At 43.4% G+C, this 62,956-nt stretch overlaps 3 protein-coding genes across 3 annotated transcripts; all 3 read left to right on the top strand.

Annotated features, from left to right (window-relative positions):
- The first annotated feature begins 11,701 nt into the window (after window positions 1-11,701).
- LOC127759047 (uncharacterized) lies at window positions 11,702-12,807 on the top strand. The gene has a single exon (XM_052283955.1). It carries the CDS (start codon window positions 11,702-11,704, stop codon window positions 12,557-12,559), a length of 858 nt encoding a protein of 285 aa, XP_052139915.1. The 3' UTR covers window positions 12,560-12,807.
- Window positions 12,808-47,028: 34,221 nt separating this feature from the next.
- LOC127760170 (cysteine-rich receptor-like protein kinase 15) lies at window positions 47,029-52,894 on the top strand. Its single transcript, XM_052284390.1, has 7 exons — window positions 47,029-47,898; window positions 48,283-48,387; window positions 48,540-48,700; window positions 48,912-49,062; window positions 49,207-49,438; window positions 52,123-52,276; window positions 52,398-52,894. Exons 1-7 carry the CDS (start codon window positions 47,067-47,069, stop codon window positions 52,641-52,643), a joined length of 1,881 nt encoding a protein of 626 aa, XP_052140350.1. The 5' UTR covers window positions 47,029-47,066; the 3' UTR covers window positions 52,644-52,894.
- A 23-nt stretch (window positions 52,895-52,917) lies between these two features.
- LOC127770758 (uncharacterized) lies at window positions 52,918-53,986 on the top strand. Its single transcript, XM_052296588.1, has 3 exons — window positions 52,918-52,937; window positions 53,085-53,394; window positions 53,569-53,986. Exons 1-3 carry the CDS (start codon window positions 52,918-52,920, stop codon window positions 53,620-53,622), a joined length of 384 nt encoding a protein of 127 aa, XP_052152548.1. The 3' UTR covers window positions 53,623-53,986.
- The last annotated feature ends 8,970 nt before the right edge of the window (window positions 53,987-62,956 follow it).

The raw sequence follows: 62,956 nt of genomic DNA on the forward strand, positions 1-62,956 counted from the left end.
GGTCATCAACAAAAAAGTTGAATAACTCATCAAGATTTAAAACTTTTATTTTTGTTATTTCTTCATCCAGCAAAATGTTAGTAACATTATTCACAAATTTTACATCTACGTGTTATAGTTTATAAACAGATAAGAGATATGTCAATTTTGTAAATAATGTTACTATCACTTTGTCGTATGAAAAAAGACCAAAATAAAAGTTTTAGATCATGATGAGTTATTCAACTTTCTTGTTGATGACTTTTTCAGTTGATATCATTTAGTATTTGAAAATGTGCTTTGAAGTTGTCATATTTTCAAATTCAAATTCAAATGGTTAAAAAAATGTTATATAGAAAAATGACTAAAATAAAAGTTATAGATCTTGATGAGTTATATAACTTTGTTGTTGATAACTTTTTTAGTTGAAGTCATTCACTGATCTAAAATTCTATTTGAATTTTTCAAACTTTGAATTTCAAATTTAAAATTTCAAATTGTTTAAATAGAGTCAGATGGAGAAATGACCAAAATAAAAATTTTGCACCTCGATGAGTTCTACAACTTTGGTTTTGGTGACTTTTCCATTTGAAATCATTTTTAATCCCAATTTTTGTTCAAAGTTGTCAAATTTTGAATTGTTCAAATGAATTTATTTGTACAAAGGACCGATACAATAGTTGTAGATCTCAGTGAGTTATACAACGAGGGATGTGAATGAGTGTATATGAATGAGGGATGTTGGGGTGTGACATCCTCGCCTAGGGCTTAATAGGATTAATAGAATACTCATACCAACAAGTTACAACTACTTTTCCGGAGGCCGATCTCCAAAGAATTTTGATGTTAAACGTGCTAGGCCTAGAGCAATTTTGGGATGGGTGGACACGACTGAGGACAAAAAAGACCGGCCTGGGAGAGGCGGGACAGCATGGCATGGCTAGCCAAAAAATAAAATTTATTTATTTTTTGATTATACTCATCTGTGACGGGCATTAAATTAGGCCCGATTGAGATGAGGGTCATCTGTGACAGGTTATAGTTAATACCCGTCAAAGATAAGGGTCATCTGTGACGGGCGCTAGTTGTGACCCGATTGAGATAGGTCATCTGCGACGGGCTATAGTTTGACTGGTAGTCTAGGTCAAAGCTATCTGTGACGGGCTTTAATTAGGGCCCGATTGAGATAGATTCATCCGTGACGGTCGTTTGCCCGATTGAAATAACTCTTTACATCTGTGACTTCTAGCTTATGACGACGCCATGCCCGATTGAGATGGGGCTTACCGCTCGATTGAGATGATGGTATCCGTTCTAGTGCCTGCTTCTACCCATGGGCACGTAGCTAACAAGTCTCATAAGTAAAAAAAGAAAGGAATTAAAAAAGACGTGATGGAACAAATCCCAACTTCCGCTAGTGAAATAATCAAGTTAAATAATGTTTTCAAAATCACATAGATTATAGTACAAAATCATGTAGGTATTACATCATCCAAACTAAAATAAAAACTCCTTGGCACCAATTCCAGTACATAGGATTGGGCAAGAAGATAAATAGATGAAACCTAAATGGGATGAGCGAGTAGGAGCTGTGGATCTTAACATAGACAAATAATAAGAACCACTGAGCAAGATGTTCCAAGTATATGGATGAGATGATCGGCGGAGAGTGGAGCTGGTGAATACCTGAATATTAATTAATTCACAAGAGAAGCAGAATGTTGTTGCCTGCATGCTGTTACTTGATGGAAAAAGATAGTGGAAGGCTAGAAGCCTCTCTGATCGATTTGCTTGATTTGTGTTGAGCGCTGTTAGATGGTGGCTGAATGGATGGTAGAGCGGTGGCAATTTCTCGGCTGGGGCTGCATCCTCGCCCCAACAAGGACATGTCTGAGCCAAATATACACACGCAGGTAATGTAGGGCGAGGCCCAACTGTATGCGTGGGACGGGTCAATATTTTCACCCTTAGGACTCTATGGAGCCCCGAAGTTCTATATCACAGGGAATGGAGCATTCCAAATAAACTCACTCTGATGATGCCCTTGTGGACAAGCTAAACGCACGGGTCCAGTGGCCCGAGAGCCCATCACCACTACTCTATCACACGGATCGACAATCACTTACTTCCTCCATTTCACAATGTAAAACTTTATCGCATTGCCAACATTCATTAAAATGTTAATGAGTCAAGACATATGTTTATTAAAATGTTTAACATTCATTAAAATGTTAAAACGTTGAGATTTATTAATATTTATATGCATGTGGACAATACTAGAAAGTTTTACATTTTAAAACGGAGGGAGTATATATGCATACATACTCCATTCGTTATAAAATGAACAAACCTAGTGCAGGATTTGACACAATTATCTAAATTCGTAGCAGTAGAATATGTCGCATCCCGTACCAAGTCTAATTTGTTTTTTAATTTCTTTTTACGTAAATTGAATTTGATCTAACATGTTTACAGAAGATTTTTCACACAATAATTTATCTATTTTTTAGAATTTTTTAACTTCTTTGATCATGTGAAAATGGGAAGACTTATGATCTCGTCTGAAGGACATGAGATCGATCCATTTCCAACGAAGAGGAGACCAGCGAGGAACTGTTATGTAGAGAAAACATGAAACAAAAATCATTGACATCCTAAGAAGCACTGGTGTGGTGGTCTAGTTTTTTTTTTTTTGACATGATTCCACACACTAGTTCTCAAATCAGTGATGCTGGTGTACATGCGCTCAGTGACGCTAGGAAGTTGACGTTTGTCCCTCTATATATAAATTTTAGTAAGCTATAGAGTCGCTGCTTTTTTTTTATATATAAGTATGTTAGGCGTTGTTTAGATCTTAAAAAAATTTGGCCAAAAACATCACATTAAATATTTGGATATATGCATAGGGTATTAAATGTAGGAAAAAACCAATTGCACCGTTTGCATGTAAATTACAAGATAAATCTTTTGAGTCTAATTATACCATGATTTAACAATGTGATGTTACAATAACATTTAATGATAGATTAATTAGGCTTAATAAATTTATCTCACAGTTTATAAACAGAATCTATAATTTGTCTTATTATTAGTTTATGTTTAATACTTCAAATATTTGTCTATATATGTCTTCAACATATAATGGAAAGAATGAATCAGTGGCAACTGGAGTACTACGAACCATAGAAGGAGTATACTGTCCGCTTTGGGGGGGTGGGGTGGGGGGGGGGGGGGGGCAGTAACTTTAATTGCATTGATTCGGCGCGTGTTGTTAGCTTAACTTATAAGTCAAGTGCCAGCTGAAACTTTCGAAGATTCGTTTCCTTTTGGTTAGTTCTACTGTACATGCACCCATACACAGTTGAACAGGACTCCCCTGCCAGTGATAACACGGTAAATTTTACTAAAATCTTTGCTGTTCTAACTCAGTCACTGAAAAACACTCCCTCCGTCCCAAAATAAGTGCAGTTTTACACTGTTCATATGCAACGTTTGACCATTCATTTTATTTAAAATTATTTTATGATTAGTATTTTTATTATTATTAGATGATAAAACATGAATAATATTTTATGTATGACTAATTCTTTTAATTTTTCATAAATTTTTCAAATAAGACGGAAAGTCAAACGTTACACACGAATTTCCACGGATACATTTTTTTGTCAGAGTTAGTACAAGTATTACGAAGTAGGACACATGTATTAAAGAAAGTATAGTTGAAACTAAATATGAAAGATTATGAATGGTTGAGATGTGGGGTATAAGGAGAAATAGTTGTATTATATGTTACGACAAAACCTGAATGGTAGAAATAATTAATTTGTATTTTGTAACAGACGGAGTATAAGCCTATTAAAACTGTTTACTCCATATCAGTTTGTAAATAATGACTGAACTTACTACAATACAAATATAAAGAGGCTTTTCTAAGCATTTAGGATATATTTTTTCTATAGTAACTGTGTTGTTTTGTGACGAACGATTGAATAGATAAATCATCTGTGATAGTAGTTATTTAGGGCACCAATGAATAATAAATTGAACTGTTACTATAAAGGATTCAAAACATTCTCTGGAAAATTTTCTCTTATAGAAGGTTTTTAAGAAGTCACACCATTTAAAAATTTAAAAAACATACGCATTCATCCAATAAGCGAAAATAAGCTGGTTTGCTTCCGTTAAGATCGAATTTATCTATCGATCTTCCGCTCATAGTTCGCTGAAGTGATTGCTAGATTTGCTACCTCGTTTCATCACTTTTTTTTTGTTAAAAGTGCGCCACACAGGACACACTTTGGCACTAAAAAGAGTAGATTAATACTGATAATAACATTATACTAGTAAATTAATTAAGAACCATATTTCGATACCAAATATAGTCTAGTGATTACAAGAGTCTCAGTAGCACCTGAGGTCCAGCATAGTGGTTACAAGATCCTCAGTAGCACATGAGGTCTTGGGTTCGACTCCCCATAGGAGCGAATTTGAGTGCGCATATATTGTGAGTGTCTGTGTTGTACTGTGTAATTCTAAAAAAATTCTAGTTGAACCACGGTTTGTTGATTAATTTACAATAGATTTAATTTTGGAATCGCTAAAATGTTTTTGATAGCTTTCTAGGTTGATCTCGAATCTCTATCTATTTCACTGTCTGTCCGATTGCTCTGCGGGTACAGGAGCCTTTTAGTTCCGTTTGATTTCTTCCCCTGTTGCGGCAAGCCGCACCTTGCTATCTGCTTTTGCTTGTTTTTTTTTTCGAATATAATATTTGAATTTACAATATGATTTTTGGGTTTATACAATATAAATACATTAAATTTACAATATAATTTTTAAGACTTACCATGTAAATACATTAAACAATATTCATTATGAAAAATATACTGACATAGGACTTTTACGGTGCTTGGGAGGTACTCCATGTACTTCTTAAGCTACAAAGTGTCCACCGTTGATCTCTAAAAGGCAATTTAGGGATAGAAAATAAAGTAACAGTTGGTTTTAAATAATAACAACCTCTAACTTCTTTCCTAATTGTTTGCCGCTAACTAGTTGAGTAAATTCATCACGTCCTGCTCCTCGTCTCATATAGCTATTTTTCATCTTATGGGCATCATTTAATTCTTAATCAGAATTATTCTCTTTTGTAATCAACGTGCATAAATGGAATAGATCTTAATCCTGATTTCTTTCACCATCATTGGCAATATACATCGTGAAATTAAGTTACTCAGCTATATATGAATTTGTGTTTTTTGTGTAGCGTTGATGTGCCACTGCACAACTAATTGTATTATACTTTCACCTAATCCAACCTTAAATTTCATCTAAAGAATTTTTATACGTAATAACGGGTCATGTAGTCTACAGTTTTATGATGAGTTAGTATACAAAATTGGTCAATCATCACGTCTCATTTAAAGATGGCCATCAGATCCAAAGATACTTTGTAATCAAAGTCTGACAGGCAGTAGATCCGTATCAACCGCATCCGGATCATTAAAACTTTGCTTTTCTAAATAATAGATACAAATTACTTAACTAACCTTTTATCTAATCCTGAAACTAATACCTGACTCACGTATTTTATACCTCTCCACAAGTACCTTGTGTTTCAAACCGTTTGATTATAGCTAATCAATGGCTATCAAATTTTCCAAGCACACTAGAATATCTCTTATTCTACACTTAGTCGAGCCATACTCTACGTGCCATATCACAAACATGACAAGACAAGTTGAGTTGTGGTAATCTGAGACAACCAAACATGCCAACAAACCAACACTTGATCACCTGATCGATAGCACCGGTTTCTTTTCTCCTTAAAACTAGAAATATAGAATTTCTGTTGTTAGTTTTTACAGAATGGCTCACTTTTAGTTTTTTGAGATTGAATTCAGGCTACCTCTTGGAGGAAGGGGTTTTTTATTACCTATTTTCAGTTTAGGAAATCCAAAAATTAATTTTTAGAGATAGATTATTAATTTTTAGAGATAGATTATTGGTGGACTGTTGGTGATGCTATGAGCTAGCGCACACACGGGACAGACATTATTTACGACATGTATACGCAGGTGAATCCTCTGGCGTATAGTCAGAATGACGTGGTCGCCGTCGTATGGGTCTACGGAACATGAGGGCAGTAGCAATACGCCGCGGTCAAACCGAGAAGCCAAGCCTCCACGTACGCAAAAGAACGGATGAAGCTCCCCTCTTCCCAGTGCATGGTAGCTTTGGGTGGGTCCATGACCAATTTTTTTTCCCACACCGGGCCCACCACGAAAATCACTTTCCCCATCCATCTCTTTCTCCCGTGCCGCCGCTGCTCCAACCTCCTCACCGCGCCGCTTCAGATCCTCCTCCCGTCCCAGCGGCACAAATCGATCGATCTGGCGCTGCTTCCTCTCCTCCTCCCGACGAAAATCGATTGATCCGGCGCTGCTTCCTCTCCCCCTTCAGACGATTTGCAGGCGGGACGGAGCCAACGAGATCTAGAGGAGGCAGAGATCAGGATGGGTGAGATTCAGGCGGCTGGCGAGCTCTCGGCGACATGGGTCAAGACGGCCGGCGAGCTCCAGCGACACGGATCGAGGCAGGACTTGACCGAAAAGCTCCAGAAGGGGGTGCAGATTGGGATGGGTGAGGTTGAGGTCGTCGTCGCCGTCGTTCACCGGTCTTCCTGGTACGCCTGCCGCTTATCTCCTGCTTGCTTCCATGGCTCTGCCGCCCACCGCTGGGCTCCTGGGCGAGCTCCCTGCGAAGGGGGGCGTGGGGGGACCGGGGGAGGGGCAATGCCACGACCTTCACAACGCGGCCGCGCCGTTCTCCCCCACGCCACTCGCCCTGAAGTTGTCAGAGATTTGCAGAAGAACGAGTGACCAAAGTTGGCTCCGCGGACTTCGTTTGGTCACGCGCGACGCCTAGCTGTCGTCGAATCTCCGACGTGTCGATGGTTCGCCGAATGACACGTCGGAGCACGGTGAATGGCCTGAGTCGGACATGTCATCATCTTCGCTGACATGCTGGCCTACGGAGCGTGAGCCCGACAAGTCAGTGACAGTGTCAGGGTATGCAGCCGCAGATAGGACACAGGGTTCTCTACGAGGGAGGCGCTTATCCAGGGCGCGGAAGAGGAAGAGGGCGGCGACCGGCGCCGCGCACGCCCACGCGACGGGATGCGAGCAGAAGACGGCGGCGGCCACGATCGGGCCGGCGGAACGCAGTATCTGGGCGTAGAGCTCCGGGAGTAACTCGTACGCTGCTCGCGAGATGACCATCCCGGCGGCGTCCGGAGCGCTCATGGTGGTGGCGGTGGTGGTGACGCGGTCGTAGGCGGCTAGCTAGCTTCTCCTTCCTCCCTGTGGAGCGATAACTGACAAGTGCTACTGTGAGTTCGTGAGAATCTGAGAGACCTGAAGAGGGGAGCGGAGACGGGCTCTAGCTCGGGAGTGAGGGTTGGGAACCTCACTCCAAAGCAGCAATTATTTCATAATTAATCAAGTATTTGCTAAAATAAATTTAAAAAATTAATTAATATGATTTTTTAAAATAACCTTAATATAGAAAATTTTTGTAAAAAAACACATCGTTTAATAGTTTGAAAAGCATACGCATGAAAAATGATACAGATAACGCTACTTTTTGGTGCGCGGGTCACGTCGTGTCAGCAAGTGGCGGGGCATTTGCTGGAAAGGTTGGTGGCGAACAGTAATGGCAGTTCCCATTCCGAGAGCACATGCGATGGGGCAAGTTTTATAGTAGAGGTGATTGCCATATCTAATTTTATTCATATAAGATAAGAGGTGGTATATACAATATACATCACATCTATAGTATAACCCAAATAATTTTACTTTATTTGTTTGTCCAATCCACTCTTCCTTTTATCTCTTTTTTCTTGGGGTTTGTGTGAAGGTTGCCCCTTACATGAGGGGTGGCTCACCTTCTCTTTTCTCGCTTATTTCTTCGACCTCACCATCTAATCTTACATGGTATATTTAGAGGCAACACATCTAGCATTATAGTACTTGTCCTCAGGAATCACAGCGAACCAAGGGTGTGTCCGTTAGGAAAGGTTGGGAACTGGAACAGTACACGGAAAACAAAGCGGTCCATTAGGACATAATTAATTAAGTATTAACTAATTTTTTAAAAAAAATAGATCAATTTGATGTGATAAAAAGTTAAAAGTTTGAAGAAAAAATTCGGAAGTAAACTCGGCCTTAATATAAAGTTTGGAGTAGGACGTAACAGTTTTTTTTTTTTACCAAATTCCCTAATACTCTTTGGCTACCGTTTGTGCATGCAAGCATTGATGAGTCATGTACTGGTGCATGCTGGTCATTCGCTTGGAAAGTGCATGAGTCGGGTGGATGCTGCATGGTGATTAATGCTGGCGAAACTACCGAAACAGCACACACTGGAATTGGAAGAAGAGAATTTATGGTGTAACTGCTATTAAAACGATTTTATTTGTCCTTGTGATGTCAACAGATGACGGAGGGAATAGCTGCTTCTTCTAATTCTTTTTATTAAACTAGAAAAATATTTGTGCGTTGCGACAGCAAAACTATTTTAATCTTATTATTGTTATACAGTTTAATTAGCAATATAAAATCACCGTGGGATTTTGGTTGATATTTTTTTTTACAAAATCATAAGATGTAATTAGAAGTTGATTGTCTCAAGTTATCATGATGTTTGTTTTAAGAGATCTCTTATACGACTCCTTCTATATATTTTCAAAAGAGAACGAACTTAAAAACTGACTTAAACATGAATCTATTTTTACAAAAATAAATGAACTCAAAATCTGACTTAAACACGGATGACATATCGAATTACCGGCAAAAACATCTTTAATTTTTATAATAGTAGATATTTCACCTGCTTTGAGATATTAAAATCTTAGTTATATAAACACATGTCATATATGAATATCATGAATATAAAGTTTCATGAAGCGTTTGAGATTTTGGGAAAAACAAAATATCATGTGCGGGCAAGGGCACACCTCTCCACTAGGTGGCTGTGTTTTCAACTTATATTGCAATAATTATATGTTAGTTTTACTGTAATTACACCATTACATCATGATTATATTATCACGTGTAGTTGTATTTCACAGTTCTTAAGAAGATTTCCTCTCGACGTTTACACACAAACAACACCTTGTTAAAAGACTAAGTACCTTATTTACCTGGCAAATTTGATGCATACCTTTCTTCCCTTCGTGGAAAAAATTACTATCTTGCCATCCTCCCTCAACTGCCACTCTACCAAATTTTTGTTCAAACTTACCACTCGGTCCTCACTAACTCTCTCCCGCACATCACTGTTTACACCCAAATTTGACACTTAAGGGTCGAAATAAGAAAAATTGCTAAATATGGCAACTCTGCCGGTTTCCTCCAGAAGGGCCGGTCTGACCGCCGTGTGTGGGCCGGTTAGACCGCCGCCAGAGGGCCGGTCAGACCGGAGTCCAAGCCCGAGTCTGTTTTCATCGGGTCTCCTATTTCCTTGCTCGGGAAGATATGTTTCGGGTTTCCATTGGTTTCTACCCGAGTTGGACGTGTAGGAGGACCTATAGAGGGCAAGACCAACCTCTATTTAAGAGACAAGGCCGGTTCAAACAATGTATCACATAGTCTATACACAAATCAATTGAATCGTTTTCTTATCTTTTACTTTTAATTCAGTCATGTTTTCTACTTTACTTTAGTTTTCGTCCATCTTTATCAATTTGCACCGTAAATCGTCTGCCGTCGCTGCGAGAGCGTGATTACCCCTTTTGTAGGTTTGTCTCGTAAACCTTTCGTTTGCCTATGAGACGGGTAATTATCCTCATATTGATCTCAATCGGCCTAGAGGCTGATTTTGATCTCTAAATTGGCTCCGCTAGCCGGTTTAGCCGTTTTCTATAAAACCTATCTTGATTTAGCCTTTTGGCTAGATCAAGGTAGTTGGCGACTCCATATCACCACAAGACGTTTAGGTGTCTCGATCGTGATTGTCTTATTGCAATTCGAGAAGATTGTTAATAGAAAGTGATGAAGTAGTCGATCCACATAGTTGTTTAGAACGCACTCTAAGCCCAACAGAGAAAATCCTACTTTCTTACCCATCCTACTCAACCCCACTTCTCCACTCACCTAGACACCAAACGGAGCGCCACCTCTTAGCATTGCCTGATGAGCGATCCCGCACTGCCTACTCCGCCTCTACCTGATAACCAAGCCATGTGTCACCTCCTGGTAGTTGCGCCACCGCTTCCTACTCCGCATCTGCCCGAGGACTGAGCTAGCGCTTCATTCTACTGCGATGCCGAAGAACCCGAGCCCGAGTCAGCGCCACTATCCTCCAACCCGGCCTGCACCCGAACGTAATCCAAAGCTTGAGGCTCGCCGCCGCCAGCTGCATCTCCTCCAGAGGCGCTTCCTTCACTCAGCCTCTCCAACGATGATGACGGCACCGGCCAACATTGGAGGATATGCGATTTTTGTGTGCCTAATTTGTTGTGATCTAAAATTTATAAGGGAATTGTGCAATTCTTTTGAATTTTCTAAAACTTTGGTCAGGATAGAGACTGAAATGTTTGGTCTTTATTATTTTTCAAGATCACTCGGTCTTTATGACGTCAAAAATAAAATAAAGATTGATCTAATTGAATGTCAACTCCTACTATATATCTTACTTTAGCGCATGTATGTATAGGACTTGTTCACTTTGTCGCGTTTTGGCATTACCAAATTTTGATAGCGTTGAATGTGTTTGGTTGGATACCTTTCCAAACATTGACGACGTTTTTGTCAGAGGAATTTTTTGGAACTACCAACTTTTGGTAGAATGACATTGATAAGCTTATGCTTAGGCCCTCTTTGGAAGATTAGCCCAGGGCTAATTTTGAGAGCTAATGTTTAGTCATGAATTGGTAAGGCTAAACATTAGCCTAGGGTGGTATATTTGGATCCATGGGCTAATTTAAAACTAAAAGTTGGAGAGAGAGTAGAGAGAGAGTAGAAAGAGAGGAGAGAGAGGGAGAGAGAGAGCTGCTTTTTGATGATCCCCACACAAAATTAGCCCCATTAGCACCCCTTGGAGGGGCTAATGTTTTGAGGGGGGCTAATTCACTTTAGCCCATGGAACCAAACAGGGCCTTAGTTTGACCCTGTTTAGATCCTCCAAAGTGGTAAAAGTTTTGCCATTTTGGAGCACTTTTTACCATTTTGGATCTAAACACTAGTAGTAAAAGTTAGCAATTTGCCATTTGCTAGTCCATAGTAGCAAATTGTGCTAAAAAGTGCTTTGGGACCACTCTCTCTCCACCAAAAAGTGCTAGCTAGAATGGCAAAAGTTTAAGATGCATATAAACACCAACTAGTACTTTTGCAATGCTAAAACTTTTGCCACCAAAACTTTTGTTATTTGCCATTTGCCATTCCAAATAGATCTAAACATGTCCCTTTGTTGCAGTAACACCAAATTTTGATAGCATTGAAAATAGCGATTAAGTGAATGAATAGGCCCGTAGACGAGATCAGAGGCACAATTTGAGGCATACTCTCAACAAAATTGAGCCATGCTTGGGAGTTGGGAACCTCTCGAAACGCACCTAGAATTAACCTCTCACTCTCCAACAGAATGCCACACTGACCACAAAATATAGAGCTAAAAATAACCTATGCAAACTACACCCTCAAGGCCTCAACAGCCTCGACAGATGTTGTCTATAAAACTCCCGTTCTTGGCGATCCTCTTCGCTTTGGAGGAGAACCTTAGCCCTCGAAGGCCTCGAGCCCTCCCCTACCTTGTTCTACCTCCTCCCATGGAGGTAGAACAAGTTCTATCTATCACCTCCAACTCCAAGGTAGACAATATCACCAATGGCGACAATGTGATCATCATCCCTAGTGTGAGCACGGAGGAGAAGGAGCACATCAATGGAGCTGCAGAGACAAATCATGTTGCGATGATCATCGCTGCTTCCATGGACAGAACCGACGGCGACGGCAAGACGACGACGGAGGAGGAGACGGACGGCATCGCCATCGCCAGGAGCGCCTCCTCCAATGGAAGCCGGCAGCAAGACAAGAAGCGGGGCGCGTTCGGCCTCTTCCGGGCGATGTTCATGTCCTTCAACGGCAGCGCCAGCATCAAGAAGAGGGCCGCCGCCGCCGCCGCCGCCACCATGGGCGATCAGAAGAAGGCCGAGGCGGCCGGCGGTGGCGCGGCGGCTGCCGTGGCGAGGTCGTCCAGCGACGTCGCGTCGTGGAAGAACCTCGTCGACGGCATGCGCCCGCTCCGCCTCTACGGCCACCTGGAGTACTACCCGCCGCCGTCGCCGGACAGGAGCGAGGGCATGAGCATGACCAGCAGCTACTCGTCCGCCCAGGACCTGCAGGAGCTTGTCAATGGCCATGGAAAAGAAGACGAGGAAGAAGAAAAGAGTTCTCCGGAGACGGAGGACGGTGGATGCAGCCCGAATCCGATCGACATGCAGGCCGAGGAGTTCATCGCGAAATTCTACGAGCAATTTAGGCTGCAAAAGTCGGACTCATTCAACAACCGAGCTGATTGATCGACCTCAGTGTTTTGATCTTGAAATTAGCATTCTTCTTCTCTTCCGATGAACATGGCGGATGGGGAGCAAGAAAAATCCATTGAAATGAAATCATGAAGAAAAAGTATATACCTCAATGTCGCGTCCATAATCACATTGGCTGTTTCTTCTCCATGTAATGTCCGTCCTTCAAAGAATTAATGGTATTCGCTAGATTTCAGATTCTTGAAAAGTACATAATAGAGTCGAGAAAACAGTGCGGTCAATTACATGTAAATTACTTTTTAGTTCTTACGTATTTGCTACACATCATTGTATGAACATAGGCAATAGGCCACCACATTGTTTGAGTACTGAAATGGTGACGAATAAAGTACTGAAATTGGTACTATAAAAAATATTTCTTTTGTGTTTCAAAATTTGGTAGCAGACCAAGTAGTGACAGATTACATTATAGCACCAAAATAGGATCACCTTAATTTCCTAATCAGCTTAGCTCGATCCTTTTTGTACGTGCTTTCTTCATGATTCCCATAGTCGCTGCTAATTTCGTCCCGTAGTTGCAGGTATTTTCAACGAGGAAAAAGTACACCAAAGGTCCCTCAACTTGTCATCGGGATAAAAACAGCAAAACCAGATATACGAGGTCCCTTAACTATATAAAACCGGTCACCCGAGATCCTTCGATGATTTTAACCCCGGTTTTGATCTACGTAGCGGCTGAGTCATCGTGGGATCCACATGGGCCCCACATGTCAGGGTTATCCACGTCAGCATCTTATCCCTCTTTCTCCTCTTCTCTCCCTTCCTCAGCTCTCTCTCTCTCTCTCACTTCTCTGCAAGCTGGCCGGGGCGAGGCGGGAGAGAAGGAGGGCGTCGCCGCAACGGCGGCCGGCGGAGGCGGCGTGCGAGCGCGGTGGCCAGCGAAGCGGAGTGGAGTGGAGGCGTGGAGCAGCGGTGGCGGTAGGCGGGCGAGCGCGCGGCTGGCGGATGGGGAGCGGCGGCCAGTAGGTGGCGGTGGCGGAGGCGGAGGCTGTGGAGGTGGCATGAGCCCCTTATGAAGGAAGGGCTTCCTCCCCTCAAGTGGATCGGGCAGCCCCCTAGCGGCGGGCATGGTGGTCGTCGGCATCGGCATGCCCCGCTTCTCCCTGTGGTCGTCGGCGTCGGCGTGCCCTGCACCCGCTCCTCCCGACGGGATCCTCTCCTCCTCATCGGCGTCGGCATCCCCCTCGTCCCCGTCGGATCCCGCCATGGCGCGGTTGCTGGCGTCCTCCTCCTCCTCTCCTCCTCCGCCGCTGCATCGACGGCGTGCCCCGCTTCTCTCTCCTGGCCGCCTCCACGGCATCGTCCATGCCGGGTCCATGAGCATCCGGACCCCACTAGCGAGCTCCTGCATCAGCCCCTCCTCCCCCAGCATCTTCGCCATCACCAGCAGCTTGCCGCCCTCGGCGAGCTCGGCGCACGCGTCGACACCGCCGAGGTAGCGGCCCATGACAAAGAGATGCGGCGGCACTGGGCGGGGAGGTCCGCGGCAAGCACAGCGAGGAGATCTGCAGCGAGCACGTCGTCGTGCTGGACCACGAGCCGGTGGAGGCTGCTGCGGGATTGGTTCTCGGTGCTCCCTCCCTGAGCACACGCGCCGCCTGGGGGAAGCTCGCGCTACCTCAGGAGCCGCCGTCGCCGGCCGCACCATCCTCGGGCCGCACGCGTCGCCGTGGGCACCCTAGCGCCGGCATCCCCATGCCCTGCGAGTGCAAGAGCAGAGAGCGAGAGGAAGGAAGGAGAGAAACAGAGAAACAAATAGGGGAAAGAGAGAGGGTGACGTGGATACCTGACATATGGGGCTCACGTGGGTCCCACGCTGATTCAGCCGCCACGTAGATCAAAACCAGGGTTTAAATCACTGAAGGATCTCGGGTGACCGTTTGTATAGTTAAGGGACTTCGCATATCTAGTTTTTTGGTTCGAGGATGTAGATGGAGGAAGTTTCGCCCCTAGACGAGCTGGTAATTTTGGCCCACTATTGCTTGTAATTGGGGCCGTACGCGCTAGTAGTTTGAGCTCATCGGCCGATTGGCGAGATTAAATTCGGCCTGTAGCTTCTTGTACTTTCGGCCCATAGGCTGCAGTAATTTCGGCCCACATGGCGTTGGTAATTTTGGCCCGTACGTATGCGTCAAAATACGTACGGGTCAACCGTCGAAGCCCTGTTCCGTGCCTACGCCGGAAAATGGCGGAAATACCTACCCGACCGGTCGCAACGGCGGGGATGGATGGTTCGACGCGGCGGTGCATTCATGCCGGTGGTACACTCTGTCTACGACGGATACACTACACGGATGCAGGCGGCGGTGGTGGGGCGCGATGACAGGGTTCAATTTCTCGTTTTCGGTTGTATTGGGCGGCTCCAATATGGTAAAATCTTGAAAATTTCGATCCTAAATTTGAAACAAAATTTAGTCAAATGTGAACAAATATTACCAAAATTCACGAAAAATTTAAAAAATTGAAAATTCCGGCTGAAATAATATCGTAACAGAGAGGTCCAAAATTACCGAAATTTCGAAAATTTCAGTCCGAAATGTGGAACCTTGGCGATGACCCTCAAGGGTCCCTGGGATGATGTCGTTACGACGGCGTGCACCGGCGGCAAGCTGATGCTGGCGGAGGCATAGGTCGACATGGTGCGCTTGATGTTGAGGTGGAGTCCTGAAGGTGGTGGTGGCATTCGCTGCCACCAACGCTGGAGCCCGGAGACACTGCTCACCTGTTTTACTCTAAAGATAAGACCGTGAATCTAAGGTAATCTCTTCGTTCTTTTATAATCCCTCTAGTCGCAAAAGATATAATAGGTTGGGTGCGGGAGGTCACGCTTCTCTAGATGGTCGGTCATCTAGCATGGTCGGTGAGCGACCAGCCAAAGAAAGTAATGGTACGAAGGGAGAGCGAAAGATATCCAGATCAGCAAGTACTAGAAAGGGATCCTACCAGAGGAAAGAGCAAGATAGGCTTAGCAAGTGGAGTACGACCTTGAGCTATCCCACTTCCAGAGGCAGGAGACAGGCACTCAGGCTGGCCTTCTGACAGTGTAGTGGCCTGAACCATCAGCCAAATTAAGATACTCTCTCCGTACTTGTAAATGAAGTTGTTTAAGATAATGTTTAAGTCAAACCTTGGAAATATAAATCATGAATAACTTGAACTCTCAAGTTATTGAGTTTGAAAATATAAAAATTATATGAATAGATTGGTCTTGAAAAATACATTTATAAAAGTATACACATATCACTTTTTAATAAATATTTTTATAGAAATAAGAAGTCAAAGTTATGTTTTTGTAGACCGTGTCGCTGTCCTAAACGACTTCCTTTACGAATACGGAGGGAGTATATTGTAGGATCGCATGCATCCCAACAGTGGCGAAGCCACCGGGGGTGCCGGGGTGGGCCTGGCACCCCCCATTCCCATGCGCTGCAAATTAACCCCCGGGTGATTAGCCATCTAATCTATACAATTAACTCATTAGTTAGTTGCAAGTTGAGCCTATACATAACTGACCAATAGATTTTAGTTTTACGTGATTACCTGAGTTAATTAATGTAACTCAGCGGTGTGGTTGCAAGTCTCCAAAACTAAAACTAAAACGGATGAATAGAAATGATGTCTTGTCATTCATGTATTAAGTAAATTTGGTGCTATTTAGTTGCCTAATTTTAAAAAATTATTCTTTTATGTTATATTAATGTGCATTCAGACATACACCCTCCATCCTAAAATAAGTTCAGTTTTTTACATGAATCTAGAAGAATGTGTTGAAATATATCCAAAGTCATATCAACAATCAATTTATTTACATATTAGTGCAAAATAACCGCAAAATTCAAAATATAATTATACGAGAGACGACTACACATATTAGAGTGAACAAGAGGTGAGGTGAGGCCAATCTGCCACTCAGCATGAACTGAGCTATCAAGATCCACACCATTGTCTACCGAGACGCTGGCGAGTTCTTACATCTCGTGACCAGTACCCCTATCACTAAATCCTGGCTTCGCCACTGCATCCCAAAGAACCACATGGGCAGATCCATCTGTTAGTCTGCGACCTTGAGCCTTCAGCGGACGAACCCCGGGATGCGACCATAAAGCTTGGCTGATCAGTGATCAGCGCGCGCGACTACCAAGTGTCAACTACGCGGCCAACTCAACGAGTCGGTACGCAACCGGCCAGATCTCCGTTGGGGCGCATGGCATGGAGAGCGTGTACGGACTGTGTAGTACTGTAGTGCACGCCCGACGAACTGTCTCGGTAACTTCGTCACTAGGCGTCTAGGCCTCGTTTAAACCTGATAATCGGATATACATGGGATACAGATTTTTACTGGATTTTCGTTAATGCGTTTTATGATGCGTTTTCTACCTTTCGATAGGATAAAATTAACAACCGATATCTATAACTACTTAATAGTATTGGTTTTATTAAAAAACCCGATACCAATAGTCTCATTAAGTCATAAGTGCTGAATTTTATAATAAACAGGCGCTAATAGACATCATACTACCTCCGTTTTTTAATAGATGACGCCGTTGATTTTTTCTTACATGTTTGACCATTCCTCTTATTCAAAAATTTTATGCAAATATATAAGATATAAATCACACTTAAAGTACTATGAGTGATAAAACAACCCATAACAAAATAAATTACAATTACGTAAATTTTTTAAATAAGACGAATGGTCAAACATGTGAGAAAAAGTCAACGGCGTCATCTATTAAAAAACGGAGGAATTATATGTACCGGTTCTTATAATAACCGGTATCTTCTAGTACGGCCTAATTGGTGCAGTTTTTATTATGGAATGGCACGTATAGGCATCACAAATGTACCGTTTCTTAATAAAAACGGCATCTATGAGTGGTAAACCGGTACCTATGATGACATCGCTCCTATATATGTGTTTTTACCTAAATTTTCGTATCAAGTCATATGAAGATATATTTTACATCAAATTTATAGAGCTCGATGAAAACTACAACTTTGTAGGTCATAAATTTTTTATTTGAGGTTGTCTGGATTTCTGAAATTTTGTTATAAGTAATCTCAGATCTATTGGGATAAGTGAATTTTTGATATTTCTAAACACTCTCGGACGAAGATGGCATTTATATGAAAATTGTAGATCTTAATGAGATCTACAATTTTATAATTGACAAATTTTTGAAGTTATCTACGATGTTTATTATAAGTTTTGAATGATAGTATTTGCTTAAAAACAACGATTGTTACTAGGTGAGATGGTAAGTAGGCTTTGGATGCAGAGATCTCGGATTTAAACACTTGTAATCCCGAGCGCATAAAAATGGTGTTATAATTTTGTGTGTTGTGAGAATAGAAGTGTAACCATGTATTGCCTAGTAATATACAAAATATTTTTTTCGGTTTTTTTCGCACCCGTAAAAATAAAAAGGGAAAAGTCTAAAGTCCGGATCACATTCCTAAACTATTGAGTGAGTATGAATTACCCTCACATCTTTCACCCTCAACTATCGATACCGAATGACCCCCCCTCCCCTAAGCAGTTTACAAGCTGTTTAGGTCCTACGTGGCAATCCAGTTAACAATTCTTTTATTAAAAAAATCGATAGGGCCCACCTGTTAGATCTCTTTCATCTCTCTCTTTCCCCTCTCACACTTCTCTCTCTTTCGCACGCTCATCGCCCGCAACGCGAAGCAGACGGTGGCCAACATGTCCAAGGTGCTGCACATCCAGATCAAGGAGAGCATGGGCCGTGTTGAGACGGAGGTTGTCTTCGGCGAGCTACTGTAGCGCCGTTGAGACAGTGGTCGTTGACGGCGAGACATAGGGCCTCTACCCGATCCAAGACAAAATGCCCCCACCCCCATCCGTCGCTGTCCTCCGCGCCCGAGCTGCATCTACTCCCCCTCCCCCCCGCCCCGCGCCCGCCGTAGTCCTGCCAGCCTCGCCCACAACCGTCCCGTCGCCCTCACCCACCGCCGTCCCTCCTTTCCCACTCATCGCTGTCCCGCCACCCCAAGCTGCCTCTAGCCTCGCTTGCCGCCGCCCCGAGCTGCCTCCACTCCCAACCCCGCCTACCGTCATCCAGCTCTCCCTCTCGTGCTGAGAAATTGACAGAGGATTTGGGAAAGAGGGATGTAGATGAGGGGAGGGAGAAGAGAGAGAGGTATTTGGGAAAGAGAGAGATAGAGAGCGGAGGGGAAAGAGATAGAGAGGGTGAGAGACTTATAGGTAAGGCCCGCCAATTAAAAAAAAAGAATTTGTGACTGGGCTGCCAGGTAAGACCAAAACGTCTCCGGTTGGAGGACGGGCGAGGGTAATTCATCCGGTATTGATAGTTGAGTGTGAAAGAAATCTAGTTTTCAGGTTTTTTTTTTTTGGGGGGGGTGTTTAATTCGTACTCACTCAATATAGTTTAAGGGTGTAATTCAGACTTTCTCAAATAAAAAGGGATGCACCGGTTTCTAAATCTTGCGGGTTACTCCTTCCGTAAAAAAAAAAACCCCACTACCCAAAAGTGGGTTTTTTTTGAATGGAGGGAGTATAAGAGTAGAGGTGTGACCATATATTGGTAAAATAGGATGAATGAGAGTTATAATCTTTGGTTTTTGACTGGTTATGATCTTTGTAATTCCGTGTGATGCACACGGTCCGAAAACGGTATAAGGTCCATCTCATTCAAGTCACTACGTTTTCCGTCTTCGCTTTAACATAAAAATTCTGGGAATCGGGCAACCTTTCCTATTTAAGTTGCTCCCTATCTTCTAGCTACAGTACGATGGTACTGTAGCGCTGCTGCTGCCGCACTGCTTCTACTACACTTTACTGCTGCTGCTGCTGCTGTCTTGCTTGTATGGACCGGCCAAGGCCGCAAGGCCAGGCCTGCTGGCTGCTGCTGCTGGGCTGCTAGCTTTGCTGTCCGTTTTTTTTCTCTTCTTTATCCTTTTCATGCTTTGTCCTTTTGATACTGTAAATAACTACTTTTCTTCTAATATATACTCTAACTATGCTGGTAGTATTCTTGGAAAAAAATTAATTTTTTTCGCACTCGTAAAAAATGGGTGTATCCCTGTAAATGCTGATTCCAATTTAGAACCGCACCCATGACATTTTTTTAGCACTCGTAAAAAATGGGTGTATCCCTGTAAATGCTGATTCCAATTTAGAACCGCACCCATGACTATTTTGATTGGTTCCCCTATAAGTTGCAGGAGGCCTTCTCTCTGGTTTTACAGTTGGCGTCCTGTAGTTGAGGGATGTAATATAAAAAATTTCATATTATTTTGAAACTTTCTAATGAGATAAATTAACCTTATATGTCCATAAGGGTATTTTAGGTATTATTGAAAAATAAGCCCAATGACGTATTATAGAACAATTGATAAAGTCGCCGGTATATTATAGAAAGAGACAAAGTCAGTGGTAAATTGTTGAACTATGACAAACTCAGTGGTATAAAATAGATTCTCTCTAATATGAATATTTCCCCAATTTTTATAGCCCATCTATATTTTCTATATAGTTGATACCACTAACAATTATTAGAAGCTAAAACTTAACATGTAAGCATATGCCACATCATCACCCACTAGCAATTATTATTTTAACTCATTTAGAATCACATGCAAGCATACCACATCTTCACTCACTAGCAATTACTGTTCTAGCCTATTTTAAATCCCACGTAAGCATGACACATCATCAACAAGCATATATGTCAAATCATCTTCCTCACATTATTATCTCAATATTTTAACTTTTTATCATTTCGACAATATTTAACATATGCTTATTCATGAATCCCACAGTAAAGCGCAGGGTATCACCTAGTATGCGGTAGATATAGTTCGGCCACAGGGCAATTCAATTTCTCCCATATCTTAAATGCCGGTAAATTTGGCCCGTCCGTGGTCCGCCCTTTGCAATTTCGTCCATAAGTGTGCATAAACTCCGTAACTGATAGTACTCCCTCCGTATGTTTTTATTTGACGTTAGAGACAGTCTCGATACAATTAAGGAACCCACGAATTGACTATTGTGCCCTTCCCCCTTCAAGGCTTCAACCAATGGTTGGCTGGCTGACAGCTTTTTATTGGGGCAAGGAAGTAAATTTGTCTACGGGATGGAGGAGAGCTGAACTGTGAGCGTCAAATAAAAAAAGCGTTTCTGAATTGAGCTAGAGCGTCAAATAAAAAAAAATGGAGGGAGTAGTATATTTTAAAAAAGTAAAGTCTATCATCGGTCTCTAAACTTGTACCGCTGTGTCATCCCGGTCCCTAAACTCGCAAATCGATCGTTTAGGTCATCAAACTTGCAGATCATTTGTTTAGGTGCTCCAACTTATTTAGTTGTGTCCAAATTAATAGTATTGTTAATTTCGGCATGTTAGAGCTTAGCAGGTGGGCCAAATATCGCCTTGGTTTCCTCCCACCACGTTTCCTTCCAACAAACCATTCATTCGTGCCAGGAAAATCTAACATTAGCTCTGTGCCAACGCTTTCTATGAAAAGGCAATGCAATTTTCTAAAGTCGTTGAGTGCAACCAAATTACTCCAACTTCTTATGGCCCGGAACAACCTCGAGAAATTAAATTAAGGAGTCAACCCATCAGTCGGTCAAATGCAAGATGCTGATATATTGTCTCTTGTACTCTCTTAGTACTAAGGAGTAACTCGATAGAACATTCGGGTTCAGCCCAATCAGCAACTAGTGGCAATCATCTTCAACGAATGATGAGATTAAAATTAGATATAATCCCTTCGTTTTTTCTTTTCAATAGATAACTTTATGATTGACGACGCCATTGACTTTTACCGTCCTTCTTATTAAAAGTTTGTTGTGAGTTATTTTATCACTAAAATTATCATTTATTTTGTTGTGAGTTATTTTATCACTAAAAATTTGTTGTGAATTATTTTATCACTAAAAGTATTTAAGTATCATCTATATCATATATATTGGTATAAATTTTTTAATAATACGGATAATCAAATGTATCTCAAAAATCAACAACATCACTGTTAGAATAAAGAGAGGGATCATATATATTTATATATATTTGCCCTCATCCACGTCGGGTAGGACATTCATCCTAGAGTAGTCGAGTGAAGAACGGATGGTCAGAATCACAAGAGTTTTAATTTGCAACCAATAGAATGCGCTTGGCATTCTCGCGGCAAGTTCCCTGCTCTGCCTAAGGAACACCTAAAAATCATATAGAAAACCATGCATGACAAGTCAAGTCAGAGAACTATATATAGCCGCGATCTGAAAACCGACCGGCCGCAGCTAAACAAAGACAGAGTATATATATTCCTCTCTTATGTATGCAGGTTAGAACAATATTTATATGCACACATAGATACGCTCGCGTTGCAAGTTGCAACTTGTTTTTCCGTTTGGTGCTATGGCGGTGATCAAGTCTTTGTAACGACTTAATTAATTATACTGGGAAACACATAGCAATTTGATGGCTGCAGCTAATTAAGCCAGTGATTGAGATTATTATACTATCTCTATTTTCAAATAAACGGTGTGTTATTGACTTTTACACACACGACGGACCACGCACATGGACCGGCAGAACATATATAAGGATGATCGTATTGTACCTGCTGCTTGCTTCTAGATGAGTCGGGAAATGTAGTACAAACAACTCGAAATCTGAAACTATCGTTGGATTAAAATAATAAATATCTAATACTTATCCATGTCATCCAGAGTTTTAATCAGATTTGATGACGTACATAAATCTCATACATCTATTTTAGAATTCAACGATAATTTCAAGGTTTTCATTGCATATGTAGTTTGTATTATGTATTTTTCCAACTAAGGTTTCGTTTGAATCTAATTTTATGAGCTAAGTATTTCCTCGTTGTCTATAAACAAGTTTCTTGAACGGTTAAATTGTATATTTTGTGAATGTTTTATAGAAAATTTTATTTAGAAAAGCAATTAAATATATTTTTAAAATTTAATACTTAATTGATCCAATGTTAATAATTAACCTGTCTTTGATTGCGTGTCACTAATAAACTGAGACAAAACCCATTGTCGAACAAAGCCTAATCTATCTTTTAACACTATTAACTTATTAAAGTAATAGAAACATGAGTCTCCACGTTTACTCTCACGGCCTAGAAAATTCCGACGTTAATTGGAGAAAAAGAAAAAGAAGAGTCCATATAGAAATATAATTTCAAAATTGTTTAATTTCGAAATTAGAGAATAAGGAATATTGGAAGAGTAGACTAGAGTCCATATAGGAATACAATTTAGAGCTAATTAAAATTGGGAATAAAAAAGAAGTTAGAGACCTTATAGAAATAGAACTTAGAAATAACTAAGGAATATTGAAAAACCAGTCTAGAGTGCATATATGAATACAATATAGTAATAACTGAAATTCAAAATTAAAAAATAAGGAATATTGTAAGATAAGTTTAGAGTCCATATAGAAATAAATATACAATTTAGATATAATTGAAATTCTGAATTTAAAAAATAAGAAATTTAAAAGTAGAATTTAGAGTCCATATAGAAATACAACTTAGAAAAAACTAAAATTCAAAATTTTAAAATAAGAAATATTAGAAAAAAGAATATAGAGTCTATATAGAAATACAACAGAGAAGAAGCTAAAATTTGAAATGAAAAAAAAAATATTAAAAAAGAGTCTAAAGTCCATATATGAATACAATTTGGAAATAATTGAAATTCAAAATTAAAAAAGAAATATTAAAATATGAGTATAGAGTCCATATAATAAAAATAAGGATTGTTGGAAGAGGAGTCTAGAGTTTATATATAAATACAATTTAGAAATAACTGAACTTTGAGGTATTAAAATAAGAAATTGTCAGGGTTACGGGAAAGGTATACCCTCTACCCTTCGATATACGTCACATATCGACATGGTATGCTTGCGCGTATGCGGACCTTTTCTGGCATAAGTTGGGGAAATCCATTACAGAGTTCACAGATGTAAGGAGCCCTACTCGGATAGAACTAGGTCGTCATTATATCGTATCTGGTCCGATGTCTCCGAGTTCTACTTGGAGACCAGTTGATCTATGGTATAAAAGGGACCCCCCGGGAGGACCTGAGGCATCAAATCTCAGAGCCAACACATCCACCACAGCCTACAAAACCGGAGCTTACAGGAGCCCAGTCGCCGGGTGATTTAGTTGAATCAACTCGACTACGATCTCGTCAGTGTCGTCGAGTTCTACTACTCCCTTTGTGATCTTTGGTTTCCATCATATAATCCCATATCAACTGGATTAGGGCTATTACCTACCAAGGGGCCTGAACCAGTATAATCCCTGTTTCCTATTTTGCTTGATGTCGTATTATGTAGATCCTCGTACCAGCGTACCCCAATACCGTCTATATCCGGTCTACGGGTATCCCCCGTCGACAGTAGCGCGCCAGGTAGGGGGACTTGGTGCTCAAGGTTCTACTACTATGACATCCAGCTTCGTCGACAACAGCGTCAACACTAACCTCAACCAAGGAGTTCTTACTTCAACAACACTGGTGTGGACTCAAGTCGGCGAAATTGTCTTTCCGGTTTATACTACTATGCCGATCTCAGCTGGTCCGCCAATGACCGGAAACGAGAACGCAGTGGCTACAACCCGGGGTGACTCCATGTCGAAGGATCCTCCCAGCGAAGCGGAGATCGGAACGTCGACGACATCCGAGCTCGAGAAGGATCCTAGTGCGGCCAAGCCTTGTCTTTCCGACAGGAATCACGAGCCGACAAGGATTGCTTCCGAGGTCACAAGGTCCTGGTGTCCTATCCACAAAACCAGGAAACACACCCTGCAAGCCTACTGGGTCTTTCTCAACGTCCATGCTGAAATTCGTGCCTGCAAAGAGCGTGGAATTCAGCGTACCTCCCCAACTCGTGATGTCTATTGTCCTATTCACAAGACAAAGAATCACGACCTCTCGAGCTGCAAGGTCTTTCTCAGCGCCATGAAGGCACCATCTCCTAAGGTCTAGCAGTCACACATCTGCATCAGGGATAAAGACAAGGAGCAAGGAACGACGCCAATTTCAGATCGATTTGTTGGGGTAATCGACATCGATCCCCACGAACCATCAGTCTTGCACCTCCTTGAAGACTATGGATCATCGACAACGAGCACGCCGCGTGAGGTATTGGCTATCGACGATGTCGGCGCGTCAGCGCGCACCAATGCGGAAGCGGAGAATCAAGTGACTACTCCGGCCCAGCACATCAGAGCCGTTAACGCAATACTGAGGGAAACCCCCTACGATCCCGTTCTGAACGACGATCTCGCACGTTGGACAGAACGACTACGGGAATCAGTGGCCAACCTCAGTAACGCGTTCGAAGAGGCCGCTGCTGCAGCGCACCCGGAACAGCCACCAACTGGCGATGCTAATGGTGAAAACCCTGAACAGCGGGAATTGCCTCATCGAGCCACCCCCCACCTCGCGGCACCGGCGATCTCCGCGATCACCTAAATGGCCGCCGAGAGGCGCGACGCACACGAGATAACGAGAACCGTTCCCGACATCGCGTCTCTTCACGGCGTCACAATAACGAAGAACGAGGAGGCCATTCAAGCGAAGACCGAGACCGTGATAACCGCCACAACCGCCACGATCACGATCGTGAACGGCGGGTGCCGGGCGATACTGGTCGAGGACGTCGCCATAATGACGACGATGATGGAGATCGGCGCCGAGACAACAATGGGAGACGACGACAGGATTCTCGAGAACCCGGCCGACGTCCTCGTAATCGTATGCCGGAACCAAGCGACGCATTGTCATCGTCATCATCCTCGTCATCTTCATCATCAGATAGACATCCATAAAGGACGTATGATCGCCGACAACCCACCACCCCCAGCGCTGGGTGTAGAGCTTTCGGTCGTTCACTTCGGGATGTCCGATGGCCTGAAAGATTCCGACCTGGAGCAATAGAGAAATACGATGGGAGCACTGACCCGGAAGAGTTCATTCAGGTTTACTCCACGGTACTCTACGCTGCCGGAGCGGACGACAACGCGTTGGCGAATTACTTGCCAACCGCAATAAAAGGCTCTGCACGTTCATGGCTGATGCATCTCCCCCCTACTCGATCTCTTCGTGGGCAGACCTGTGGCAGCAATTCGTAGCCAACTTCCAAGGAACTTACAAGCGCCACGTGATCGAAGACGACCTACATGCGTTGACATAGAACCCGGGCGAATCCTTGAGGGATTATGTTCGGCGCTTTAATGAGTGCAGAAACACAATCCCCGAGATCACCGATGCTTCTGTAATTCGCGCTTTCAAATTCGGTGTCAGAGATCGCTATACTACTCAGGAGTTGGCAACGAGGCGCATCACGACTACTCGGAGGTTATTCGAAATTGTCGATCGATGCGTTCATGCGGATGACACATTTAGACGCAAGAACGACAAACCAAAAACCGGAGGAGAGAAGAAACCAGCCAAGGACACACTTGAGTCAAGCAAGAAGAAAAATCGCAAGAGTGGGAAAAGGAAAGCTTAAGCGGAATTTCTCACAGCAGAATACGCGAACCCTCCCAAGCGCCCAGACCCACAAAGTAGCGACGCGAAGAAAGCATGGTGCCCTATACACAAGACGGACAAACATTCTTTGGAAGATTGCCTTGTTTTCAAAAAGTCGCTCGAGAAGCACATGGCATTGGAAAAAGGCAAGAGAGTACGCGTGGTCGAGAAGGATGCGGAGGCGACTGCTCAGGAGTCAGACTCAGCATACCCAGACTCTGATCTCCACGTCTCACACATTTTCGGAGGCTCTACAGCGTACTCCTCAAAGCGAGAATACAAGAATGTGGAACGTGAAGTCTGTTCGACGTGGCAGGGAGCTGCACCCAAGATGAAGTGGTCCGAGCAGAAGATAGAATTCTCATAAGAGGACCACCCTAAGACTGCTGTCATCCCAGGGCGATATCTGATAGTGGTCGAACCCACTATTCGTAATATCAAAGTCGCACGGGTTCTCATCAACGGTGGCAACTCAATCAATCTTTTCTTCGCCAGTGCCTTGGACGCGATGGGAATCCCACGAAGCGAGTTGACACCCACCGATCAACCCTTCCATGGAATCACTCCCCAGTCTTCATCCAAACCATTGGGCAAGATCACGTTGCCTGTGACTTTCGGCCAAGCAAACAACTTCCGAACAGAGCAGATCACCTTTGATGTTGCTGAATTCGATACAGCATATAATGCCATCATCGGGAGAACTGCACTAGCAAAGTTGATGGCCGCATCTCACTACGCGTATCAAGTGCTCAAGATGCCGGGACCGAAGGGAACAATCACTATTCAAGGGAACGCAAAGCTGGCAGTGCAATGCGACAAGCAGAGCCTCGACATGGTCGAGCACACGCCTAGCCCACCCGTCACGACTGAGCCACCCAAGAAAGTGAGCAAAACAAACAAGACGCCGAAACCGGACGGCACGATCAAGACCGTTCCACTCTCTACTGCCAACCCCGACAAGACCGTCAAGATCGGGGCATCACTAGACGAGAAATAGGAACTCGTGCTCATCACCTTCCTCCGCGACAATGCTGACGTGTTCGCTTGGCAACCGTCCAACATGCCGGGGGTACCTAGGGAGGTGATTGACCACAAACTCATGGTGCGACCCGATGCCAAGCCAGTAAAGCAAAAACTGCGGAGATTTGCACCAGATCGAAAACAAGCCATACGAGAAGAGCTCGACAAGCTTCTCAAAGCTGGTTTCATCAGAGAGGTACTCCATCCAGAGTGGCTAGCCAACCCAGTCATGGTGCGGAAGGCCAATAGGAAGTAGAGAATGTGTGTCGATTTCACCGACCTCAACAAGGCGTGTCCAAAGGATCACTTTCCTCTTCCTCGAATAGACCAACTAGTGGACTCAACAGCTGGCTATGAGTTGTTGAGCTTCCTCGACGCTTACTCCGGTTACCACCAAATCAGCATGGCAAAAGAGGACAAGGAGAAGACATCATTCATCACGCCGTTCGGGGTATTCTGCTATGTTAAGATGCCGTTCGGACTAATAACCGCAGGAAACACTTTCCAGCGCACGGTCCAGGGCGCACTTAGCAACCAACTCGGAAACAATGTTGAGGCCTACGTCGATGACATTGTTGTCAAGACCAAGACAAGCGACTCATTGATTAACGATCCGCGGGAAACGTTCGACAACCTCCGACGATATCGCCTCATGCTCAATCCAGAGAAGTGCACGTTCGGAGTACCATCGGGCAAGCTACTTGGCTTCCTCGTCTCTGGCAGAGGAATAGAAGCAAATCCCGAGAAGATTAAGGCAATCGAGAACATAAAGTCGCCTACAAGACTCAAGGAAGTACAAAGGCTAATCGGATGCATGGCGGCACTAAGTAGGTTCATCGCTAGGATGGGAGAGCGAGGACAACCTTTCTTCGCTCTGCTAAAAAAGCAAGACAAATATGTATGAACACAGGAAGCGGAAGAGGCATTCATTGCACTCAAGCGGTACCTATCAAATCCACCTGTACTTGTTGCCCCCCAACCTAATGAAGAATTATTTCTCTATATTGCCGCCACGCCATATTCCGTTAGCACTGTCATTGTTGTCGAGAGAGAAAAAGTACAACGACCAGTCTACTACGTCATCGAAGCTCTCCACGACGCAAAGACAAGATATCCACAGATCCAAAAACTGCTCTACGCAGTAATCATGACATCAAGAAAGCTACGCCACTACTTCCAAGCCCACAAGGTCACAGTTGTCTCCTCCTTACCTCTCGGCGAAGTCGTGAGGAACAAAGACGTTGTCGGCCGCATTGCGAAATGGGTAGTCGAGCTAAATCAATTTTATATTCACTTCGTGCCACGAATAGCCATCAAGTCCCAGGTACTCGCCGATTTCGTAGCCGATTGGACCATGCCTGATAACAGGTCAGACAACCAAATCGACAATGAAACGTGGACAATGGCGTTCGACGGCGCACTCAACAGCCAGGGAGCAGGGGCAGGATTCATCTTGACATCACCTTCGGGAGATCAATTCAAGCATGCAATTCACCTCAACTTCAGGGCAGCCAATAACACAGCTGAATACGAAGGACTACTCGCCGGAATCAGAGCTACGGCTGCACTAGGAGTCAGGCGACTGATCGTGAAAGGGGATTCCGAACTAGTCGCAAACCAGGTGCATAAAGATTACAAGTGCTCTAGCCCCGAGTTATCCAAGTATCTCGCAGAAGTCAGGAAGCTAGAAAAAAGGTTCGATGGGATCGAGGTCCGACATGTATACCGCAAAGACAATATCGAACCGGATGATCTAGCACGACGTGCGTCTAGACGAGAACCACTCGAACCTGGCACCTTTCTGGACGTCCTTACGAGGCCATCAGTGAAAGAGGCAAGTGGCGAAAATAGCTCGGTCGCCCCCGACATCAGCTCGGGGGCTACAGAGGCAGAGCACGCCGTTGCCGATATCGAGACCACAGATGACTGGCGCACCCCACTCATTAAATTCATAAGCAGCGAAGAGTTGCCCGAGGACGACGTAGAAGCCGAGAAAATATCCCGCAAAGCAAAAGTCTACTGTATGATCGGCAACGATCTATACAAGAAGGCACCAAACGGGGTACTCCTAAAATGCGTCTCGTCCGACGACGGCTGTCACACCCTAAAAATTTCAAATATATAAATTGTTGTTTAATTGGAATTATTAGAATTGATTTTAAAAGCCTAGAAGAGAAGATCTAATTTTAAATAATAAATTCCAATATAAAATGGGGCCAGATAAAATTTTATTAAATACTTTGCTTAATTCTATAATTCCTAGATTTTTCTGGGATTTATTTGAGCTAAGGAAGTATTTTTAATAAATGGAATTGCATTTCATGAATAATTTAAATTGGCAAAAGTTTCAAAAAGTCTCTTTTGGCTTTGGGCCGAAAGTCGGCCCAAAACCTTCTCTCTCTCCTCCTCGGCCCAAGTTGGCCCAGTCCGCAGCCGCAGCCGTCGCTCGCGCGCGCGTCCGCCCGCTGACAGGTGGGGCCCACCTGTCAGACTCGTCGTCTTCCTCGCGCCGCCGCCGCCCGAAACCCTAGCGTCGCGTCGCCGCCGTCTCTTTCCAAATCCGGCCGATCCTTTCCGTTTCCGGTGAAATCAATAGAGGGGAAATGATCTTCTCGATCTCCTCTACCTTTTCCCTTTTGGAACTTCGGCTAAAATCGTTTGGAAAGCGGAGGATTCGATCTCGAATCGGATCGGTCTCTCTCCTCCGAACCCTAGACTTTCCTTCTCGTCGCCGGCCGCCGTGGGCCTTCGCCGCCGTGTTCTTGCCCCTATAAAAGGATCCCCGGTGTCTCCGCTACCCGTCGCCACCCTCGCCTTCGCCTCTCGTCGTCCGTAGAGCCCTAGCGCCGTGAGTCCTCGTGCCGCCGTCGTCGCCGCCGCTCCAGCCGTGCGCCGCCGTCGCTCCAGTCGTCGCCGTCGCTCGGGAAGGCCGCCGTCGTGGTCGCCGTCGCGTCGCCGTCCTCGTCCGCCCCTCCGTCATCGCTGTCGACCGCCGGAACTCCGTCGCCGTCATCAAGCCGAAGGTTGCCGCCGCTTCTTCCTCGTCGCCGACGTCGTCCGGTCATCGTCCGCCGTCGCTTTGGTCGCCGGTGAGTTCGCCGTGTCGCCCGCAACCCGTAGAGGCTTTCCGTTCGCGCCGCCGCGCCGTCGTTCGCCGGCGAGCTCGCGCGGTTCGGTCGCCGCCGGAGATGACGTCGTCGCCGACGTCATCGATGCCGTCCGCTGTGGTCCGGCTGTGGACCGGTCGATCTCGGCCGTTCGTTTTGGATGGATCGATCTCGGCCGTCCGTTCCCGTGAACCGTCGCCGTGCACCCGGTCCACCGCTAACCCTAGCCGCTGACGCAATAAATCCTCTTTTCCTTTTCAAAAATAATTCATTATTGCGTCATAATTCAATTAAAATCCATATAAGTGTTTTAATCTGATTTAATATTTAAAAATTCATAACTAATTCATCTTAGCTCGGATTTAGTTGGTTCAAGTCTCTAAATTTTTCTAAAATTGAGATCTACATGTTAAAAATATCCACATGTACTGTTCATGCTTGTTTATGTGCTGTTTTGGTGTTTTGCTCTTTTCTGTTTAGATTCCGATGTTTCCGGAGGGTCCGTTTTCGCAGGAGAAGAATTTGAAGAGTTCCAAGGCCAGCAAGGCAAGTCACACAGATCCCAAACAACCCCTTTGAGCATGTTGATCCCGTTTAAAGCTATTGTTTCTATTCAACTATTGCATTTATTTTCGAATGTCATTGGGTGGAATTAACCTATTGTTTGTTATAGCCCTTTTGTTCTTGATTACTTTATTCCTTGATACCTTGGGTTCTTATAAATTGACTAGTTGAGCTTTATATATTGGTTCAGCTAGATATTAGATGTGATTGCTTAGCCATGCTTAGAAACATTAGCACACTATTGGGATAACTTATGACTCCCTATTATTCAATGATGGCTTAATGATAACTCATGATGGTTAATCATGATTGGTAAATTAATTAATTTGCCAACTAAAACCTGATAATGGTGGGTTGTGAGCACATGGTTTTGATGGTCGTGCTCATGACAATTAAGGACCGGTTCACGAGTCTCGGTTGTGAAACATTAACCGTGCCAACCACAAGCCAGCGTGGGCAACGGCTTTACCTTTTGTATAGCATAGTTCATTGCGGGGCACCAGACTGAGAAGTGGCGGAGATAAGCCCACGGGGGTCGCTGGGGAGTCCATGCCTTGTTTATAAGGGGGTGATTATGATCCAGGAACGGTGCGCTGTGGTGGATTGTGTTGTGCGAGGGGTACTGTCACAGCTCCTTTCTGAGGTACCGTGGTGGTATCAAGGCGCATGGTGACATGTCGTGGGGCTGTGTCTTGTGGGTACAGTGGTACACCTCTGGTCAGAGTAAAACTATTCGAATAGCCGTGCCCGCGGTTATGGGCGGGTTTAACAATGTCTTTCGTGATTAGTCTCATACCTCTCATCATAATAAAAGATACTATGACTGGTAATAATTTGATTAGCTCCTGGTTTGGAATGGTATATTCCTGGTTTGGAGATAGAACTGTGCAGCCGGGATTGGTTGTTCAGAATGGTTGGGCCTATGCAACAGGGTATGTTGTATAGCGTTGGAATAATATTGTTTAATTATTACTCAACTGTTTTACTAAATTCTGAAATGTTTATTAAATGCTGTTTATGCAAATGAAACCCTATTATGCCATCCTTTGTTATCCTGTGCACTTGCATATTTGCTGCGTGGCTTGCTGAGTATGTCATATACTCACCTTGCAATCATTCATCAGAGGAGGAGTTATACAGTGATACTGATGGTGTGGAGGATTAGGTGTAGCCCTGGTCAAGCTGCCTGTGGAGTGGAATTGTCTGCGCCGTTTATCTTATTTTCCGCTGCTTAGATCTTTATTGATTGAGAGGAACTATCTACCTCTGTAATGACATTTTATTCGCTTATTAATTAGAGTAATAATTGTACTCTATTATCAATTTGTTATTGTGTGCCTCGGCTGATTCCTGGACGAGGGTTCGCGCACATGTAAGCGTTTGGAATTTTGGATAGAAATTCCGGGCGTGACAACGGCAGACACCTCCTCCTCGACATACATGAAGGGATCTGTGGGTCACATGCCGCTGGTCGGACATTAGTCGGAAAAGCTTTCCGACAAGGGTTTTTCTGGCCAACCGCCCTCAAAGATGCCTGCGACATGGTTCAGCGGTGTGAAGCCTGTCAATTCCACAGTAAACACACAAAGCTGCCAGCGCAAGCACTCCAGACTATCCCTCTCACTTGGCCGTTCTCGCGCTGGGGGCTAGATATACTCGGGCCATTCCCACGAGGACAGGGCGGCTACAGGTTCCTATTCGTGGCGATCGACAATTCAACAAGTGGATTGAAGCGACACCCACAGCGGAAATCAAGGCCGACAACGCCATCAAATTCATCAAAGGGATATTCTGCAGATACGAATTGCCCCACCGTATCATAACAGACAACGGCTCCCAGTTCATCAGTGCCGATTTCCAAGATTACTGCATCAGGCTGGGAGTCAAGATCTGCTTCGCCTCAGTTTCTCACCCTCAGAGCAATGGACAAGTCGAGCGGGCAAACGGCATAGTACTACAAGGAATCAAGACCCGCGTCTATTACAGGCTCATGTCACACGACAAGAAGTGGGTCGAGGAACTTCCATCGGTACTATGTGCCGTGCGTACCACACCGACAACGTCCAATAAGGAGACACCTTTCTTCCTCGCGTATGGCTCAGAGGCCATGCTCCCCACCGAGCTACGACATCAAAGTACACGAGTACAGAAGTATTCCGATGAGGGTCAGGAGGAGTAGCGATACGATGATATGAATCTACTCGAGGAACATCATGAATGAGTTGCCGTTCGAGCAGCCAGCTACCAATAGGCCCTCCGCCGTCACCACGAGAAGCGCATACGAGCACGCACGCTTTCGATCGGCGACTACATCCTCCGACGGGTTCAAAGCCAAGCAGGGCGCAACAAGCTCTCACCCAAATGGGAAGGACCGTACACGATCACACAAGTTCTACGGCCAGGCGCATTCAAAATCGCAGACGACGATGGTTGTGAGTTGGCAAATTCCTGGAACATTGATCAACTACGTAAATTCCATGTATAAATCAATAGTATCCATACTTGTAAGACATCTTACAGCCTGAATAAAGCCTATTTTTCAGGTATATACAATCAAAGTGTTCCTTCCCGATGATCCCTTACCCATATGACACCTAGCGTTGCAACCTATCCTCATGTCCCTTTACGCCGTCTTGATAAGGCCTCCGAGGAACCTAAGGGAACTTCGGCTGGGGACGCCTAGAGCCGATAAGGCCTTGTCGGATCCTGTAGAGACAAAAGACCATGTAAGATCTGGTCGTGTAAGAGTTCTCGCCGTGCGTATTAACCAAGCCGTGTAATCGAAAATAAACTTTCCAACTTCACGGCTGGGGGCTAGGATCAGTGCTTGTTGAACCGAGGCAAGTCAAAGGTCCAAGAGCCTTATCTTCCGATAAGAATTCTCCGATGACAAGGCTGGGGGCTAGGGAGAGTGTATGACTCAAACGACTGACCGAAGTCGTGAAGTGAGAAAACACTCTCACACACTATATCCAGAGTAAGAAAGCTTGGTTAAGATAGATTCCTTTTTTATTTCACAAGTATTTCTTACAATTTCGCACAAACCCAAAACTATATTACACTTTTCCCTAAGATATCCATCACAGGGTACAAATACTACCAGGAAGGCCAACACCAGTCCATAGACTGGAAGAGTTTCTCGGCCAGTGGCGCCATCGACTTCGCCAGGTGATCTATCTCCACCGGAGTTCTCCGAGAACGAGAAAACCCCTCGTGGAGGAACTCGAGGTGCAGTTGCGGACGATGATCTCGTATGCAAGCCAACACGTGCCCTCCGGCATATCGGCTCGATCGATGGCACTCCTGCTTCAGGGCTTCATCAATACGTTTGCCGACGCCTTCGAGCTGCGTACAGGCCCCGTTCAGCCACGAGATGTACCCGTACGTTGCACGCCCCGGTGTAGATCCCGTTGGATGTCTCCTCTCTGATCCTAGCCGCATGCTTGGAGGGGATCTCCTCCATCGCCACCGCCAGCTCTGCAAGAGAAGACGTCAGCGAGAACTCATCGGGATTCGCCGGGATGGTAGACTTGATACCGCATTCCCCGGCGAGCTGGTGCAGACCAGTATAGGTGACCCGCAACGAGCCACGGATTTCCGACAAGTTGTTCTCGAGCTCCGACATACGGTGCTCGAGCCCCTACCGTTGTCGCTCATTGCCGGCCACCAGTTCCCTCATCTTCTTGAGGTCCTCACGAACCTCCACCAAGTCGTGCTCTAGCCGGTTGGCACGCTCGTTCGCTGACGACGCTGCCGCCGCTCTCGCCTCCATGATCTCGCGGCCAATGCCGCGAGCACCAGCCTCGAGGAGGCGCCCCATCTCAACCTGGAGCTCCTCCCAGGTGAGGACGGCACCCGGCGAACCACGACCAGCCACGTCGCTGGCTGGGCCGCTAGGTGTCGCCTCGCGGCTCCTGGGCACGACCACGACGTCCATCGAGGCCACGGCAGGAGACGCACCGGAGGTCCCTCCAGACCCATCTTGCGTCGCCTTCGCCCGCGCCGCCCTGCGAAAAGGCTGTGATTCAGACAGAGTTCGACGAAATCACGAAACCTCAAATTCATTCACTCACTCACTTCTCGCTGAGCGTCACAAGCCGCTGCCGTCGCGAGGGCGGGGGAGACGCGTCCAAAGCCTGGAGTACAATCGATATGATGTGAGGTGGAAGTATTCCGACTACGTGATCAAATGACAGGAGATCTTACCGAGGGGATGGGTGCCTTCTGACGATGTCCGATTACAGAGGAGAATTTCCTCCCCTTTTTTGGAACGTCGCCGCCACTCGTTGTGGCAGCGGCAGCAGCAACGTCGGACGCCTCCTTGGCGACCTTCTCCTTCAGCGACGCCGCCACCTGATGGTCCGCGAGCGGTCCGATGATATCAGTCAGAGGGAGAGCCTACGCTTTATGAAGTCATAAGGCGATCCTAGAAGAAAAATGCAGAAGGACCGCTGAGTACAATTACATTGATGGCAGCGTCGTGTTCGGCCGCCCCCTTCTCGCAAAGGGGAACGGGGACGCTGCTTGCCGTTGTCAGGCCGCTGATCATCAACTGGCCGACACAGCGCCCCACGGCTTCGCTACTTAGACCTGTGAATTGAGATCCAAAATTCGATATGTCAGGAGGAATGCGCACACAAGCAAGTCAGTGTAAATACAAGAAAAATACCCCGAGGAGAAACCCGGGTCGCGTCCTCCGGTCCAGAATAGTTAAAGGCTGGATGGGCTCGAGCCTGGAGCGGCTGGATCCGTCTACCAATGAAGTCGGCAGTGACTTCATACCCCGACAACCCTCGTACTCGAAGGTCATCAATGATATCGATGAAGGCTTGGAGAGATGGGGTCAAGGCGGGTCTTGCGGTCCAAGACGAAATCTTGTCTGGTTGTTCCTCAGAAACAACGAAGACTGGATCCGAATTTTCTATCTGAAGATAGAACCACCTCGCCCGCCATTTGCTACAGGAAGAAGGACATTGGAAGGGGATATAGCGCGATTTCAAGCCATCCCGGAGTCGGAAACCGACGCACCCGGATACCCTGTTGGGTTCCATCCAGCGCAACTAATAGTAGAAACGAAAAGGTCAAGAAAAGGCTCTACCCCAATATAGGCCTCACAAAGATGCGAAAAAATGCTGAGGAAGGTGATGGAGTTGGGGCTCAAATGGAGCAAAGAAAGGCCGTAGAAATTCAAGACCAAGAGAAGAAATTCAGAAGGCGGAAGAAGAAAACCACAGAGAATGTAGTCCTCAATCGCAACCATGCGACCCAGGACAGGCTGGGGTTCAATACCTCCTGCTTCTCTCTCCATGGTCCCGCGACCAGGAAGAGCGCCATCCGCCTGTAGCTTCTTCAACGACGCGCTGGTGGAGGTAGACTTGTCGAGATCCATCGCCGCCGGGGATCGCCGGAGAAGGAACCGCGATGAACTAGCTAGGGTTCTTGCGGGAGCGGTGAAGACGAGGAACGTTTGGAAGCTGGAGAGTTTTTTCAACAGGCGGACCTCAAATTGGATCCCCAAAACTCCCTTAAATAGACGCACCTCCGACGGTGCGAATACACGGGAAAGGAGAGAGATGGCCGCCGGGAATTTCTGGGTCTGTTACGCGCGGCAGTTTCTTGGACTTCAATTTAAATTCACTCATGACCATTGAGCTTCACCCGGCGTTGTCGATCACTCCTTGTCTCTCGGTCATCACACCGAGAACGATGACAACATCGACATCAGAAGTCGTAATCGGTTTCACGAGTTCATTTAAGCAGAAGTCAGGGGCTACTGTCAGGGTTACAGGAAAGGTATACCCTCTACCCTTCGATATACGTCACATATCGACATGGTATGCTTGCGCGTATGCGGACGTTTTCTGGCATAAGTTGGGGAAATCCATTACGGAGTTCACATATGTAAGGAGCCCTACTTGGATAGAACTAGGTCGTCATTGTATCATATCAGGTCCGATGTCTCCGAGTCCTACTTGGAGACCAATTGACCTATGGTATAAATGGGACCCCCCCGGAGGACCTGAGGCATCGAATCTCAGAGCCAACACATCCACCACAGCCTACAAAACCGGAGCTTACAGGAGCCTAGTCGCCGGGTGATTTAGTCGAATCAACTCGACTACGATCTCGTCGGTGTCGTCGAGTTCTACTACTCCCTTTGTAATCTGTGGTTTCCATCATATAGTCCCATATCAACTGGATTAGGGCTATTACCTACCAAGGGGCCTGAACCAGTATAATCCCTGTTTCCTATTTTGCTTGATGTCGTATTACGTAGATCCTCGTACCAGCGTACCCCAATACCCTCTATATCCGGTCTACGGGTATCCCCCGTTGACAGAAATATTGAAAGAAGGGTTTAGAGTCTATTGGAATAAAATTTGTAAATAACATGACTTCGGACTTGATGAGTATACAGTCTATATAGGAATACAATTTAGAATTAACAAAAAATTAAAATTTTAAAATAATTAATAAATACCACATATATACAATACAATATAAATATTACATATTAGTTATTTTGGTTAAGTTAGTACAAAATTAAAAGTTATGTTATTATAAGAAAATATAAAAATATATACGATATTATATAAGAAAAATAAAGTTACGCATAATCTGCGCGGGCCACTATGCCAGTTAAATGTATGACCAAAACTACCACTATAGGTAGAGCTACGAGCAGGAATTTCGAGGGAAATGGGCTTTTATAGAGTCACAGCTTTACACTACGACTAGACAGGAGAGCCTATTATCCTAGCAAAAGCCAACCATACGTACGTATAATAAGTACTAACATTTGGTCAAATACAATATGCTAATATTGACCTTATGATGCTAATATTATACTTACTCTTATGAGAGCATTTCAATTCACGCCAATGAACAACCCAATAATTAACCACTTGCAAATTAATTGCGGTGTCATCTTCAACGACGTCAACAAAGAAACTAAAAACCACAGAAAATGTCTCCTCTTTCACGTCAGGAGCTGTGCATCCTGGAATAAACAACTTAAGGTCATAGTCACAGAATTCATTGAACTGATGTGCTCGGCATCCTCGCAGGAAGTTCCTGCGCGCTGCGCAAATCTGCAATGTCGGCCAATAATCATAGAGAGAACCAATAAAAGTCAAGGCAGAAAACTACAGCTCCAGGCCGCAAGAAAAGTTGTTTTCTGTTTTCTGGTTAACGTTATCCACAGACGCTCGTGTTGATTACAACTTCTCTCCATTCGGCAGTCCAAGTCTTGATGACTGGAACTATGTTGGAAATCCACTCAGCATATCGGCACGGCCGAATAAAACCAGCATCATATAATCGAGTAATCTCAGCTTTGATAGCATCATACATAGCGGCCTTACATCTTCTAGGTGGTTGTTGATGTGGTTTATATCCTAGTTTGATAGGAAGCCGATGTTCAACAATCGATCGGCTGAGTCCTGACATCTCATAATATTCTTAAGCAAAGCAATCTCTGTATTCTTTTTAATAGCTCTATTAACTTGGTTCTGAATTCTGCAGATAGATTCTTACTGATGAATGTCGGCCTTGGCCTATCCCCTGGACTTATGTCAATTTCCTCCAGATCATCGGCCGACATGAAACACTGTCCTAACTTGCCATCGAGATCATCTACTGTGTCCTTGGTGTAAAAATTTGAACCCTCCACGACGCCCTCAAAGTAATAATTTGGGCTCTCCATCTTTAATTGGTTGTATATCACAATCGGGCACTTTTAGATAATCTCCTTCTCAAACTTTTCCAGACAGGCAATCAATCCCATCCATCTCCCAAAGAACTAAATCGGCACTAGCAACATTAATTGACCTGTCGGCTGGCACGATCTCAATCTTGTCACCTTGCCATTGAATCAAACACTGGTGCATGGTTGAAGGAATACAACAATTTGCATGAATCCAATCCCTTCCAAACAACAGGCTGTACGACCCCTTCCCATCGATGACCAAAAACGTGGTAGGAACAGTTTTGCTGCCGACTGTCTCAACTCCACATTTAAAACTTCTTTGGTCTCCGATGGATTGCCACCAAAATCTTTGATAATCATGTTTGTCTTGATGAGATCGTCTATATTCTTGCCCAATTTCCTGAATGTAGCATACGACATCAGATTTACAGCAGCCCCACCATCAACCATCATCTTGGGCATCGGCTTCCCGTTGACAAACCCATTAACGTACAATGGCTTGAGATGCCGATTTTCTGTCCCCTCTGGCTTCTCAAAGATTGCTTGTTCTGGTGACAAAATCAACCTAGCAGAGGCCTCCTCTACATCATCAACATCGGCTTGCTTGGCCTCAAACTCTGCAGGCTGCATAAAAACCATGTTTACCGATGAAGACGCAACAGCTTTGCCCTTAGGCAACCTCTTCGCTTTGTCGGCTTCAACCTCATCGGCTGTCGTGACCTTGCTATTAACACGCCACTCCTGCTTTGTCTTTTTTCAGCCGATGGTTGATTTCTTGTAGTACCTCCTGAAAATGTTCCCTGTTCTTCATCCTTTGGACCCTTCTCTTTTGATTCTTAGTAAAAATACCAGAAGGACACCATTGCGACTTCCTGTCTTCACCCTCTTCCTTAGAACGAGCTTGGTGCATAGGACCCAACCTCTGATGAACAAGCACTCTTTTCTGACTCAGCCGATTTCCTCTATTGTAGGATCGGCTCGAGTTCCCAGAATTGTCACCGCATCCAGGGCAATATTCAATCCACGGCAATCTCATCCCTTCGTTCCAGCAAAACCTGAAAAACTGACAATTCCAATGTGGATCAAAACCGCCATCTTTTTCTTCAAGATATCTCTCCTGCTGCTTATCATGCCTTTTCTGATATTTGTTGATAATCCTGGCTGAATTCAGTTGTGAACCCCGATGTTTTCCTTCATCGGCTGCTCTTCCAGATGTATGCATCATGTAGATAGGAAAAGGATGGCCATCCACCTTAATCGGCTTCTTTGAGTCATCAAACTTAATTTTTCCTCCCTCAATAGCAAATTGGATCTGTTGCCTGAAAACTTTGCAATCATTAGTAGCATGAGAGCTGGAGTTGTGCCACTTGCAATATTTCTTTTTCCCTAACTCTTCAGCCGATGGAATTACATGACCGGCAGGAAGTTGAATATGCTTCTCCCGAAGTAGCAAATCAAAAATCTTGTCAGCTTTGGTGATGTCAAAATCATATTTTTCTTCTTTTCCAGAATTCTTCACCCACTGACATGTCACAACCTTTTTGCTTCTTGCCCACTCGGCTGCAGCTAATTCAGAATCATCTTCTTCTTCAGAATCATACATATAAGGATAAACATGATTGACCTTTTTGAAATTTTTCTTAGCCTCTGCAAACCTTTGTTCATGCAGGGTTACCTTCTGTGTAAGGTGAGACAAGCTTTCGAAATCTTGAGACAAAAACTTCTCCTTGATCGGAGCTATCAAACCCTGAAAAGCCAGATCGGCTAACTGAGGATCGGTCAAAGCTAAACTGTAGCACCTATTCCTCATATATCTGAATCTCTGAATATAATCTTGTACAGTTTCATCATGCCTCTGTCTAACTGCTGTCAAATCATAAATTTTCATCTCATGATTTCCACTGTAAAAGTAGCTATGAAACTGTTTCTCCAGATCGGCCCAGCTATGAACGAAATTGTAAGGCAGTGAAGAAAACCATGTGAATGCTGATCCAGACAAGGACAAAGGAAACAATCTGACCCTCAATGCATCAATAGCCGACGCCTCACCACATTGAGCCAAAAATCGGCTGACATGCTCATAAGTTGAGACATTATCTTGCCCTGAGAATTTTGAAAAATCTAGGACCTTGTATTGGCCTAGCAATGGTACTCTCCCAAACCACTCAGGGTAAGGGTGCCAATACAAGTTTCCAGTATCCTTCGGCTTAAGCCCGAACTGCTCCTTCATCACATCTGCAATCATATCGGCCCAAGGCTTTTGCTGTGATACTCCTTGTATCTGCTGTTGGACTGGATCAAACTGGTTGAACTGAGGCAAAAGCTGATGTTGAGGTGATCCTCCTGTTTGATACTGAACTTGAGGCGAATGAGACTGATATTGGATGTTTAAGTTACCACCAAGATAGTTCTGAGGAGGCTGTTGCACATTATGCATCTGCTGTTCAGGAATAAATTGGGCTCCAATAGGCTGATGTTGCCGATTGATAGGTGTTCTTTGTCCAACTAGTATCGGCTGAACCGTCTGTTGCCCAATTGGCTACACTACTTGCTGCCTGATTGGTGTTGACTGAACTGGCTCGATAACCGGCTGAGGTAGCCCGAACATTGCTGCAATTTGGTCCTGAATCAGCCGATTGATGTTTTGCCCAGCATGCTGAGGTTGTTCTCTGGTCAACAAATAAGGATTAACGTCTGCCTTTGTGCCGATGATGATGCACCTGGTCCTGGAGCTGAAACCAATGCCATCGGCTAGCCCGGAGGTACATTAGAAGCATGCTGCTGGTTTCCGGTCACCAAATTCCTGTATGGTGGGAATACACCTTCTGGCAGAAAAACTAGCCCCTTATCTTGATGCTCAGCAATTATGCCACCAACCACAGATTTGATCATATTTGTCAAAGTATTGACAGGCACCCCTGATTGGTTGATTAGTGCTTGATGAACAGCATAGTCAACCCGATCCTGGAATTTATGAATTCTAAGGTCTCTTGCTCCTTAGTTTCATCTTCTTTAGGCTCCTCACCTTTGTCACCTGCATCACCTCCATCACCTTTGTCACCTTTGGCTCCTTTAGCTTTGCCACCTTTAGATGAGCTTGTTTCTGGTTCATCGGCAGAAACTACCTTCAGCTTGTACTTCTGAATAACTGCTCCTAAGCGGGTCTGTTTGAATGAATCCAGGTACTTGTTCTTCACATTGCTCAGCATCTGCCCAAATTCCTGCCTTTGTTCCGATGTCAGCTTGTCTAGGGTGACTGGGATGATGTTTCCATCGTCAACCTCAGATGGTTGACCAGGCGCTTGTTTGGTAAACCGGGGCTTGGAACCTTGCTTGCCATCCGACATGATGAAAAGCGTTCAACTCGTGTCCCACCGGGCGTGCCAAAAGCGTGTTGATGCGGAAAACACACACTGGCCTAGAAGATCTGTTTAACTCCTGTGCAGGTCCAAAATCTTGCTTTTAGGTTCGTGAGCGTGCCAGTTGATTTGATCCTGCAATCAATAAGAAAAAAAGACAAGAAAACGCGGTTAAATCCATAAACAATAGCCGATCGGCTAGTTGCCGATGACATATCATTTATCTTCGAGCCGATGTCATGTTGGAATCGATCGGTAGTAATGAATGAATAAAATAAGACTAAATCTACTTGATCGGCTGTAGATATTAACGACATATAATCTTTCCTTCGATGTATATTTAAACTAAGTGATTGGGATAGATCGGTCGCCATGCCGAGATAGTATAAATCACTTAAGTCGAAAGATACATTAAAGCAATGATTATATATACGTTTATAGCATAGCCGATCAGATAGGTCTAGCATGTATTGGCTAATACTCCGATACCACTTTATTCTAAGATATTAAAACAAGCAAAATATATCAAACAAAAAGCCTAATATACTCTAATGCAATAAGATCTTAATATAAAGGGTATATTTAGCATGAAGGTCATGCATATAAGGTATAAGATAGCTAAACCAGATAAGATCGGCTGAAACCCCGATGCTATCTTTCTCGACAATCATAAAGCAAGCCAGATATCACAATTATAGATAATAGATCAAACTCAACCGATGCAGCATTAAGCGTAAAGATAACTGTAAGATCTAAACAAGATGATGAAAATCTCTAAGAGATGATAGATACACAATATAATCTAGATTAATAACAATATCTAACTCTATCGGCTACTTTCTAACAGTAAAAACCAGCCGATTGTAAGTTACATAGCGCAACTAATAAAGATTATTAAGTATATATGATAACTCGACGAATTACATAAACAAGATTAGAGTGTCATAAAGATGGAAGCACTAATCTCGAGAACGCAAACTGCCATGACAAGTTTACCTCTAGTTGAAGATCGAAACTGATGCAGCTCAACCCGAAAGCAAGAACTTGTCAAAATAGAACGAAAGTAAAAGGGGTGGCGATGCTCCGAAAGTGTTATTGAACTGTTGTTGTTGATTACATGGGTTCGGGTTATATTTATACCCGAGATACATGATATGTCCTTGCTGGACACGACTATCATCTCTAACAAACTCTAAGATACACATAAGTCTTTACGACAGACTCTTGCCCAAGCATATCTCTAAGGAAATTACAAAATATCCTAATTAATAGATACAATTGCCTATCCAAGAGCTTATCTCTGTAGTGGCAATCCTTGTGTAGCACGTTCATCGATTCTAGAAGCAGTTTTACAACTATCCTTAACAGAATCAGTTGTATCGGCTGTATCGGCTGTCCTCTGTCTGCTCCATCTCAGCCGATGCAAATCCCAGCCGATGTCTTCGCAGCCAATGCATACTCTGTTCTTCGAATCTAGCTCTTTGCTGAATCCACTTTGATTCCAATGCCGAACCTGGTTCATACCTTACCAAATTTGGTCGTCAACAACACACATTCAAAAAGCAATCTCTTGATTCCTCATTTGTATTATTCTCTAGATTAGTAGAGTTTAGGCTTAGAATTGTTCTTCGGTTTCCTAGTCTTCTTGAAGATTCGGGTATGTCTTTAATACTTTACTCTCTTTGTAAGACTATGAACTTAGTAATGAAATTACCTTCTGTATTCATTTGTGTTCGTAGTTTATATATTGCTTTATCAATTATGACTAGTTTATACCTGTTTCATAAACTATATATGTTTAGGCTAGTTGATCTATTCCACGGCATCGGTCCAATCATACTAACTGGTTGCACAAGTTATTACTTGTCCATTCGTAGGGTGGGAGTCCCGCAGGAATTAGTGTATTAATTTGCAATGTAAGCATGGTGCTTAGATTGATAAATCGTTGGATGCGAGTATACCCCACAGAAATGTAGAGGTAGGCGACAAGTGGTGATAGCCTTGTCTGTCCTTTATAGTCCTCCACGTTTGTATATGATGTAAGAGTTCGTAAAACAGCTATCAAAAACCTCACTAGCAGACCAGCATGGAGTGGTCTCTCGGTAGTGCCTATGTACCTAGAAATAAGTCCTAGCCATGTATATGTATATGAATGTTATATCGACTAAACATGACAAAGATAGAAGTACATATGAAACCATAACTTTCTTCTGTCTTTCTCCACTAGCTAGCTAGTTTATTTATTGAGATGATTCTTCTGTGCATCACACTATCATATTATTATCATTATGATTTACTCATGTTAGATTATGGTATATTAATAGCATGATTATGAATATATCGATCCATTCTTTACACCGTCGTCTTCCTTATGGAGAAGGAATAATGATACCCTTTTTTTTGCGGGGAAATAACGATACCCTTGGAATACTTCCTGATGAAATACTATAGCGGTATCCACACACTTGCGAATTTATCTGTGATCGTATTGAATACCAACACATGTGCCTCCGGAAGGGAAGAGGTCATTGAGTGCAAGCCAAGCTTTTTCTTGGTGGTTTCTTGGCAAAGCGAGCTTCACCGAAGGAAACTGCACGATGTCTAATCTTAGGACCGAGTGGATTACTTGGAGCACGAACTCGCCCTAGGTGGTTGCTTGAGGAGTCCAATGCACCATAAGAGGTTGCTTGAAGAGGAAAAGGGTTAAAAGAGACCGGATTTTTCCTTCTTTTTTTCCATGATTGAACGACTAACGCACACGCACACACACCATTACACAAACTACACAAGCAACACCACACTCACACCCCACGAATGCCCCTGTTCAACACACGCTCTAAAAGACGGAAACCATCAACAAATCCTTGATCTCACTAAAATCCTGTTGGAAGCTCACCTGCATGTCAATAATATTCATGGGTACCAGGATTTGAACCCTAGTGAGTGGAGTCATGCACCCTCAACTCCCTCACCACACCATCGGTGTTTCCCTAAAAGAAATCCGGCTTTTCAAAGCCCATCAACAAAGACGTAGGATTGCTTAATCCAAACTTCGGTGTCTACCTTGTACTAGTTGTGTTGCTTGCATGCATGTTTAGTTCTATCCTCAACTAGCTAGATTGTGTAAGAAGTGTGCTTGAGTAGCTCCTCTAGTTTGTATCTTGGTAAATTTCTTGTTAAATTCTCCATGTGTGTCGGATTATCCTACCACAGTCAGACAATCCGAGACCCTTAGAGCTTTATTGTTTTTCACACTAACTGGATTATCCGCCACGGTCCCCGAATGTCCGACTACTCTATTGTCAGATTGTTCGACCTGGTACAAGATTGTCTGGTTAGGTTTAATTTCGCTGCAAGTTTTTGAATTTTGAGGAAACGCCCATTCACCACTATATAGGTCACATATCCGATCCTCGAGACCCTTTTAGGCGACATGTCCATCGAAAATGAGTCACCTATGTTGACTTCTTCAATCTTAAGATATATTAGTCCAGTCTTCAGAGGTGCTCATAAGAATAGGATTTGCATATGTGCATTAATATGGGTAAGTGTGGGCACGTTTATATGAGCGTCTACGTTAATACTGTGTTTTAAAAAAAATAAATCTCCGGAATATATATATGACTTCAATAGTTGTAATATGAACAAGAAAAGCCCATGCAATGCGTACTATTTGATGATTAATTTCTGCAATGCTCTTGGCTCTGTATTTTAGCTATTTACTTGGATTATTATTGTGGATTATGTGCTAAGAGCCTGAAAAATATATCTTAGCTCTAAGCTGTTTGTTAATTTTATGCCCTAAAATATCTAATTTGCATGTATAATTGTGTAGATAATCCACTATATAAAATCAAAGCGTGTTTGATTGTTATTTTGTGAAGAACAATTGGCATTTGAGATTATTGGTTTTGATATTTGGAGATTATTTGCGAAGTGGTTTTGAAGATGATTGGAATTTTCAAATGATCAACAGGAATTACTGACAGAGTGGTCCAGTCAGACCGGGCTGTGGTAGCGAGTCAGTCTGTGGAATGTGTGCGGTCAGACCGGCTGACGCAGTGTTAGTTTCGGGTTGATTCTTTCGATATCTGTGGATAATTTATGTTTATGGCTTCTAAATGGATACTATGCTTATGTAATACTGTTGTTTACTTACAATGAGTCAAGTTGGTGAAAACTTGTCCTCGGGTATGGTTTCTTGATTAATGCATGTGTAGGTGATTCTTAATGCCTCGGGAGAGTGTTGCCGGTGATGGATCGGGAGTCAACTTGAGAGAAGATGGCCTTCGGACGATTAGGATATCATGCGGAATGCTTAGGCTAAATATCAATGCACATGGTTGGTGAAGATTCCATATGGCATACGATGGAGATATTGTGTGCGTATGGGATGCGAAGTCGAATTTGGAGGGAGTCAAATTTGGTATAATTGGAGTTTGTAAAGTTCGTTTCTTGTACGGGAAGGTTTTCTAGGAGATTAAGACTTCTTGTACAAGGTTGGTTCGTGGCTTTAAGCTGCCTACCTTGGGTATAAATAGAGAGAGAGGGTGTGATTTTCCAGTATCGTTTTTGAGAGAGTTGAGTCCAGAGAAAAGTTAGCGTTTCGAGTTTAGTCGAGATTTTCGTGAGGAGTGACGATGTTGCACTTTGAGAGAAAAGTAATAAAAGTCAGACCGGTGGGAACACGACGGTCAGACCGGCGGCGGTGACAGGCGACAGCGGCTCATCGAGCGGTCAGAACGGAGCAACTCCACCAGTCAGACCGGTGGTAATCGAGAGTTCAGACCAGTGTATCTTCTCCGATTAGACAGATCGCCATCGAATTTGTGAGTAACTTTTAATTCCGCTAATATTTTGGGTTTTGGGTACTACAACCATTCACCTCCTCCTCTGGTTGGCTTAATTCTTGCTATTCGATTCTACACACTATAATAATCTGGTCAATAATATGTTTTCAACTATGCCTAATACTCTTGCTGGGTCGGTTGCAACTAATCGATCAGATTATCACAATTCATCAAATGACCTCGGACTTTCGAGAGTTACTAGCCATGAGCTCCACTTCACTATATACTCCACTTGTGTTCCTACAACTTTACTAAGCTAGCTCAGCAGCTAGTACAACTGAACGTTTATTATCGTCGTCCCACATACGGGCACCATGCTCAACCTCCTCCTCCTCCTCGTGCTAACCACCTCATGGCCACCGGCGGCGAGCGGCCAGGACGCCTCCTCCGCCACGGTGAGCCCGCTGAACACGCACTGCAACGCGACCGCCGGCACCAACCACACGGCGGGCAGCGCGTACCTCTCCAACCTGCGCGCCCTCGGCGGCGCGCTCTCCAGGCGCGCCTTCGCCACCGGCTTCGCGTCGGGGAGCTACGGCGCGGCGCCCGACGAGGTGCACGGCCTGGTGCTCTGCCGGGGCGACTTCACCGGCGGCAACTGCACCGACGGCCTCGCGTCGGCGTTCCGCGACGCTGCGGCGCAGTTCTGCCCGGGCGCCGCGGACGCCACCGTCTACTACGACCAGTACATGATCCGCTACACCAACGACGGCCGCCTCCTCTCCGACCCCGGCGACAACGAGCCGCTTTGGTCGGGCAAGAACATGAACGAGGTCACCGGGGCTGACGCGGCGGCGCGGTTCATGGCGAAGGCCACGGAGCTGATGAACAGGACGGCCGACCTCGCCGCCTTCGGGTCGCCGCCGTCATCGTCGTCGCCGAGCCGGTACGCCACCGGGGAGACGTGGTTCGACGAGCAGGGGGTGAGCGTGGTGTACGGGCTGGTGCAGTGCACGCCGGACCTCACCGGCGAGCAGTGCCGGAGCTGCCTCGCCGGCATCATCGCGCAGATGCCGAAGCTGTTCGGCGACGCTTCGTCACGGCCGGTCGGTGGGAGGATCCTCGGAGTCCGGTGTAACCTCCGCTACGAGAAGGATGTCTTCTTCAAGGAGACCAGCACCACTATCAAGCTCAACATGCCAAAAAGTATGTCGTCTTCTCGTTGATTTCAATTCATATATGCACTAGCTCCTTGCATGAGCATGTCCTTGCAAGATTAACTACAGCAATTTAATCATATTTTCAGACAACCATGCATGCATAATTGCATATATATCACCTGATTAATGTATGTAATCTAATCCAATATATCTATAAAATTCGTCCCCACTAAATTTTAAGTGTTGTTAATATTCTCTTCTCTAATTAATTAAGTCACATCATCTCAATTCATAGCTCTTGAATGATTAACTTATAGTCTAAATTATCTTTCTCATTTCTTCTCTTATAAAGTCATATCATATTTGTTTGCACACTTATCTCTTTTTCATCTAGCTAGTATCTTTTAATTGCACACTTACTTGCATCTAGAGGGACTGAGCACGATGCTGAAGATCGTCATATTTGGCGTGCCGTGCTTGGTACTGATCATATCCGTGGTGCTGCTCAGGCCTTACATCGTCAAGGAGATAAGAGGCGAGTTAACTAAAATTTCTTTGACTGTTGACCGATATGTTGTTTTCTTGCTCTCTAGTTAATATATATATATACACAAGATTATGGTCAATACTGTATTCTTCATTGTCACTTCATATTGATTTTTGCTTACAATTCTGTGGCAACGACAGAGTTATTGTTGCAGAGGGATCTAGTCATATTGGAAAGGGAAATCGTGAGTGAAAGCGATGAAAGATTTTCACTGTTCAAGTTTTCTAAGATAAAAGATGCCACGGACAATTTCTCCAGGGAAAATAAGCTAGGAGAAGGTGGATTTGGTCATGTTTACAAGGTAAATGCGTATTCTCTAAATATAGTATAAGTACTTCTGTTCTAAAATATAACGGATTTTAGTTATGCATTTAGAGTCTGGACAAATAATTGATCACCAATAATCCTCTGACATGCAACTATATAAATATATATCTATGTTTCATCATCAGGGCCATTTGACTACGAACCAAGACATTGCAGTGAAAAGACTTGCCCCAAATTCTGCACAGGGATTCAAGGAGTTCAAAAACGAAATTAAACTCATAGCATGCCTTCAGCATAGGAATCTTGTTAGGCTCCTTGGGTGCTGCATCAAAAGCAAGGAGAGGATATTAGTCTATGAATATATGCCTAATGGAAGCTTGGATGGCCTAATTTTCGGTATGCCTCTAACCCTTCAGCAAGAAAGCACGTTTTATTAATTTTTCACTCGCACTAGCTACAAAGTAATATTTGTATATATTCTCAAATTATTTTGGTTCATTAATTAATTGTATTTACTATTGTGAAAAAATATGACAGGAGAGGAAGAAGTGAAACCGAACTGGCATGTGCGTCGGCACATAATTGAAGGGATAGCAGAAGGTCTACTCTATATACATGACTATGCACATGCATGTATAGTCCACAGAGACCTGAAACCTAGCAACATACTGCTAGATCATGAAATGAATCCCAAAATTTCAGATTTTGGTATTGCTAGGATTTGCCTCTCCAGTGTGACAGAATCAAATACGACAACAGCAATAGGAACATTGTAAGTATATCTACCCTTTAATTTTATGTGAGGCACTTCCCTATCATTTTAGGATTTGTAGTTTTGTAGCTCGCTAGTCTTCAATCTGCTGAGAAGTTTGTACTTACACATTAATGAACATTTTCCTTTGAAGCCATGATAGTATATATAGCTAGAATACTCACCATTGTTTTACAACATGTAGATTCCACATTAAATTTGTATATTTTAGTACAAACTAGCATGGTGGTCTACGCAGATTGCTCGGTTAGCATCATTATATTTTCTCTCATATAATAGCATATATATTTTCTCAATGTATTATTCAAATATATTAAAATGGCAACATAATTTTAAATTTTGTACTAACTTTACAAAACTACTAATGTGTAATATTTATATTCTATTTTATATACGTATTAGTTATTAATTATTTTTAATATCAAATTTTAGTTATTTCTAAATTATATTCCTATATGGACTCTAGACTCGTATTTCAATATTTCATTTTTTTAATTCCGAATTTTCGTTATCTGTAAATTGTATTTCTATATAAACTTTAGGCTCTTCTTTCAATATTATTTATTTTTAATTCTGAATTTTTATTTTTTCTAATTATATTTCTATGTGGACTCTAAAGTCATCCTTCAATATTCTTTAATTTTTAATTTTGAATTTCAGTTACTTTTAAATTGTATTCATATATTGACTTTAGACTCTTCTTCCCATATTTTTTTATTTCTAATTTTAGTTATTTGTAAATTGTATTTTTATACGAACTCTAAACTTTACTTTTAATATTACTAGAAAAATACCCGTGCTTTGTAACGGGTGAAGTTTATGTTAATCTTATTAGTGTTATATGGTTTAGTTAAGATGAAATTCACTGTGGGAGTTTGCTTGGATATATATATTTTTAGAAAATCATGAGCTACGGTTAGGAGTCCGATCGTCTCAAGTTAGCATGCGAGCTTTTTTAAACATATTTCTTATATGATTCCTTATGTATTACCAAAAGTGAACGATTTTAAAAACCGGCTCAAATACAGATATGTATTTCCAAAAGCAAACGAACTTAGAAACCGACTCATACACGGATGACGTACCAAAATACCAGAAAAAACATCTTCAATTTTTACAATATTAGAGATTATGTTTATTCCGAATTTTAGTTAGTTTTAAATTCCTATATGGACTCTATACTCTACTTCTAATATTCCTTAGTTTTAATTCCTAATTTCTATTATTTCTTAATTATATTTCTATATGGACTCTATACTCTTCTTCTAATATTTTTATTTTTAATTCTGAATATCAGTTATTTATAAATTGTATTTCTATATGGACTTTAGTCTCCTCTTCCAATATTCCTTATTTTTTAATTCCGAATTTCAACTATTTCTAAATTGTATTTCTATATGGACTCTGTTTTTCTTTTTCTCCGATTAATATGAGAATTTCTAAGCCATGAGAGCGAACGTGGAGGCTCCTTTTTCTATTTCTTTAATAAGTTAATAGATTACACTAAGGTCGATCTTAAATCATCCCATAGAGTAAGTATATATATATATATATATATATATATATATATACACACACACTCAAGAAGTGATATTTAGTACTACAAAATGCATGTGGAATACTAGGTAGAATTGACTAGTGTAAGGAATCTTCACCCCTCCTATTCTATAATCATGACAAATCCTTATCACTTGTCAAGATCTATGTGGACTTATTCAAACAAGTGATATACTCAGGTTAAATGACTAATTTTACCATTCTCGAGAAAATATTGGAAGGTATCACATTTTTAAGCGTAAAATTTAGTACCTACGGGTACTATACCTTGAGGAACCAAATTTTTAGTATAAAATTTAGATACATTGACGTACTTTCTAAAGTACTGTAAAATTTCTTCAGGTTAAATAGGAATAACAGTTCTTTGAAAGCCCATAATTTACATGTATCCAACTAATAAAATATGTGCCAAAGAAATAAGGTAGACATACATTGACATACCCAGACTAGAAATAAAATAAATTATCTACCAAAATTGGGTCATATTGTCAATGAACATTGCTGGTATCAGAAAAACTGTGTCCATGAAGATAATCCTGGGTTCACGTCCGTTTGGTTTTGGTCAAATGAAGTTAAATTTGATCTTGAATTACCTTCTGTTGAAATGCATAAACGTCCTCGTCAGTCGTCTATCTCTAGTTTAGTTGTAAAGGGAATGTTCTACACCTAATGAGAAATTGAAAACGGAACCTGCAACTTGTTCATATACTATTTAAATTTCAGTCTATCAGCAATAAATTGGATTGATCTGTTACAATCAGAGAACTTAAGAACACGGAAAGTTCAGTGCAGATATTTCTTAATTTTAAATTTGTAAGACCATGTGCACCAATACGAGTTGGAGTATTGAATTGAACTATTTGTTGATAGTTGCTCAAGCTAGTATCATTCCGTTAACACCATATTTTTAAATTTGTTTAGTGTGGACTCTGGAGAAACCGAATAATAATTTCCTTTGGAGTCACGTTGCTTTCGTCGTCGGGAGCATTTTCCGATTAATTTGGACAGCAAAAGCTACAAAATATCACTGCACACGATTGCTCAAATTACTGTGCATTACCTGTAGTTTTTTACACAATTATTTTGCATTAAAATCTGATGGACGCACATGAAACATTTCTTTTCAGTGGATACATCGCGCCCGAGTACTGCTCCCAAAATGTTTATTCAACAAAGTCTGATGTTTTTAGCTTTGGCATTTTGGTTCTTGAGATCATAAGTGGGAAAAGAGCCGTGGGTTCATACAAATTATCTGGAAGATCATACGAGCTCAGGAGATATGTGAGTGAAAATCTCCTAAAAACTCTGCATATTCATCCTTTCCTACTGAAGCTGCATGTATCACTGTTGCTCGTTTATGTTTACCCTCTGAAACTTTATATTGTTTAATATTTGCTAATAGGCTTGGCAACTTTGGAAAGAAGAGAGATGCGACGAGTTGGTGGATCCATCTTTGGGAGAAGATTACCAAGAAATGGACATTATTAGGTGCATTCAGGTGGCACTTCTGTGTGTCCAAGACAGTGCAGAGGACAGGCCAACGATGCACGATGTAACGACGATGCTAAGCAACGGAAACAGGAGGTTGCTCATGCCTGCACAACCAGGTTCATTCAACATAGATATTGGCGATCCAGAGGAGCTCTGATGATGAAACCAGACTGACAGATCGTCCAGACAAATCAAACGTGTTTAGCCGGACGAATTCGATGTAGACAAATTAAATCAAATTTAGATCAAGCTATATATAGGACAATTATTCATGTATAAAGTGTTGTGTTCGCCACCTGTTGGAACTAAACTGATTGCAGATTAATTTCCCATGCTCTTGGCTAATTTGTACAGATTGAAAATCAAACTGCTTTGCTGTATTTTCCAACTAGAGGATTCATGAACAACACAGCCCAGCTTGGTTTGTTGACATGACCATTTTCTTCTTTTTGTTGACTTAGAGCATCTCAAACAGTCTCTCCAAATCCCACTCTCCAAATATCTATTTAGCCAACTATTCATTTAATTTGACAAGTTAAATCCGTTATTTACTCCAACAGCCTCTCCATTCATCCTCTCTATTCTGAGTCTATAACAGCGGGACCCATATATCCGCTTTCTACATCACTTTCTTCCTCATTATCCTGCTCCCCCTCTTCCCCAAGCTCTTTTTGCTTGCGGCAGTGGTGCCCGCCCGCGGCGACGGCGGGGCAGCGGTGGCAGCGCGTGGCGACGGCGGGGCGGCGGTGGCCGCGCGCGGCGACGATGGGGCGGCGGTGTTCGTGCCCGACGACGATGGGGCGACGGTGGCCGGGTGCGACGACGACGGAGCGTTCCTCCTAATGGCGACCCTACTACTTATTGCTCGTCTCCCCACTCGGCACCCCCCATCTCTCTTTGTGCCAAAGGTAATCCATCCATTCCATCCATCGAATCCTGCTTCTTTTTTGCTTGTGCCTTGTGTTGCAAAGCAGTCTTGGATTCCTTCTGTTCGCATTGCCATGAGAGTTCTAGTTCGATCCCCAACTAAGAGCGTTTTGTTTTCGTTTTTTATTCTGTTCGTTCGTTCTTTCGATCTGCAGATCCTACAAACTCGCCTCGCGAATAACGATGGCATCGTCGCTGCCGTCGTCTGACCCGTCCTTGGAGACCGCGGAGGAAGGAGAGGAAAGACGTCGGCTCCCTGTGGATGGTGGCCGCGGCGCAAGGAGACGAGAGGATGTGGTGTGGTAGCGGAGCTGGAGGGAGAGGAGAAGCTCGGGTAGAGGAGAGCTGGGGGATAGCCAGCCTAGGAGGCTGGCCAATATTAGTCAGTGGGTGGGCTTGAATGGAGAGGTAGTTGGCTTGGAGAGGTGAATGGAGAGTTTGTTGGAGGAGTGTTTTTGGTTCATTTATCAAATTTTTAGCTTGGAGAGCTTAGTAGAGAGGCTGTTGGAGATGCTTTTACTGGGTTTGGGCTTGAGCTTGAAAACTCGGCCACTATATCAACTGGTCAAGAGATATAAGCCCATATATATACGCTAGTATGGAGATTTCACCATGAACGTCCTACTACTACTCAGAAATCATACTAGTACACATAACAATCCAATTCAGTATCCAACTAGCTCAATTTATTTGTTCCAACAGCATCACATGTACTGTATATGCACAAGGATCACACAGCTAGCACCAGTTAAGCTCGTCCCAGCGCCACACGAAAATGTAACCAAGGACGGTCGCGATCCTCACTTCTAGCTACTACAACCAATATACATAGTACATACTGCAAATCTGCAATCTGCAAAGCGCTGCAACACCACACGCGACAGATACTTCATCATCAGGTGCCCTCCGCCCCGGACATCTTGCTCAGCCTGCTGGGCTGCTTGGAGTCCTTGCCGCCGGCCACCGCCTGCTGCCTCTGCCTCGCCGCGCCGCGGCACCGGCTCGTCGTTGTCGGCCCGTACAGCGCCCGCTGCGCCACCGCGCCGGCGTACAGGTCCACCCTCGACTTGCCGCCGCCACCGCCGCCGCCGCCGATGCCGTCGGAGCCCTGGCTGATGATCTTCTTCGTCGTCTGGTGGTGGTGGCCACCGTGATGATCAGCAGCTGACGCCTCCATGTCGTCCTGATGCGAAAACACTAATTGCGAGTGGTGCAAGTGAGATCTAGCTAGTAGTGTGAGATACAACGCACGATGCGTGGGAGCCGGAATTTATAGTGGCTTGGGGGTTGAAACTTCCCAAGGGGAAAGGAATCTGGCGACGTGTGGATGTGGTGTTCGCTTGCATTGGTAGGAGAAGGCACTGAGGTATGTGTGGAGACCTTTTTCTGTTTTTTGGCTTTTTTTGGGTCTTAGTCGCTTCAGGGGATGGTAAACAACACTCTAAATTTTAAGCCCAAGGTATCCACGTGTGAGCCTTAGTTCATCTTAAGCTCACGAGAACCCTCGGTGGTGGACTGGTGGTATCGTAGTAGGTCCGGCTAGATTACACCGTACGTAGTGACTTCATCTTTCATAAAATGATCAATTCTAGATTTCGGCCAGCTGGAGACCTTCCCCCGACAATCTTAAGGCAATTTTATTTTTTTTTACGAAACACTGTGATTTCGCGGTTTTGGTCATGTTCCCATCACTGTGACTTTTAAGAAATTTTGGAAAAGTTACTCTAAACATGAAAACAAGCTCATGGACACCACATCCATTAGAATATTTATTTATGATTGAATAGGAGAGAGAAACCTTGTGAAATTTCTAAAGTATCCCTGTACCCACTTGTCAGTTCTTCAATCACGGGTCTGGTTTTTATTATGGTTTGGTTACTATTTGACCTATTCAGAATTCGGCACTTTCCTCTTCGTTATCAGGTCAATCCAAAACGAGGAGTGGGGAGATGAGTGAGGGCTTGAGGAATTCGGCAAGGAACGGCCATGATGATGATGACTGAGCACGTCCCATGGTGTAACTGTTTCGTACATGGCTGAAGCAAGTATTGAGAAGAACTAAAGCGATGGGAACATGACCGACAAAGGCACTATCCCGAAGGAGAGATAAACATCGGTGGTGAGCTCCGGCGGTGAATATGACCAAGGGAGCGCATCAAAGCGTGTTATCGGACGATATATTCCATTTTTCTAGAACTTGTTGATGGATGTGGAGCAGAGGTGGTAGCGTCTATGGCGGCCATCCATGGCGAAGAAGAGGAAGGGAAAGTTGAGGGCAAACCCTCAACGAAGCGATGAGGAGGCCAGGGTGCAGGAGTGTCCCAGTGACTAGCGATGACATTTTAGAACTTAGAGGCTTACAATAATGCCCTATGTGTGAAAGAGAAAGATAGAGATAGAGAGATGGGAGACCTGATATGTGGATCTAGGGAGGCTTACAATCAGAACTTTCACACGGTTTTACTCTACTGTTCAACCAGAAACAAATATTCTAATGGTCGTGGTGTTCACGAGTTAATTTTCACGTTCATCGAGTGCCTTCACCCAGAAGTTACTTCATGCGATGTTCTACAGTTAATATCGCGAAGTCATAATGTCCTGTAGCAAAATTTTTCAAAATTCAATTGATGATTATATAACCGTATGAGCGTAAAGGGTCTTTCCCACTTGGTGATAGACTCCCCAACTTATATCTTTGGACTTTTTCCAATTCCACAACCAATTACTGTGGGACTATTTAACATTAACCATGCAATTTTTTCAAGATTCATGCTTAATTTGAGCTCCGATACACTGCTAGTGGTGGCACCAAATTGTGATAAGGCTAGTATAGCTAGGACTTGAGCCTTAGGCTAAATGCATGATGCATAATTTATCTCAAAATTTAGTAAAAGTTTTGAAGATAAATGATGCAAAATGCATCAAGTTAATTCAGCCCTCCTCTTAAAGATTTCTTGTCTCACAACTGTACGTCGTCGTAGATGCCCTTACATATGTGCAATGACATGTCGTAGAGTGTGGAGAGGCGGCCATTTTGAACCAATGACAGTTACTTGAACAGTTGTAACAGATGCGTCCATTTTATGCAGGTTGCGATGGATCCACCAGCGGCAGCCAGAGAGCAGATCTTTTTATCTTCTCATGGTCACCCCGGAGGTTTATTCTTTGGAGATCTCGAAAGGATAAGAAAATGTGGTAACGCAAGGTCGGTGGAGAAGAGAAGGAATCAGGGGTTTCTCTCTGAAAGGGAGTTTCTCAACTTTCTTGGCCTATGATGAAGAGGATCATTTCATGCCAATAGGCAGACGGCAGAAAAGGCCTCAATGATGAAAAAGGGGGCTCAGGGCTTGCTGTGGATCAAGTTGAATGTCCAAGAATATTCAAAAGCTTGCTCTGTGGGGGGTTCCAAAAGGATGGATGGATTGATACAAGACATGTGGAATTTTGCTTTGCACAAGTGTACTGGTCAATGATATATACCACATTTTTACGAAACATGATATTTTTATATAACTAAAAATGTAGCCCGCGCACATGCGCGGACACTTATTCGATGTGCTTGAAATTTTCGTATTCGATGTGCCTTTTTATTGAAATGATTTTTACTCTATTATAAACATGTTTTTTGTCAAAAATTTATTTTCTTAATTATCCTTGCAGCATATAAATTCTAAACTAAAATTAAATTACTTGGAACTTTGCGGTTTTTAATTTATGAGTTATGACGACGTATTGTCCCGTAATAACCTACTTCCTCCATTTTTAAAATTATTGATATTTTAGGCTTGTGATCTAAGGTTGCTAATTCTTGACGATCTAGGCTTAGCCTACTTATCTAAGACTTTTTTGCCCCTGCATGCATGCATCACATTAGATCAAGCCAGCCATCTCATGCGTGTGTGCACTTCGCAGCTCGCAAGCCAGCTATGTTCGGCACCCATTCTTCCCAACCCATCTCTCTCATTTTCCACGCGCACGCGTTTCAAACGGTTAAACGGTGTGTTTTTTTAAAAAAATTTTCTATACGAAAGTTATTTAAAAAATCAAATTAATCCATTTTTTTAAAAAAATAGCTAATACTTAATTAATCACGTGCTAATGGATCGCTCCGTTTTTCGTGTAGACTGTTCCTTTTGGGAACAAGGGGTGCCGAACACACCGGTGCTGCATGCATGTTTTCTCGTTGCTACTGCTTCGCCTTCTTCATCTTCATCTTGTCTTCTTATGTGTTTCTTTTTTTGAATATTCAGCATACCTAGATTTTTTTTTAGTAAATTTCATTTTGGGCTAGGTTTAATAGCCAAAATTTTACTATGGACTAGGCCTAAGCCCATATTTTTACATAACTCCAGATAAAAATTACCTTCCTTTGCACTTTGGACCGGATTGCACTGATTTGAACCGCCACGTCATCTTCGGTCCAATCCACATGAGCAATGGCTGGTGGACTCAGTCCATGGGAGAATCGTGCGGAGTCTCCTAGACTCAGTGCGTATTCCGCTCGAGAGAGAGCGCACAGCGGCACAGAAGGCCGGGCGCCACCGCCGCCGTCACTGCCGCTGCCATCGCCGTCGCCGCCGCCCCCCGGCCGTCGCTGCCGCCCCAGCCGCTGCCGTTGCCGCCTCCGTCGCTGCCGCTTGAACTTTGAAGTGTGCTCCTTGTGGGGACAACATGCAGGAGAGACGACGGTTAAACTAGATTCTTGCAGGGTTGTCTGCTCTTGTTGGGGGCACTTCAAGCACCTCAGTAATGCCATTACAAGGCAGCAGGAAAATTAAATCAGCAATTTCAGCTACTACGTTTGATTACCTTCAGAATCCATGCAAGAATCAAGAAGGATGGAGCCGCTGCTGCTTGCTAACTCCAGGCGCTCTTGATGGCTACAGCTGATGAGGGAGAGCAGTCGAGCGGACACATCGAGCAGCCGATGAAATCTTGATCAGGGCCAACCAAATCCTATTCGAGGCAGTGCCGTAGCCGGGGTAAGGGGGGCTATCATCTGCCGGGGGCGTGGTGGTGCCGCCGCCGGTGCCGTGCTTGAACCCTCACGGCGTCGGCTTCACGCCCTACACGCGTGACTTCCCGCGCGCGTAGTTCCTCTCACCGCGAATAGAGTTTTCCACGCCATCTCTTTTACCGTCAAGGTCTTGCTCACGTGGATTGGACCGAAGACGACGTGGCGGTCCAAATCAGTGCAACCCGGTCCAAAGTGTAAAGAAAGGTAATTTTACCTATAGATCGTCATATGGCCCAAGGCCCATGGCCCGGCCCGAAGCCTGCAATTTTGGCCCAGCCCAAGCTCGGCAGGGCCCGACTAGGGTCGTGCCCGTGCCGGCCCGGCCCGGTACAGCCCGATCAAATAAAAAAATATAGGGATGAAAAATAGACTTATATAATCTTATAAGGCAAGGCCCAAGACAAGAGGTATACAAAACAGACTTATTTTCGAGCCATTTAAACACATCCGCAGAGTTAAGGGACCAAAAATAGACTTTTTCTATGAGCAGGCACGATGGGCCTTCGTGCCTTCGGGCCGGCCCGGCAGGCCCAAGTAGTATTGGGCCGTGCCTAGGCCGTGGATGCCGCCCGTGGGCTGGCACAACACGGGCCGGTGCGTCGGTCGGGCTGTGCCGGCCCAACAAGCCTCAGCCCAGGCACGGCCAGGCGGCCCAAATGGCCATCTATAATTTTACCTGGTGCTATGTGAAAATATGGGTTTAGGCCTACTCCTTAGTGAAACTTTGGCTATTAAACCGGGCCCAAAGTGAAATTTACTCTCTTTTTTTTTCTAAACTAACATTTTTCTGGTATACTGTGGATGTTCTTATGGATTTTAGGATATATTAATTGAATATATTTTCTATTGAAATATGGCTAATATGACTACTTAATGTAATTTTAAACTTATATTTATTTCTACTCCCTTCAGCCTTATAAATTCAAGAATTCAAATTTTGACTCAAGATGTAAAGGATTGAGTACCACTTGTCCCATTGAAGCATGTAGTATTATTTATTGTCCAATCTTAATCCAACCACCTTCCATTCTCTACCAACCCTTTACGTAATGATGGATATCATAGTCTTTTTCCTTCTTCCTTGATTGCTGCTAAAATCTTTTTCCCTTCCTCCTTGATTGCTGCTAAAATCATTGGATCTCCCTTATTTTATAGGATATAGATGGTAATTACTAAGAGCATCATTTATGGGCATTGGCATAGCCATTTAAGTTATTAAGAATAGACACTTCGTTACTAAATCGACTCTCACCACTCCAAAATTGATTTCCATGGATCCCACCATGCCTATGGGAAAGGAGGATAAGTGACAAACGACGTCAGTGATCGGAGGTCCCTAGCACCAAGATATATAGACGATGCAATAGAGAGAGGATGATCATGTATGTCCGATGCAGTGCGATTGTCATAGTAAAGGTGGACAATTAACCTCAAATTTAGAAGTGGTGATCGGAGGTCCCTAGCACCAAGATATATAGATGATGCAATAGAGAGAGGATGATCATGTATGTCCGATGCAGTGCGATTGTCATATTAAAGGTGGACAATTAACCTCAAATTTAGAAGTGGTGATAGTTGATGATGAGGAATACTATAGCGAAGTACTTGACTACGTCAACACTTTAATTATGTCATTTGAATTTTAGATGTCAGGTGCTATATTAAAATAAGATTATGGATATAAATGTGCATTTTATAAATTTATAGACATAGATAACACACATTTGAGAAGAAAAGAGAGAGGAAGAAGCACGGGATGGTGGAGGCTAAAGGGAGAGCTAGCAATGACTCTATACTTCGGCTTTTTAACAGCCCATAAATATAACTCTGGTTTTATAGTTGTCATAGAGAGAAAACAAAAGGAAAGAAGTGTGTGTAGCGGAAGGGCGCACGCTGCATGGGGGAGGGTGGGGAGGAGATAAATATTAGTTGTTGAAAGGATTGGTCCACCAATTTGATTTAAAATTAAGAGTCAGATGTTGTTTTTTCCAGAATTTGTATGATCGTCTCTAATCTTTACGGCTCTGGCACTACAGGGCATTCTTGTTTTTATGAAAGTCGTTGTACAAAAATGTTGATTAATAATTAAACTAACAATGCACGTGGTTAGTTTCATGTTTATGATATCCTTATATTAAACTTATATATGTTAATTTGCTACTCAATACGTGTCTTTAATTGTTCATTTAATTAATAAAATGGTTGAAACCGATTATAAATTGGATGTACAACTAAAAGTTGTGGTAAAAGAATCAAATCATCATCGAGAGAGGGTTTATGAATTAGTCTATGGCTCTTGGTGATCTGATCTGAGTCACCACGTAACTATAGAGAGACAGGTTTGGTGGACATATTTTGTGTGTGTGTATTATGGGCTACGGACCGAAGGAGGTAGCCAGGTTGACACTGGGTGTTTGTGGACTATGTACGTGAACTTGTTGAGAGAGGGGTGGGTTCAAGCGGTTGATCGTGGAAGGTGAAGCCCGTAGTCTGAGACCAGTCCTTTGTGGACCAAGATTATGAAAGTGGGATATAGTAGGAGTGTGTGAACCGAGATCTCATTCATTTCTTGTTAGCTAGGGCCATCATATTATTGTGAGCATGTTAATTTCCCAAGCTTACAAATAGGTATGAGTTTTACGGAAAACTTCCTCATCAGCATCTCTTTAAAAAATCAAAATAATTAACTCATAAACGTTTTTATTTAATTTGTTTACTTGTGTCCTCTAATACTTGTCATAAACATAGGCTACCAATTATTCGTCAGCACTGTTAAACAGGCATGAGTTCACGTGCTTGGGTTGATGGACTTTGGTCACACATGAAAACAACTGGCGGCATATATTTGGCCTGGCGAACAGCAGCGATGTGGAGCAAAAGGTTGGCACTGACAGCTAAAGGATGAAACGGGAAGTACTATCTCCGTTTTAAAATAACTTTATTTTTAACCCATCTCATATATAATAATACGAAGACAAAAAATAAAATAAAACGCCCTATATTTTATCGAGTTGCAATAAAAATATCTCTTCTTTGTCTAATTCGAAAACATTTATCTTCCTTCTAGTTTCACGAACTCTAATGTAATTGCTTGAAACATAAAGTTATTTTAGAATGACAAGCCAGATGCTTAAAAATGAAGTTATTTTGAGACGGAGAGAGTAGGAATCACCGAATCAATATGGCTCAGATCGGACTGCAGGCGACCGAGGTACGCTATGTGGTTCGTTGCGCGAAGTTAATTATGGGTTATCGGCACCTAGAGGAGCAAGGATCAATTGGTCACAACAGCCACGATCTATCGATTGACGGCGCGCACGCGGCGGCCGAGAAGCTAGCTAGGGTAAGTGCCCGACCGCGGCCGTCGTTGGCAGAGAAACGCCGGCTCGGCTACGGGACTGATCGAGGTCAAAGAATGCGAATTTGGTCAATAGTGTGTGGTCAGGCAAAGAACTAGCATCAAGTCTCATCAAAATATGTAGGGTTGGGCTAGCTTCAAATTGTATTGCACGCCCGCACGTGTAATAGACTAATTGCCAACATAATGCAGTATTTTGATTAAGATCACTCGTTGCAACAGACAATAATATCCTCTCTTTTTCTTTTTCTTTTCCCTGACTATTTTCTCCTTTCGAGAGCGTGCAGTTTCTGAATTGTTAGGTACGTTATGTTTTGATAAATTTCATCAAAATTATTTTCTTTATAGGAGAAATAAACCCTCACCGGCTGCTGGGGCGACTCTGCTGCCTCTTGCTCCTCTTCAACAATTCTTGGAGCATCTAATTAAATTAATCGATTTCGGATCACAGTTCAACAAACATAGCTTTGGCTATTCTTCCTTGAAACTACTATATAGGGCACATGCAACACACATGCTTGTTTAGTCGTAGATCATGTCTAAGGTACGACCATACATAATTCCAAATGAGAAAACATATGGAAATAATGCCCTGATCCGTTCTTACCTGACTTGGTAGGTAAGAGGTAACTTCAAATTAAAATGTATCGATATCAACTGCGACCATATATGCATCAGCAATGTTATAATATATGCATGGATATTCCAGATGATAGAAGTCGATCCATAATGAAGATTCAGACCCGCTGACACTCTTGTCAAGCAGGCCGGAAAAAACACTATTCAGGCTATAATTAAGTACTAATGAACTTAATTATCATGGTGTGATTTGGTACATGCATGTTCTACTAAGTCTGTTTCTAATCCTGTACTAACTGTCGACGATGTCAAAATTTTTAAGGGGTGAGTATTTTTTTACCCGACCTATATATACATCCAACCGTATATATAAAGCCATCGAAATAGGGAACTTAGTCTCGCAAACAATCCAATCTGAAATTCGCTCCTATGAAGATTTGAACTCAGAACCTTGGGGTACTACCTAGGTCACTGTAACCACTAGGCTACATGCCCTTTCGTACCGTTGACGATGTCATGGGGTACAAAATTTTCACATTGCACCTCGTGGAAGCTTCGGATCAGAACAAAAATACTAAGCTGAGAAGAA

Source organism: Oryza glaberrima, chromosome 1, assembly GCF_000147395.1.
Source record: "Oryza glaberrima chromosome 1, OglaRS2, whole genome shotgun sequence".
In the NCBI taxonomy this organism is placed as follows: Eukaryota; Viridiplantae; Streptophyta; class Magnoliopsida; order Poales; family Poaceae; genus Oryza; species Oryza glaberrima.

What these genes read in the sequence shown, in the direction of transcription:
- LOC127759047 (XM_052283955.1), top strand. Translation starts at nt 11,702, where the DNA reads ATGTTGTCTATAAAACTCCCGTTCTTGGCGATCCTCTTCGCTTTGGAG.
- LOC127760170 (XM_052284390.1), top strand. Translation starts at nt 47,067, where the DNA reads ATGCTCAACCTCCTCCTCCTCCTCGTGCTAACCACCTCATGGCCACCG. An exon ending in CATCGTCAAGGAGATAAGAG is followed by an intron (nt 48,388 to 48,539) that starts GCGAGTTAACTA and finishes TGGCAACGACAG; the next exon opens with AGTTATTGTTGCAGAGGGAT. An exon ending in CTTGGATGGCCTAATTTTCG is followed by an intron (nt 49,063 to 49,206) that starts GTATGCCTCTAA and finishes ATATGACAGGAG; the next exon opens with AGGAAGAAGTGAAACCGAAC.
- LOC127770758 (XM_052296588.1), top strand. Translation starts at nt 52,918, where the DNA reads ATGACCATTTTCTTCTTTTT. An exon ending in ATGACCATTTTCTTCTTTTT is followed by an intron (nt 52,938 to 53,084) that starts GTTGACTTAGAG and finishes AGTCTATAACAG; the next exon opens with CGGGACCCATATATCCGCTT. An exon ending in CATCTCTCTTTGTGCCAAAG is followed by an intron (nt 53,395 to 53,568) that starts GTAATCCATCCA and finishes TTCGATCTGCAG; the next exon opens with ATCCTACAAACTCGCCTCGC.